The following is a 70,942-nucleotide window of genomic DNA, read 5'->3' as shown; positions in this document are numbered from 1 at the left end:
AAGTGTGTATACAAAACATTACTCAACTAAGAAAACACAAATTAATTACCACGAGATCATAGGTTTGCAACCTTTGCATAAGATTCAGACAATTAACACTCCTGATCCTAGGTATCTAGTTCAATAATCCCTCTCCCGAAATATTTGACTAGTTTCAGAAGCAAGGATCTATCAAATAAGAAGTCTCGGTGTTTTTGTCTCAGTGAAAATCAAAATTAATATAGCATATTCATTTCTACAAAATTAGACAAAAGCAAGATTATTAATGTAAACTACAAGTTCTGTAAAGCAGATAATTAAGTTAAAACCATACCGTCAACCACAGGGGCAGAAAGCCCAATACAGATGGAAGAGAGGCCAAAATTATACAAGATAGAGCAAGGGCAACACTCTGCTTGACCTGCAAGTACAAATACTAAAAGAATCAATATCACAAAGAGCAGAAAATAACTAACGATGATAGAAAGGACACTAGCAAGTACCAGGGAAGTTGTTTGCCGAGCCTTTGCAATACAGAATGGAACGCCAGAGATATTATCCCGCAGCAGCAAGACATCTGCAACAGCTATAGCTGTTGCACTTGCCCGTTGAGAAAGCACAATTCCAACAGTTGCTGCAGCAAGTGCTGGTGCATCATTAATACCTTCACCGACCATGATCAAACCTCCTGTTAAAATAATGAAAATTACAAAAATCTGTTCAGCAAACCATTGGAGCTCCAGAACATAAAAATTTAGGACAAGAAGTTAAGAAACCTGCACCTACACTCCACATATTTCAATTAAAAAAAAAAAACGGATGGTGTTACATGTATATGATGGAAACAAGAGAACACAGTTTTCTAAAACTAGAAAGGAAAAGAACATGCAACTAAAGGCAACGATAAATATACAAGCAATCAAGTATATAAGTGTGCACATTAACATATGTATATTCATGCAAGTACATTTTTCTTGTGGTTGGATAAATACCCTAGAAAAAATATATATCATCTTTCATAATAAATGTTTATTAATAAATTACTAGGGCACGGGTGTGCGCTGGTAATCTTATACAGAAGTTAAGTAAATCACACACTATGATTAACATAAATAAGCCAAAACATAGTGATAAAATCCAGAATCATAAGTGAAGCTCACCAATACCCCTGGAAATACTCTTGACATGATTGAGTTTATCCTCAGGCTTCAGGCTACAGTAGACTTCACTGATGCCAACAGAATTTGCAACTCTCCATGCACTGGACGCATGGTCACCAGTTAACATCATGACTTGTAGCCTTGCTTGATCTTTTAATTCCCTTATAACATCTAAAACTCCTTGGCGAGGCCTATCCTCAAGGTGAATCAATGTTACCTACATACACCAATGACAAACAAAATTTCAGTTCTGGATTAAACGTGATTCACAAAATAGATCACCCATAGAATAACAAATGAGGTGTTACGAGGAATAGCAAATGAGAAATCTAAGGGGCTTTAAAAATAAATATTTTAATTTCCAATGACAGCCCTTGCAAAGCATAAAACTACAGAAAACCAATAAACTACTGCAAATATGCTGGGAGCTATACATTGTATCCCATGATCTTTCTTCTTGATTTGACATTCAGATTTAGAATTTTGAAACTAAGTGAATAACCAGATCATCATAACCATAAACCACACCTTTTGATTAACAGAGAGAGCAGCATGGACACAGTTCCTTCCATAAGAAGAACCATCAACAGCTTCCTTGATCTTTCTTGATTCGACTTCAGATTTACAGAGAGAAGTGATAAACTCTACAGAACCAAGAGATGCTTTTGACACTTTACCCCCTCCAGTTCCTGACTATAACAAAGTTCAAAAGATTGTAAAATTGCATTATTGTCCAGCCAATATAACTCACCAATAAGATCATAAGAATGCATGGTTTTCATGCAGTCTCCTGAGAAGTTAGTTGGCAATGAATGTGGCAAATAAATAACAAACAGTTATAAATTGAACATTGTTTTATGTAAGACTTTTTTCCCCTGATTAGATGTATTTTCATTCCTAAAGATTCTTATGCATCATGGACCTTGAAGACAGTGAAATTCATGTAGGAAGGGCGCAAAGGGATTAGTCCTTATCTTTTTACATTTGAGGACTGTGTCTAATTTAAAAATAGAACTTTTATTTCTAAAATTATTAGAGTTACAAATAAAGATTAGAGTTGATGATAGATACTAAAGAGTGATAATAAAGATTGTTTTCATGAAATCTAATTCTTCTTTTTGTTTCTTCTCTTTCATCTTTGATCTGTCTATTTTCCTCTCTTAGTTTTTATCATCTTCCCAGTTATTGTTCACCTACACCATCAAAGGGTTGAGTCAAAGTAGAAATTTTGTGATTTTAGGAACAAGAATCACATCTTTCTAATAACATCTTGAGCAAAATAATAATTACAACACCCATCCCCTATGTAAGAATATAGGGTAACATCATTAACTGGTTTATCATCAAAAATCTTATCATATTGACCAAAAAAACAATCACCCATCCCAAATGTTAGAAATAAAGTTCCCACTGCATGATATCACACTTCCAGGGGAATTGAAATAAGTAGAATCCTGTAAATTGGTCACAACTATGCTAAAATAGCTTTGAGCACAAGGTACACGCTTTGTCTCTATCCAACGATCCAATCTTTCACATAGATGCCTCCTTTGACCCGATATCTCAAAGACCATCGCTTTTGGGAATTCATTTTGATAGTACTCTTACTCTGTATACAAAGGGAAAGGCCTCACCTCTTCAAACCATCCAGCCTCGATTTCAAGGGGGTTCAAGCGGCCCAAGGTCATTACAAAGGCAATGGAATGTACCATAAATTGTTAATTATAATAAATACTCTGATAGGAACCTACACAAAACAACAATGCTTATGCTAGTGGTCGAAAAGGTTAACCCCGTGTTGTCTATCATCATCGGAAATGCCACTCTAGCATCATTCGTCCTAAGCCCAACTGCATATGCCCCAAAACCCAACCTTAGAACCTTTTTCTCACCAAATCTGACATCCTCCACCGCAGAAAACACACCAAGAACTTTATATCCAACCTTGTTCTAATTGTCTCCTACAACTTCCGACGTCACCCCAATCACTTTTGGATCAGATCTGATCTGAACACCTCCATAACCGAATTAGTCTTTCCCAAACACGTATCCTGGAGCTCAATCATGTCAATTTCTGAAAACAACTTTGGTCTGGCCTCAATCTCCTTTTACAACTTCCTCCTCAGAAAGCAACGATGGTGGTTGTAGAAACAACTCTTTCAATTCCTTTAGCACCTTTTTATTGTCCTAAATCCATGGCCAGATTATCAGACCTAGATTCAATAGCTTCCAGCTTTTCTTTCACTGCCTTCATAATCTTTTACATCAACTCTATTACCCATCCTTTTTCAAAACCTTATACAATATCTTTCCTTGTCCTTCTCTGAATCTAGCTACCCTTTTTATTCTTCCAATATACTAATCTTCAAATTCAAATGTTAATCAATTATTTAAATTCAACTATCTATTATTATACTACAAATATTATCTTAATTAAATATTATCTTAATCAATATTATTAATTATTATAATTATCATAATCCTAACATTTAAGTATTATCCTAATAAATATTATTTAATTATTATTATTATTATCCAATCCAAACATACCCTCTTTGAGTCAATTCAAGAATGAGAATATTACATGAAATAGTTTCCATTTTCCTAGACAAATTATAGAAAAAAAATCTTCTTTGTGACTTTTCAGACCAAATTTAGCCAAAGAAGAAAAAAAGAATAATATATCGGACAATAAAATCACATAAGTTAGAAGGTTGTCGTGCATTGTTCTGCAACATGTTAATGGGAAATTGTTTGAAAATACATGTTAAGGGACTACCAGAATATATGCTAAGACTGGAAAAAGTACCTCAATGCCATTAACAGTTGCTGTAAGACCTTTACCAGGAAAGTACTCAAAACTTTCAATGGAAATGGAAGGAAGGTCTTTTCCTATACTATGGTCCACCACAGCTCTGGATGAAATAAAGAAATAACTGGTCAACAACTTCACATGAAAGGTGAACACTGGAAACATAAATTGAAATTTGAAAGGGCAATAGTTGCTCTTGATCAACATGAATAAGACTTAACAAGTTCTGCAGTAATATGGAAAACACAAGATTATAAGGATTTGATCCACACAACTATATCAATTTCTACCACATAATATCAGAAATTATACATTGGTCACTCATAACGATAAAAATCAACTAAAAGTTTCATGTCATAGTTGATCAAACTCATTCAGCTCTTCTCAATCAATTCACATTAAAAGAAAAAGGCAGTCAGTTTCTTTTCCAAAAACCCAAAAAAAAAAAAAAAAATCAGCAAATTTGTCAAAACCAGCTGTTGAGTACAGAGCATATCAATTAAGATTAAGTACAGTAGTTTTCAAATCTTTAAAAAGTTTAAACTCCAAACTAAGTTCCAAAAACTGGACTTGTGAAATAGGGTTCATATAGACATATCACAATCTTCAGTAATTCAACTTCAACAGAGTATCGAATTATGAGCACAATTTAATGCAAGACAGATATTAACAACTTCAGAACAATAAATGCAAATTTGGCTACATGTATGGCAACAATTTCAGCAGTAAATTAGCACTTCCATTTTAAATTGTTCCAAGAAAAGCAATAACCATTGTGTAATCATGCAGTTCCAGCCTTTGTAATCTGAATTATATTAACCACCACTGTAACAAGCCAGTTCAGAGCAAAAATATTGCAACAATATAGATATTACAGGACAAGGAGCAGGGTTTTTAAAGGATAAGCCCCCCCAAAAAAGGAACTGGAAATAACACAGTTCTAACCACAAGTGAATAATGCAGAAATATGATAGAGATAAATTCACAAAGTAAGATGAGATTTCTATTGAAACTTGAATAATAAAACTTAGGAATCATATGGGTATTTATAGGCTAGTAATCCTTAATAATAAGGTAATTCCCAATAGAATAAAAAATAGGTAACACAGAAATATTGTCTAATATTCTATTAATTTCCCTTCCTGAAAAAAAAAATCTTAAAATGAAAATAAAAAATAAAGGAAACAATATGAAGTAAGAAATCAAGTCACAATTAGGAAGGGAAATATTCCTACATCAGGAAAGACAAAATGAACACACAAATGGAAAAGTACATACCTAACCACGGATTCATATGTAAATGCATTGAATAGCAGATGATGCAAAGCTAAAAGCTTGTTGCCAGGTCATCATGCTATGCAAAAGCTAAACATTACCGTGACTTGCCATTCAAGCGATGTCACAGGAATAATTCAGAGACAAAACATAAAGAGAAAAGAAAATGTTTGACATACTACCTTCCAATAGGGTGAGTAGTACCCTTTTCCATGGCAGCTGCTACAGCTAGAGCTTCTTTTTCACAGCTAGGAATGCAGCAGGAAGTAAAATTTGTTTTATCTTTTCTGACTAAGTGTCCATAAATTGGTTCAATTGCTTTGAACATAAGTCCTCCCGTTGTCAATGTCCCAGTTTTATCAAATGCGATAGTATGGCAAGAAGCCAGAGCATCTAGTACTTGTCCACCTTTAACCAATATCCCCTGTAAAAAAAGACTTGTGTCACAGCCTGAAAAGTGGATCATCTCACTGACAAAATTCAAATTATAACAAAACAAATTTCCATTTTGGACTATCTAGAAATTTTCAGTTCCCATTTATTTTTGTCCCACTATTCACTATCGATTGATGCTCTCTGGAATATTTTCCTAATTTTCCAAAAATTCACGCTTTAACTATTTTGTAAGTCAACCAGATTTAATCTGGTGAACCTGAAAAGATGTGTAAATGAGTTTCTTCTTTTTATTTTGAATGTTGTTATTGAAACACCAGAAAAGGAGGGATAACCAGATTGAATCAAGGATAACCTACACCTTTCCTTACTAGACACCAAAAGAAATATGTTCTGCAAAAGATGTTCATAAGCACAAAAGATGACCAAGTCATCACATAAGTACTTAAATTGCAACAGTTAATTAAATAATAAAATCATATGCACTAACAATGAGTACTGATTCGTGTAATAATGATAACGTGTTACCATGCGATTGAATGATTTTGAATTAGAAATAAAGTAACATCCAACCACATGGTGATACATTATTGTTAGTATACAAATTAGTATCAATTATTAGTGCATAAAATTTTATCTTAGTTAAATGGTACCTTTCTAGCGCAGGAGCTAATAGCTGTAGCATATGCTAATGGAGCTACAGCCAAGGCACAAGGTGACGCTGCCACCATGAGACCCAATGCTCTGTAGATTGATCCTCTGCATGCTACAAAATTAACCAAAGCATCAAAGAAAATTGAAGAACTTCCGAAAATCACAATGTTTACAGATACGGAAGAAGCATCATAAACAAATCGGTAAGAGAGAATGTGACATGATATGCTAAAGCATAAAACAGGAGGAGAGACACATTCATACAGAAGCTCTTCCTTAGTCAATAAAACTAACGTCTCCATGACATTCAATTGGAAAAGAAATATGATAACTGAAGCACACGAACAGAAGGGTTTACACTTCCACTAAATTACCTGGTGTGCCAATGAATGGCCACTTAAAGAGAAATGGTCCAATGAGAGAAATAGTGACTGATAAAATAATCACCACCTTGCTGTATTGCTCACCAAATTCATCTAGCCACCTTTGAAGCTTTGGCTTATTCAATTGTGCTTCTTCAGTCAACTGCACAATTCTACTAAGTGTGGATTTTTTCCAGGTCTTTGTTGCCTGATGCAAAATTTGGAAGTAAACTTAAATTTTTTTGAGAAAAAGAAAATGTATAACCATGAGATATAATAAGCACTGACAGATAAAAAGAAAAGAAAAAGAACATATATTTTGAAAGTGTTTGACTATTTATTCTCTCGGACTGTTCAGAAGAGGTTTGAGATCAAGGGCAGAAAAAATCACTTTTTCAACACATCTATACTGCAAAGTTTGAATTCCAGAAAACTGAAGAATGTACCTTCACAATCATTCTACCATCCAAATTCCGTGCGCCACCAGGAATCCTGTCCCCGACCTTAGCCTCTAAGGGTTTGATTTCCCCAGTCAAGTGTTCAATTGTAATTGTTGCACTACCTTGGAAAACTTCACAATCTACAGGTACAGCCTAAACAAATTTCCAAGCCCAAATGAAACTTCTATATTTTAGCATGACATTCAAAAAGATAAGGACTTAAAGTTGAAATAGCATTTTCATTTAATAATCAAATTTTTTTATAAGAACTAACTCCAAAAAGGGTTGGAAAAGGTGGTTATTGCATTAACAAGAAGGAAAAGCCACAAGATAAAAGCCAAAATCAGTTGATAGGACTGCTTTCTAGATACAATGGAAGAAACATATGTACTTAACTTCACACAGAAGTGCCAAATTAATAACACCAAGTGATATTGAAGAAAAGCTGCAATAATGAAAAAAAAAGTGGTACATTTGGTTTCACAGACCTCACCGGCTCCGATCAAAATAAACGAGCCAACTTTCACATCATGCACAGGAATACTTCTATATGCCAAATCAGAGATATCTGGTACATTATCATCATTAACATCAAGCACAAGAGCAGAATCTGGATAATTTTCCTTCAACTCTTTTACATCCACCATTGAGCGGCTGGTGAAAAACTCTTCAGCTGCGGAATCAATATAAATTAGACCATGAAACTTAACTTTGTCTCAATAACTGTTTGCCAATCCTCAAGTTTGAAATGCTCACCAATGTGAGCCAGATTGAACATTGCAAGAAGCAATCCTCCTTCCAAGGAGTTCCCCATAAATATTGATGCAAAGGCTGCAAGAGCCATCAATACATGGATGTTTACTTTTCCACCAGCAATATCAGTAATAGCATCAAGTGATGCTGACACCTGACAAGCATCAAGAAAAAATTATATGAAAAAAAAAAAAAAAAACCCCTCAACCTTGCACTAAAATCAGGCCCTTGAGAAAATACCACAAAATGCTACCAACCCTACTAAATTAATTTTGTATAAAGAAAAATTCCTAAAAATCAAAGGAAAAAATTCTAAGTATTTAGCAGGATACAAAAATCCTGATCCATAACCAACAAAAAAGCAATCTTACTGGTGTTTTAAGTAACCATTTGGCTCAAAAGCTTATGCTAGTAGGTCCATAGACACAATTTATGATAAGTTAATATCACAACAAGATGATTCAAACACAAAACTACTTGGTCAACTTGGATAAGGCACAAGTTTTAAGTACTTAACTACTTGACCCAAGCTAATGAGGACTAAGCAAAGAAACATAACCTTGCTCTATTGAATTTTCTTAATTAATATGCTCACAGTTTGACTTTGACCATTAGGACTGGCACCAAGATCAAGTCCTAGATAGGCGGACCTAATTTTAAAAGCAACCACAATAACAATGGAAATGGTGCCATCTTTAATGAGACTATATGAACAAATGTCTGAACCAAAATATGTTATTGCTATGGGAGCATGTATTATTATAGGGTAATGTTTAGTGCCGATTCTTATAATACTGTTTGGGGAGTTGATAAGTTAATTCCGGTGGACATTTATTTGCTATGATGTTTTCCCAATCCAAAGGCAGTTATAGATGCTATAACAAAACTTCATAAGAAAATATCTCGAGAAATTTATGAAAATTGAGTTCAATTGCAACAGGAGAATCGACCTTTTACTTCTACTAGTAATCACAAAGAGCAGAGTCCTTGGCCCACAACAGATAGAGGAGGATTTATTCAATCACATTGTTTGGGCTCCTACAATATGGCGCCTCTAGGGCTTTCTATTCCAGAGTACCAGATGATTATGATCAAGATAGAGATACAAACCCAAGAAAGAACATCAAATAGCAAGCAATAGTTCACAAAGACTTGGTTGATATAATCAAAATTCACGTCATTCACCTATAGTATCAGTTATTTTCACTAAGAAATAATAAGTCCGTGTTCTAACTGACAAACTAACAATTCCTTGTAAGCACACTAAGAAAGACGTGGTTCCCAGGAGAAAGGAGCTAATTACGCTAAATCACGCGTTATAAAACACTGTCATAATGAAATTCATCTAACGTAAAAGTAAAAATGATAAATTAGAAAAAGTTGCAATCCCTATTCAAACAACAAAAGGCTTGGAAAAAAAAAAAAAAACTCAATCAAAGCGAACAAAGCGCTAAATTACCAGTTGAAATGCCGAAATTAAGAAAAAAGGAAGAGAATGGAAACGAATGTTTACCCCAACCAGAGGAAAAGCAAGGAAGATAAAAGCATTCTGTAAAGGCTTAACCGCCGGCTTGGGCAATAAATAAGGACAAGCCGCAGCAGCTAAAAACAAACCCGTGGAAAAGCAACAAAGCTGCAAATGTTCTCTTAAGAAATTTGCTAAATCTAACCATCTCGTGGCTTTAGCAAATTCAATAACTGCTTTCTGTGGCCCGCTCAGCTCCGTACAATTTCCATTGTGGTGGTCGTGATGATGATGATGGTGATCTTGATGGTGATGATGATCATGATCATGATGGTGGTGGTGATCATGGGCCTGGGCAAAGCAAGCAAAGGGGCGGTGTCTGAGTGAAAAAGAAAGGCTGAAGGGTTTGAATCTGAGTGAGTCGAGTTGTCTGAATCGTGAAGAGTAAGTGAGAGAGGGAAAACTCGTGAGGCGAAAGGAAGAATGGAGGAGAGTAGTTTCCATTGTTGAAGAAGGCTAAAGGCTCCGCTCAAGCAATTGAGTTAGTTGGAAGTCATGCTGTCATCTCTCTCTCTCTCCCCGTCTCTCTGTCCCTTTTTGTTTCCACTCTCTTTGGGCTTTGGATGTCGCCATATAGTCCTAACTATGACCTCATTTTACCGCCGCCCTCCTTCCCCAAATTATATTTAATATCTGCACATTAACATGCAAATTTTGATTCAACATCAACCCATCTGACTCAGTGAAAATGATTTATGGCAATTTTAATTGATGAAACTAATTTTCACATTTTATTTTTTAAAACTGTTAAATTCAAGTTGTATTTGGTTTCTTTAACTAATATGAAATTAGAATAAATGTTCAGTGTCATCCCATTATAATGAAAGCGAGACAGAGAAAGGAAATGGATGGCTGCCAAAAAAATAAAAATTCCAACATGTGTTCAAAGAATAACTCAAAAGGCTCAGCTTCCATTAGACAAGACAAAAGAGTGTGTTATATCGATTTCGACATGACTTGTTATGTAGGCTTAGATTCATCAAATGACGGATCTAATAAGATGACTTGCATGCTAAAACTTAAAAGAGTCAAACATAACTTAAGACTTTTGAATTGTATTGTTTCGTGCCAACCCACTTTTTAATTTAAAAAAAAATTCATATTTTTATCCGTTTTAAAATTATTTTTAATTTAATTGTGTTTTCTATTCGTATTTCAATGTTTTTAAGTTATTCCAATAAGAGGAGGTGGAGGCGTTAGAGCACTTGGGCGCAGATGAGTATGTGGTAAGCTCCAACTCCAATCCAATGTGGCAGAGATGGAGAGAGCTGCAAATAGCCTTGACTACAAACGTACACAGTTTCCAGTTTTCACCCTTTGAATTCCTACATTTACTCCTCAAGGAAGCTAATTTAGTTGGTGCTGCATCAAAGACCCTTCAAGTGAAGCTAATGTACCGAATTTCATTCTAATTTTTTATACAAATATATAATTTAGCTTTGTTAAATAATGGAGATATTCTTTACAATTAATCAATATAGGGAAGAAAACAATAACAGAAAGTTTGATTGGAAGCGTGGATGAGACACAGGAGGCAGTGGATTTTTGGGTAGTGAAGAGGGCTGAAAACAAACAAAGATGTGGTTAAAATGGATTACGTGAACGGACAGAAATGATGTTTGAATAGAAATCGAGAGAGGTGTTACATAAAAGTCTCAATAAAAAATGCTTATCAGAGAAATTACAATAAACTGGCTTCATTGTACATAAAGAAGTCTTCAATTGACAACACTGGCCACCTGAAACCAAAAAATAATACATTGCTACAACAATTGGATGCTGCCTTCCAGTCATTAAACTTGGCGGCAACACCGGTAAATGACGTCAATTATTACAAAGAAGATAGCACAGCATTTTCATCGATACTTAGTCATCTTTTCCTTTGGTGTTATCATCAGAAACACTAGATCCATCATAGTTAGAAAGAAAAAAACTACTTTGATTCTTCTGCAGCCACCTGCTTGACATTAAAAATGATTATTTCTCAGGCAATGCATGGTTGTACAGCACTGATTTTTCAAACACTGAAGTATTCATAAGTAGGCATTGAATTCATACTTGAGAAAGTCAGTCAATTTCTGCTGCATGCGGGTCAGTGTTTCATCTTCAATGTTGACATATGCCAATAGCTCCGGCAACTTGACTGCAAACACAAAAAAGCACTAGTAAAAATATACTAAACTACATTCAAAGTTTATACAACATATAAAAGGATAATTCATGAAGATTAAAATTATACAGAGATCATCTCCGGTTCACAATCTCAAAGGGGGGAAATAAAATTTGGTTTAAAATCTGATAGGGGAAAATAAAATTTGCCTAAAGCTGAACCAAACCTCAATAGATAATTTTAAAGCAGATACATAATGAAATAAGGCAATCTAATACTCAAAAGTTTTCATAAAAATTTACCAAGTAAAAAGCATATTTACGGCACTTAATTAAATATACCAACATAAAAAATTCAAATCAATTAGCACTTATGTATGGGTATACCAAAGAGGCGTAACAAATGTTCAGCACCATAGATGGTAGATAGAGAAACGTTATCTACAACTACATCATGATACTGTTCACGTTCTTTTCTGTAAAGAAGCATCACATGCAATGTTTTGTCAAAGTATAGCTGAATGCCTCTCATGATTTCTGCAACTGAATCAACCATCCTGTATTCAAGAGAAAAAAGTACATGCCACCATTACAACTGTAAATGATGTAACAACTGGCTTTCAATTTATTCGATACAGCCAAACTTTGACATAAATTTATAATTTCTTCAAAAACACCCACTCTCACTCTCAAATGAAAGTAATTTACACATGTAACAAGAAGAGAGCATGGAGAATTTATGTGAGCATGGCACCACTGAACACAATCATGTGTTTAGCATCCAAGTGTTTCTAATATATGACCCAATTTGATTGTTTCACATCCTGACTGACATTAAATTTTTACAACCACTCTCATTCCTACTGCAGTGCACATTCAGCAGTCATAACTGTATCTACATTTACAAATATTAGTAGAAAACTATGATTATTATGCTCAATATTAAAGTTAGAGAGATCAATACTTTTCAATCTGATCCAGCAAGATAGAAGAGAATTATTTTGTTGTTCACATAATGATAGCAGAACCGATGTAATAAATTCATGTTACAGTTAATGTAAGGCAGAAAGTAACAAAAGTTCACATGACATGCTATATAAAGAAAGAAAATAATGCTAAAAATAAGACCTTCAAAGTAATACTTACAAGCCATCCTTCTTTCTTCTGTATTGAATATACTTTGTCAAAATCTCATCAACATTGGGTGAACGTGGAAGTTTAACAAGCTGTAGAAGGAATGAATTATCTTACACAGACATGGACACACACACACACACACACACATGTATATAATGACCCAAAACTTTATATAAGCTTCCCTAAATATGTATGATCCAACAAAATTTATTATACTTTTGAAAGATATATTCAACTGTCAACCCATCAAAGTAGAACACCATAATAATGACTACATAACTTACATCCTGAATTTGGAAGCACTGCTTTGCTTCATACATGTTCATAACATTATTTTAGATGAATACTGTAAACACCATATAACCACACATGATAGATTTACATGTGAAAAAAACATGTGTTGATTGTTGTAGGCTGTGAAAAATAAGTTTAGGTAGGCTAGTTTTGTCCAAGGTGAGTAGAGTTCTGCAGCTCAGGCGGAATGTGGTCAATAAGGTTTCAAGGCTTATTCACAGGTTACACTTCTGCTTAGAAGTGGATTGGCAAATGTTGAATTGCATGAAAAACATCTCATCCTTCAAATTTCCAAAGAAAAGAAGGAATAAAACCATAGTGAAATCAATTAAAGCATGAAGACAAATTTACTCTATTAAAATTAAAATCCTATCCAAGCATCATTGATATAAAAATAACATTTCAACAGTTTATAACAAATATACCTGATCCTGCTGAGTAACAAATTCCCAATCATCAACAAGCTGCTTCTTTAAGGTTGAAGGAATTTGGATCTTGATCAGCCTTTCTAAAGATATATTGTCCTTCTAATGATTATGAACCACATATTGCACAAACGAGGCTATCTTAGAACCTTATAAGGAATATTAGGAATAAATATAACATTCCAAATGAAGCATTCATGTGAGAATGTGCAATTTTTTCCAGATTTTCCTAGACTCACTATTTATTAGAAAAAACATATTAGTGAAAGCAAGAAAATGAGATCTCAAACTAGGAAATTGCATCTCTGCTCTTTATCACCAATGTCTTCTCTCTATTGTTATTATGAAACTCATTAATTAGATTTAAAGTACACCAAGTCTAGAAGCACATATCAGATGGAACTTATAAACTATAGGAACCAACCAAGTGAGATGGCAGGTGAGGAGTAAGGCATAAGCAAAAACTAGAACAGGAAAGCAGTGTCTCCAAGTGATACATTTAAGCATATAAGAACTAGATCTCCATGTCTATTCACTTGTAACAAATCCTTGCAGCTTATAAAATTATTATTACAATATAAACTATTGTCTATTGAAAAGGAGTATAAAATATATTGAAAGGAAAATAATAATTTAGGAACCAAACAAATGTAGCAGGTAAAAACCATTGCAATAACCATATTCAGAAAACAAGACAAATGTTCTTCTGATCTCAGAAAAGACAAAATATTCAAGTATTATGTTTAGTTATATACAAACCAGACCTCTACACCCAATTCACTCTTTCGCTTCTTCCCTTTCACCACTGCAATAAATATTGACGTATGTTAAATAGCATAAGGTTCAATGCCTTTTAAAGCATATATTATTTTAAAGATGTTATAATATGTACAATACAACTTGAATGGTAGGTAGCTATGTTTGTGAATCCCATGAATGTTCAATTTTTAGGTTCCCTCATGTTGCATTTAGGAGAAAAATTTAAATTGCTGCAAGAAACCCCATCGATAGCAGGCAATAAACTTTGATGTTTCCACAATGGCATTCCTAAACTTTCAAATTTAAACCCCTTAATTTTTAACATATTATATTTAAACCTTATAACTTGTATATTTATCCATTACCCCATATATTTATAGTTAGACAACAAGATTTTAAGGGTGTAAATAAAACATTTATAACTATTTGGGTACATTGATATTTTACTCAAGCCGAGCCATAAGCTGTCTAGCTAACTAGCCAACCAACATCAAGCTTAAGCTCGGTCATTTACACCTCTAGACATAACTTTAAAAATCACAATATAAGGAATTAAACATTATTGGGTAAGCAATAAATAAATATCAGGTATAGAATGTAATGATATAACGAGCTATCAATCACTTTTCCCACACAAAAAAAAAAAAAAACACACTAAAGGCAATAAAAATTTCAACACAAAGAAGCTCAATAATAACTCTTATGAATGATATTGGTGATGATTTATAAAATGAAAAACTATCACATCTAGAAGGGCGGTGAAAAAAGAAATGATGAAAATTGTTAAAGAAAATAAGTACCATTGTTCTTCATGTCATCTTTATCCACCTTTGCATCTATAGATCAGAAGCAAAATAAGTAGTCAACAGGGTGATAAAAAGACACTATTAATTAATTATGTCAGACACTTGCAACTCCAAATGAATCAAGAGTAACAAAAACACTTAATTAAATGACTTTAACAATTTGGAATATAAAATCTACACACCAAGACTGAACTGGTGAGATGTCATAACGAAGCAAGCTTAGTAGTACAATAACATATGAGTGAAAAGAATTGTGAGTCATGCATTTTGTCTAGAACATAATGTATAAAACTAAACTTAAGACTCTACATTTGAATTTAAGTTTTAACAAGATAAAAGCGCTCCAAATCCTGATGAGTTCATTAGGCAATCATTTAGAACTATAAAGTCATTAGGCATCATTCAACAGGAATGTTCACATCACCCCTTCCATTGTTGTGGTTGTGCTTAAATCACCAAAGCTCTTCAAGTCTTATAGTTGGGAGTGTAACTGGCCATCTTCACAATCAGTTCCCACAGTATCATACAGCAAAAGCCATAACCAAAAGTAGTGGCAGACCCTAAAATAAAACTTTGGGAGTCCAGGTTGAATAAAAGTGAAATATGTGAGGGTCAATAAAAATAATGAAATATAAGGGGGTTAATGTAAAATTTTACGGGTTATATTGATATTTTATGTTAAAAAAATTTTCAAAGTCAAGGGGTCAGTTGACTCTCCTTAACCCCCTGAGTCTGCCACTAAACAAAAGGTTCAATGTGAAGAAGCCAAGGTTGAGTATGAGAAATCTCATGAGCACACAGACTACTAATTCTAGATCATGTTTTCACGAAAAAAGACTTCTATTGATTTCTGTATACTCTTAACCTGGTCATATTCTAGATTCTACAGACAATGATCTGGAATCAAAAGATTGGGCCTCACAAAATTCCAGGTCATTTATCATCCAATATTGACAAAAATAATTTAAGTACCTGAAAACCCTTAAAGGGGATTTGAGCAAATATTAAACATGAAAGATAAGTGATCCTATGAATATCTAAGCACATATTGGAGAAACGTCATAATATAAATATGAAAATTCATTGCCAACTTTGTGCATGCAGAACAATGGTCCAGTATGCCTTGTGGAAAATTTAATGCATACTAATCTGAAACAGTAAACCTAAGTCCAAACAACAAAACAAACATGAGACTTTTGAGGTGTAAAAGAAGAGCTGATTTTCTAGGTTTTAAGACTTTTTGCATCCATAAGTAAATAACTAGAAAAATAAAATGAGATTAGCAAACCAGTAAAACCTTTTTGCTTAGAATGACCAGAACGTCCCGACTTTGCACTCTTATCAATACCCTGTTTTTTTTGGAGAGCTTGTTGCTTCAATAAATTCTCTTCATTATGTTTCAACAGCCGGTCTGCGCCAACCCATTCGTCCCAGCTGTTGGCAAGATTTCCAAGCTATTTATATGATTTCTGTATCCCTTTTGAAAAGGTTGATAAATATTAATAAATGAAAACCTCCCCAATCTCTCTCTGAACAGATTTTTCCTCAAACATGATATCTCATTGTTATGCAGTCCATGAAGAATAGACTCTAGTACAGATCACAAACATCTACAAGGAGAGTTGGGTTGAATGTGTCCAACAACATATTCTCAAATGTCCATGCAAGCATAACCCTCCCCAAGTCCATACAATCAATACAATGTTCAAATTACAGGGGATCGATATCATGGAATTAACTGGCAGTATAAAATTTGCAAATTGCTCAAAAGTTGAAAGAAAAAACCTAGTGTGACTGGTTTTCTCCATTAAAAAAGACACAACACATGGAAGCATATTTAATATAAATAGTTGAACAGCCTAATTTAATATAAATAGTCATTTTGTTCTGATTTGCAAAGTATCAAGATATTTCTTTTCTTAGATTCATAACGGTAATCTTAAAATGCCAAAACTTCATTATTGAGAAAGCATCTTTATTATAAAATATACACATTAAGAAATACACTACATAATCCCAACTTACGTTGACTGTTAACAAGCTATATTTGTTCCACCACTCTAGAGATAATATTTATTATAACGTCTAGTTTATGTTATTTCATTGAAAGGCTCAAACAGAATACCAAGTAATCAAAATCTGTGCTATGTTCCAAAAGATGCCACATTTCAGGGAGAATGCAACAGAAGTAAAAGAAATCAAACTTGAAATGTATCGCCAGGAGAATGCAACAAAAGCCGTACTCACTTTTTATTCCAACCCTGCAAAACAACAAATTCTTCATCATTTGATATTGCGATGAGGTAAACTTTGTTCACCCACCATATTCAGTGGTTCAAACATATAAATTAAAGGCCAAAATACTACTGTGCTAACTGCTGTAACTTAGAGGAATTCCCCCAGAAAACACAAAAAAATTATGTAAAGTAACTTGTTAAGGAGAAAGAAAGGAGGGAGAGAGACGGGGAGACTCACAAGGTAGTGAACATAGTATCTCCACTCTTTCTTTCGTAGCTCAGCCTTTTGAACCTAAAACATAAATGCACACAGTAAATCAAACAACAATGACTTGAACAAAAAAGTACTACATTACTATTTTGGCAGAATTAGTAATTCATTCTAATACATAAACAGCAGAAGTTAATCATAAAACAGGTTTGACATTCAAAATTTCTACAATGCACTAATGTGAAACAACACATCTTCTTCAGAAACGTCAAACCAAAGTCACCATACAAAACAGGCTTAATTATATCAAAGGATATTTCTCTCATTAATCCATCCAACAGGTTATTGAAGCACAATAATATGCACAATCTATCGCTTTCCCAACCTGATGAAAACATAACTTGTTCTTTGGTCATCGCACTAACATAAAACTTCAAAAACAATAACTTTTTGCATCACATCACCTATTTCGAATAAAAGCAAAAGAAAAAACGTGAAAAAAAAATTGAAACTATTCATTCGCATTATCGGTAACCCCAAAGCTAAAATCCCCACTAAGTTTAATACAACGACTATGACTCAATTAAGTAAAATTAAAGACAGTAAACACACAAACACAAGAAACCCTAATTTCACTAATCACACATTAAATTTAAGAAAGAACTTAAAGAATAAGGATAATTCAGCCACCATTAGAGAATAAATAAAGCAACAAGACAGAGAAGTAATAACTGAGCCTAATTTTAGATGTAAAAGTAAGAGGGAGAGATTAAAAAAAAAAAGTTATAATAGAATAAATGCCTTGGCTTCGTAGATGCGAGGGCCATGATAAGCGAGGACTCGCTCGCCCTCGGAGAAGAGACTGGAATCGGGGGGAGGCGTCTCCCTGCTGGATGTGTCACCATCACTGGCCGTGTCCTTCGATGAGCTTACCATTTTCTTTTTAAAATCTATTAGAACCAGAGACAAGACTCTTTTTTTTTCTGACTTAAATTTTCTGCAGTACTTTTTTCCCCTCTCTGTGTCGGCATGTGTATTCTCTCTTCTTACCCAGTTGAAAGTGGGTTTAAGGAGACTTAATTCAGCCCTATCTTAACTTTTTTTTTTTTTTTTTAAATATAATATAACTGGTGCATTCAATTTAGAATGTTCAAAAACTCACCTCTAAGGTTGATCATTCTTTGGCATGCATACTTTTTATAAAGGCCGAAAGGATATATTCCCATCCAAGGTTTGCTGAAATGATTATTAAGTTTGAAAAATTCAAATATTTATCATTTTATTAAAATTTACTATTTAAATTAAAGATTAAAATATTCAAAAAAACTAAAGATTTATTACATTCCCTCCTTTAGATTTAAAATTTTAATAATTTCTTTCACTTAAAATTTAAAAAGTGATTATTTTCCTCTTAGAGTTTGTGTCTCCTCCTCTCCAATTACCATAACTTTTCCAACTGTTGACATTCTCTCTCTCTCCTGACTTCTCTCTCTCTCCACTATTGTCTTTTATCTCTGACGAAGATGGTTAGAGATGGAAAGAGAAAGAAAAACATGGTCAAAAATGGAAAAATTGATCAGAAAGTGAACCTTAAGAGGGGAATTCTCACTTTTCGAACTTGTGTGAGAGGAAAATTATAGATTTTTAAATTAAGGAGGGGGTAATTTGATAATTTTTTAATTTTTTAAATATTTTTAATTAAATAACATTTTTACCCTTAATTTTAATTAAAAAATATATATATTTAAGTTTTTTAAATTTAATCGATGAAATTTTATCATTTCAGTAAACCTTAGGTCAAAGTAAGTCTTTTGGCCTTTTATAAATTATATTAAACAATAATGTTTGGAAATATGAATTGAAAACTAGACCATGTTGTTACAACTATCAGGTATCTATTCTCAAACCTCACCAATTATTGTTGCTGTGTTTACTGTTTAATGAATCATGTAAGTTAATTGAAATGCTTGAATTAATTATTTGAAGAATGTTTAGGTTTTAGTTGCATTTTCTAGCCAAGTCCATGGTTTCAACCAAAAAAAAAAAAAAAAAATTTTATTAATCATGTTTTTTTCTTTCAGCCAATACCTATGGTTTTGACCCAAAGCCCATGATTTTGGCCATAAAAAAATTAATATAGAAAAAAAAAAGATAGTCAATAAAAAGTGTCGATCGAATCTAATCAACAAACGGAAAATAGAAATTCATAATTTTGGTCATAAAAGAAGATAGATGTTAAAAAAAAAATGTTTAGTTGATAGGGAGTGTTGATCGAATCAAGTCAACAAAGGCTTGTCCATTTTGCCGAATGGAAAGTTTCATTAAAATTAGTCTAAATTCAACCAATTTTTCTTTAAAATGTATAGACAAATTTTGGTCTTATGAAAAATCTTAAGTAGATTCACCCAAAATTTAACTCCTTATTTGAGTGTAAGGTTTAGTCCTACTAACTTATTTCTTTCTATGTTGTATAAGGAATGAAATTTGATATTACATATGTAAATCAACACACATAAACTAAAGAGTTGATGTTAGACTTTCCACATTCAACATAATACATTTGCCATAAACTACTAAATGTGTATAATAATTAAGTTTGAGGTACCACATATGTAAAACTATTAAATATACATATATAAATTTTTAAATGAATGTAATGCTAGAGGTACCGCATATGTAAAGCTGTTAAACGTGCATAATAGGTCGGATTTATTGTGCCTTATGACATCAAGTATGTAAATGGTGGAAGTAAGAACAAGTGATCATACCATTGAATATATGTTTGCTTCACTTTTTTTTCTTTATAAAAGTTTTCTCAATTATATTCTTTATAAGAACAAGTCATAAATGGTAGCGCACTGGGGCTCAACTAGGAAGACCCTTGCAAGATTGGAGAAGTATTGCAGCTTGGAACCTACCACTTAGAGCTGCTAGACTGAACAAAGATCCCTGAGTGTGGAACGTAGAACATTTACATCACCACTGGAACGACTATGGTTCAAAGGAACAAAGGCAAGGTAAATGAGTCATTGAAAGTGACAAGATTTATGTTAAGAGGAGCTGAAAATGATTAGATTAACGTCAAGAGAATCTTTCAAAGATGATATCAACACGAGATGGTGTTGGCAGAAGTTGGAAATGGTGAGATTAATGACAAAAAGAGTTGTCTTAAAGAAAATCAACATTGTGTGGCCTGCCAATAGGGTTTTTTAGGTTTGCAGCTCTCCTCTCTCACCTTCTTTCTATACTTTCATGTGAAAAAATCCTTTTAATCCCGTTATAAAATGAAAGCAACAAAGTCTGCCTAAGTATATGTCAATTTGACCTCTAAGCAAAATACAAGAGATAAATTTACCCCTAATAGTTCACCAGTCTAATCTCTGGTATAACTGATAAGAGTGGGGTTAACCCAAACCAATTCATTAACCTGATTAAAGCTCGATCCAGTTATTAAAATTATGATTTTACTGTATAATAGATTGTATAAGAAATAGGATAAATTTTGTAGTATTGTGTATCTTACTGATATATTTATATGGTGATCCTCAATTGTTATACATTAATATCTTTGTAAGGGGGAAAACAAAAGATGTTGAAGAAACAACAAAATTTATTTGAGTATCACGAAAATTAACACAAGCTTAAATTCTTCAAAGAAAAAGGAAAAAAGAAATATGTATAATTACTTATAACTTGAGAAGATTCTCTAAATGGATAAACGGTAAAAGTTACATGCGATTACCATGAACACATTATAAAGAAATTTATTATCATCTTTATGTGTAAATATTACTGGTGTGCACTCTGCAGTTCATTTACGCAGCAACGAGCTGGTGTTCATCTCGAGGGCTTGAAGCTGAAGCAGAATAAATGCCAATTAATTAATACTTCCCTGAGCACCTCTTGAGTCAGTGAACTGGTTTCCTTGACCAGGACTCGGACCCGATTCCTTAATTGCTCCAAGAGACAGTCCCTTAACAAAACCTTCTTTTTTAACCTTTGAAGCATCCACTTTCAACGTATTCATCAATCGGGCCTCAGTATTCACAGATCCAAGCGATAGAATAAGGAAAATAATAAGCAAGAAGCTGACGGCTTTTAGTTCTCTAGCCATGGGAGAAAATGGAAAATATAATGGAGAATGTTTTCAAGTAAGGGGTTCGTAAAAAATGATGAGCTGGGTACCTTATTTATAGTGTTATTTAACGTAGAATAGTTTTTGTTTTGAGGTTTAATGTTCAAACACGAAAAGAAGACCAAGTGAAAAGAAGCACTATGGACAGGGAGGGATGACTAGAAATTCTCAAATGCACAATATTTCCAACTTCTCCTGCCTAACTCTGTGTTCATGGTCTCTTCGTTTCGACACGAGTTTTGGTTGAACAATATAATCATGTATCTAATTTTATATACAAATAATTATATATTATTATTTAATTAAATATTATTTTATGTTTAATTTTTAATTATTTAATTATACGATGATAAATTATTATTATTTATATATAAAATTATACACATAATATTGTTTTTTATTGAATCACCTACTTTCTTCTTCTACTAATAGTGCACGTGGATTTTGAAGCTGGGTTTTTAGAATTTGGAGAATTGGTAAGTGAGATTGGTGATGAAGTCTTAACTTCCAAATTCTCATGCTTTTTCTTTTGAAATTTTGAAAAATTTTAGATGATTTTCCCATCTGTAGCTGTGCTGCAAAATTGACTGATTTGGAAATTGTGATCCACTAATTTACTTCACAAAATGTTAAAGATACACCTAATTTTTAACAAATTTTAGTACAGGTTCATAATAATTTTCAAAATTAGTGGAGCTAATGAAAATCTTAGAGAAATTTAATAAGGTTTGACTCCTTTCAATGAACCACAGTAAGCTTTGACTTGAGACAAATCCCAGCGAGTCAAAATTTGATTTCTGTAGAAATTAAGCGGCAGCCAATAGAAGAAAGAATATGCGTTGAGCACGTCTCCACTTTCCTAGTCACCGGGAAGGTGCCCCACGCCCATGCATTGCGAACTCTTTGACTTTCACCTACGCATTTATTGTTTATATGGATATATTTATTTATATATTTAAAATAAATATATATAATTTTATTTAAAAAAAATTATAAAATCACCGATGGTTATTTTTATCAACCTCTTATAATTTTATTTATTTTATAAACTTTTATTATTAAAATGGCATATAATTATCCATTAAGAAATTATTTGACAATAATATATTAGTATGTGATATAAATTTTGAGAGAATCACAAATTAAAACAAAATCATATAAATCTTATTTTAGAAATTTATAGTTTTAATGTTAGATATAAGTCTCGTATCTTATATTTAGAATTCTAATATACTATTATACTTCGCAACCAATGATATAAACTCTGAGATAACAACGTCTCAAAAACTAATTATTAAAATTTAAAGGCTCAAATCATATAAAATATTTTTCACATATATATATATTTATATATATTTATATATATATATATATATATATATATATATATATATATATATATTTTTTTATCTTAAATTTAATTTTACACGTGATAATTATAAGAGTTAAATTTGACTTGGTACTTATTTAATTCTTTCTTTTGAGACTTGTACAGCGTTAATCACAGGTATGCTCATCTGATTATGCAACTTGAGAGTTGAGACAAACAAGTGTTAGGTGCATATGATTTTTATTTAAAACGACAGGAATCTTTATTCTTATGTGTATTTGTATTAACATTTTACATCTGTAGCATTGCATGTATTGTATGGTCATCCTGACAGCATCGTTCTAAGGGTAGACCATTGAACAAAGAAAATTACATGAATAAATCAATAAACCGATAAACTGAGAAGAATAATGAATAGAATTATATCAAGTTTTTGTGAAAGAATGGTTCCTGTAGTGTCCTCCGATGGTACTTTAGTGTCCCTCACCACGGTCACTGGGACCTGAACTCTTAATGCCTCCAAGAGTTCGACTATCAACAAACTTGTGGCCCTCACCAGGGCTGCTGGGACCCGAGTTCTTAATCCCTCCCAGAGTATGACTATTAATGAACTTGTGTCCTTCGCCAGGGCTAGGACCCGAGTCCTTAATGCCTCCGAGAGTATTTTTATTGATGGACTTGTGTCCTTCGCCAGGGCTAGGACCCGAGTCCTTAATGCCTCCAAGAGTATTTTTATTGATGGACTTGTGTCCTTCGCCAGGGCTGGGGCCCGACTGTTTGATGCCTCCGAGAGTGTGAGCGTCAGTGAACTGGTGACCCACACCTGGGCTCGGACCCGAGTCCTTAATCCCTCCCAGAGTATGACTGTCAATGAGCTTGTGTCCTCCGCCAGGGCTAGGACCCGAGTCCTTAATGCCTCCAAGAATATTTTCATTGATAAACTTGTGTCCTTGGCCAGGGCTGGGACCCGACTGTTTAATGCCTCCAAGAGTGTCAGCGTCAGTGAACTGGTGACCTACACCTGGGCTCGGACCCGACTCCTTAATGCCGCCTAAAGTATGACTGTCAATGAACTTGTGTCCCTCACCAGGACTGGGGCCAGATTGCTTGATGGCTCCTAGAGCTAATCCATCGAAAAAACCATCATCCACTTCACTTGGGGAGCTCCGTGGGAACAGGATATTGAAGGGACGAGCTTCAATCTCAAGGGAAATAAAATTTAGCGACAGAAGAAGCAAAAATAAGCTGAGAGATTTTGGTGTAGTTGTCATTTTTGCAGCTTCGAAGAGAAAGAAACAAGCAAAAAGCTTTTGTTATGCAGATAAGAGAATCTAATGTGCTATTTATAGTGGTAGCTTGTTTGGTGAGTTGTTGACTAGTTTTTCTTTGACTACGGTGTATTGGTGGAATTTAACATCATCCATTCAAACCAACGAGAGAGAATTCATACTTTGTATGTTGAAACAAACGATTTTTCCTGCTGAGGAAACAACGAGGAGGTCTCATATTCAATCTAAAAGCTGTGAAAATTAGAGTAGGAATGAAAGAAATTAAGAAGAAAGGAGATTGCGAGTCCAATTTGGGAGCAGGTGCAGAAAATAATAAGAAATAAATGAATATAAAAATATGAAGTAAAATCCCGTGTAGTTGCATGGATTCACAGGTTCAATTGGCAGCCATCTTGACAACGGGAATTCTCTTACTCGGTATTGGACCAAGCACAATGTTTGACTTCCAGAGGGTAGGGAACCAAGGCATCTTAATCAGAGTTACGTTAATTAATTACCATTAAAATTATATATACTCGTATTCTAATACATTGATGATAAATCATTATATAAATATATATTTATTTGTATATTTAAAATAAATAAGATAATATTTTATATATACACTTTAAAATATATAATTAAACATATAAATAATATATCATTATATGATTAAAAATTATTTTCTCTTAATTTAAAATTATTAAATATATAATAATATACTTTAAATAAATATTTATTTATATAGTTAAAATATGTATAAATAGATTAATTAATTAATTAATGTTACTAGCCAATTATAAATTGTCGTAGTTTTGAATTTCTAATCAACGGGGCAACTGGAATATTGTTTTTCTTTTCCTTGCTATCCTTTTAGACTTGAAAAGTAAACGGAAGGAATTTCTAAGATATACTAGTCTGAAAACGAAAAAAAAATCCACAAGGAAGAAAAAAAAAAAAGGTCAAAGCACTTATTCCCACCCAAACTTTTGGTATATTCCCAAATTTTTACCTGTTAAAAATTTAAATATTCACATTTTTATTAAAAATTTTGTTAAAATTAAAAGATAAAACTATTATTTAATAAACTTTTTGTAAAGAAAAAATATTATTTTTTTAAACAAAACGAAAAAAATGATATAAACTTTGGATAAACGATAGTTTTACCTTTAATCTTAATATAGAGTTTTAACAAAATAATGTGTATTTAAATTTTTAAAACCTTATGGTTAGAAGTTTGAAAATATGCAAAACCTTGGGTGAAAATAAGTCTTTTGGCCAAAACTAAATGAGCACAGACTTGTCACCATTGCACTTGAGGTAGACATATATTACCAAATAATAACTAAATATTCTAAGTAATCCGCATGAATTAATACTTGTACGTAATTTCTACATAGAAAAAAAATTAAAAAGGTCTCTGTTTGTCCTATAAAATCATCCATGGCTTGTACGTTTAATCTTCTTGGAGTTTCGTATTCTACTGAAAAGTATTTAGATCAATATTAATGGTCTAATTTTACCATACATAATTATAAAATTAAAAGGCATATGTCCTTTTTCTCCCACAGTAACTGTTAAAATGAGTATTTTTTTCAAGTATTTAGGCATATAATATATAAAACTTAGGTGGATGTCGTGCATACAAAAATATATTTTTCCGAATATTGACTTTAATATTTAAATAACTGTATGCCATATATTAACGTCAGTTGAAAATAAATAATGCAAACTTGGTAGTCATAAATAGTGAAGAATTCTTAATTGAATGAATATTATTAACAAAATATTATATAATATATAGTATTATAATGTAGTTTGAAATTGAATTCTAATTTTATGAAATAAGAAAAATTATATACAATAAATTAGAATCAAATCATATCAAAATCGTTTCGAATTAGGTTCAGATTGAATCAGAGCAAGATATATGTTTAACATATTGGTGTGTTTTGAAAATGAGCATGTATAGCTACACATATAAAGCTTTTATACATAGTTTTTTCGACATCTAGCATCATGAATTTTCACCAAGTAGATCAAAAGGTCATCTTTTCACGATACATCTTCCATTAAATGGGGACCCTTGATATGCTTGAGAACATGACACTAAAACATTATTTAGGGTTTTTTACTGGTTAATTTCTCTTTATTGAAGCCTGAGTGTTGTGTTATTGATTAATTTCTGCTTACTTGTTTCTCTTTCTGTATTGTATAAAGAATGTTTGGAATGATCTTCAAAATCACACATAAATAAATTAAAGAAATAAATAAAAAGATTGTGTACAGATAATAAACATAAACTTACACATAAATAATAAGATGTCATTATAATGGGTTATATTGAACCCGAATCCTGACCTAAGCGCTTTTTTATAGTCTGACTTATAGACGAAATGACCTTTTACTATAATGGGTTATACTAGGTTAGTGATTGTCCAAACTGATTAGAGACCCGATACTATTTGATTTATTAAAAAAGTAAAAATTAATAATATAATTTTTAGAAATTGAGAAGATATTAATAATTAATATCTTGTGAACCCAAAAGATATTATCCAAAATATAATTAAAAATTAAAAAAAATATAATTTAATATCATTAGAAACCCAAAAGACATTTATCAATAAATAATACTGTAAGAGTCCAAAGGATGTTACCCAAAAGTAATTAAAAATTGATATAATTTAATGGGTTGGCTTGTAAAAATCACATGGGGCATCCTATAAAAGCCTGTGAAGGCAGAACCTAGAGGGCCCTAGCCGTGCTATGAGTCTTGTCATACTGGTAAGCTAGCTCGCCTTGCTAAACTTGCTAACACAATGGATCATGTTAGAGTCGGCTTGACCCAATCCGATATGATCCATTCTCATGTGTATTCGTATCTCAAATTAAATCTGAATCTTTAATTTTGAGACAAAACTTAAAATGGTTAACTGAGCCCAACAGGCCATTCTAGTTGATTGGGCCTTGGGGGCCGGACGAGGCTCGACTCATACCAAGATCCCATTTGTTGAGATCCAATCAAAGGAAATGACAAGGATGATGGTGATGACAAATGTTAGCCAATCTGTCAAATACATGATATGATATTGTTTGCTTTCTTTCTCATTTGTGCAGTGTCCAATTGTCCATGGCCATGTAGCCTTAACCTAAGTTATCCAGCTAAGTCACCAGCCAAACAAAGTTAAGATAATAATTTCTTTCCATATTATTTTCCACCATTTTCTTATATAATTTGTTAGCAATACAAAATTACCGTTTTATATTTTATTAGATATTGTAGAGTTTGTAAAATGGGATATTTATACAATAATAAAAAAAAAAAACATGACATAAATATTAATTGATTGAAAAAATTAAATTATAGTTAATTGAAGAAATCAAGCTATTAATATTTTATTGAGAAAATCAAACTATTAATTGATCCAAGAAATCAAGTTATTAATCGAAGAAAATCAAGTCATTAATTGATAGAAGAAATCAACCCCTTATTGATTGATTAAAGAGATTAAGTTTTGATTGATTTATTGAAGAAATTATGTTATAATTGATTGAGAAAATTATGCTACCGCCACTTATCAAACTTAAGGTGGTAGCGTATGTACCAATTATAGTTTGGAAATGAAATAATAAAAACGACTTAAAAGATATGACTCAGTGATAATATTTACAGTTTAACTGTTAAAAGAAACATAACTGAGTCAGATGATATCATTTCACAAACTATTATTTGGATGAGTCACAATAGCAGAATAGGGAGCAAATGTGAGTCTTATGCTTCATATATTCTATTGCCCACTCTCATCCTTGGTAGAACATGAAATCTAGTAACTCTAATATCATATTAATAATAGAAAAATATTGACTAATGATGAAGAGTTCGTATATATACAAGAATGAAAAATATGTATATAGTATAAATGTTAATTGATTGAGGAAATTAAACTTTGATTTATTAAGGAAATCGTACTATTATTTGATCGAAGAAATTATGCTAACACAATTTATTGCAACAATCATATATGGCAAATGTTTGCTTTGTAACCGGCTTTATAAATCTGTTAATTCATATGTAATCCCCATAATTACTCGTGTCAAATTAATTATTGACAATTATATATACATCACTTCCGGAGTCCCACCCAATATCTCTGTGGCTTCTTCGAGATTTCCTCTAAATTGCAACAAGCCATGGATGGTGAAGAAGTTCATGTTCTACTGGTGACACTAGCATTTCAAGGCCACCTTAACCCAATGCTCAGGCTCTCAAAACGCCTCGTATCAAAGGGCCTTCATGTAGTTCTTGCCACCACTGAAAATGAGCGTCACCGCTTGGTCCACTTCAAAGCCTCCGTAACTCAACAAACCAAACCCCCTAAAACCCCCACAATCAGCCTTGAGTTTTTCTCCGATGGACTTAGCGATGAATTTGATCGCGACAAGTATCTCGAGTCTTTCGTTGAATCCTTACAAACTATAGGGTCGAAGAATCTTTCAAATTTAATTACCAAACTCAAGACCAAATGCAATAAAATTTCCTGTATAATTACCAACCCTTTTATGCCATGGGTGCCGGGACTTGCAGAAGAACATGACATCCCTTGTGCAGTGCTCTGGATACAAGCTTCTGCAGTCTACTTCATTTACTCGAATTACGTTAAGCATCCATATCTATTTCCATCGTTAGAAAACCCGAACGACGCCGTGGAGTTGCCTGGTATGCCGATGCTACTAGCAAAGGAACTTCCATCCTTCATCCTTCCTTCTAGTCAAATTTGTTTGAGGACAATTGTTTCAGATTTCGTTCAAATGTTAGATAAGGTCAAATGGATTCTTGGAAATTCATTCAACGAGCTAGAGAAGGATATAGTAAGGTCAATGGGTTCTCTACCTAAGATTATTCCTATCGGTCCATTAGTGCTGCCATCGCTTCAAGGAGAAAAAGAAATCATAGCCGCCAGCATGGATTTGTGCAGTCCTGAAGATTATTGCATAGAATGGCTCGACAAGAAGCCACCTTCATCGGTGATTTACATATCATTTGGCAGCATAATCGTAATGACACAGAATCAAATTGACAGCATAGCTATGGCGTTAAAAAACAGCGGTCAATCATTTCTTTGGGTTGTTAAACCTCCGAAGAAAGGTTCTTCCAAGGAAAGTGGAGAACTGCCACCTGGGTTCCTGGAAGACACAAAGGAAAGAGGTTTGGTAGTAAAATGGTGTTCTCAAGAGAAAGTATTGATGCACCAGGCTGTGGCTTGCTTCATGACCCATTGTGGGTGGAATTCAACCCTGGAGACCATCGCAACTGGGGTGCCCGTCATTGCTTATCCACACTGGACAGATCAGTCCATTGATGCAAAACTTTTGGTTGATGTTCTGAAGATTGGTGTGAAGATAAGAAATGAAGAAAATGGAACTCTTGGCGTAGAGGAAGTGGAAAGGTGTATAATGGAGATGAGTAATGAAACTACAGCAACAGAAATGAAGAAGAGGGCTATTTCTTTGAAGGAGGCAGCAAAGAAAGCCGTGGCGAATGGTGGTTCTTCAGATCAGAATATTGATAATTTTATCAATGAAATAAAAAGAAAATCTTTCTAGGCCTTGTTGTATGATCAAAAAGCATCAATAAATCATTCCGCTATGAAATTTGCATCATGTAATAAGCAACCAATCACATAAATAACGTGCTTTCTTAATTAAAAAAATATCTCCCGTAATAAAAATTGTTAATCATAAATGTCATTCTTGAAAAGTATCTTCTCACTCCTTTTCACATTATAAAAATATTACTAATGGGAATTGGTTTCCTAATAATTCTTTTAATTTCCTTTCGGGTAATGAAAAATTTTATTTGAATTGAATTATTTCTTTAGACTACACCAATTATATCGAGTGAGATAAATGTTAGGTTCAATAATCAACTCTATAATCAATAAATTTTTGTCTTTTATAATTTAAATTATCCTTAAAGGTAATAATTTGTACTATTATTGTACTATTGATTGTAGTTTCAATGCAAAATGTTGAAGATTAAGAATGATTATGTAAATATTTATGATATTTTGAATATTAAGATTAATGATATGAATATTTTCCATAGCTTTTACTTTATATTATAACAAAATTATAAGATGGATTAAAAAATTATTGATTAATAATTGAATATATGATTGCATTTCGTACCAATATAAATTTATTTGTATTCAATATATAAAAATAAGAAGGCCAAAGGACTCTTTTCTATCCAAGTTTTAATTTAATTTTAAAAATATACCTATAGTTGATGAAAAATTCAAACATTTGCCTATGAGTTAATTATCATTACAGTTTTCAGTTAAAAATAAGGGTAAAATCGTTATTTTATTATTAAACTGTAAATTTTTAAAAGTTAATATCATTTCCTTTTGAGATTTTAAAAATTAATATTTCACCTTATTCTCAAAGTTTGAAAAGTTTAGATTTCACCACAAGGTTTGTTTAGCTTTTTTGACCATTGACCGATACTTTCCTCCCATCTTTCAAATCTGATGATGAAAGACAGTCGCCCAACCATCAAGAAGGACGATGATCATTATGGTTATGTCTAAAAGACGTGACAAAAGATGATGTTTTGTCGTCCTTCGTCGTCACGTCTAGATAACATGATGAAACATCATCTTTCGTGGTAATTAGATAGTTATCCTTTATTGTCAGACTTAGAAGATGGGTTAAAAACACCAACCGATGGTCGGAGAAGCTAAACAAATCTTAGAGTGAAATCTAAACTTTTCAAGTTTTAAAAATTGGATGAAATGTTGGTTTTTAAAAGCTGGAAAAAAAATAATTTTAACTTTTAAAAATTTAGGGTTTAGTAATGAAATAACAATTTTATTTTTTATTCTAACTGAAAATTGTAATAACAATTACCTAATGAGTGGATATTTAAGTTTTAAATATGTCGTGAGTGTCATTATCCTTTGCCTAAATAATAATTAACAGATTTTTCTTTAAATTGTCTTCATCAATCAACTTCAAATCATAATTGTTATCATTGTCATTTGCCGAGGTTTGTCATTGTTGGAATAATCCTCGAAATTTTGAGTGATAAACGCTTTAACCCATTGACACCGTTATTGTCTTAATTTATATTTGTCATCGCTTTCTCGTTCTATTGTCATTGGCGTGCTGATCCATATTAATGTTCTTCAAATAATCGTACACCATATATTAATGTTGTTGAATGAGAGACGTAGGCACGGAGCTTGGACTGGCCTTGTAGGGGTAGGCCCAGGCCAGTCCGGGCCTAGGGATGGTACACCTGGGCTTAGGGATGAGCCTAGTGGTTAGAGGAAAACACTAAATAAAATTATAATTTTATCCTTCCATGGTAAATTTTTAAGCATAATATTATAAACATAACTTTTATACACAATTATATATTATCATCTGATTGATTGTTATATTACCTTTAATTTTTAATTATCTAATTATATAATAATACGTCGTTATTTATATACAAAAATTATATATACAATACTACTTAATTTTTAAACACATTTAATTTATTTCAATAGTCAGGTCAATTTTAGGTTAGATTTGAACCGAACCAGCTCAAGTTCAAGCTCGACTTGAATGAGCCCGAAATGAGCTGGCCCTAGAAGAGCTCGAGCAGTTCGTCAAATTTTTTAATTAAAAATTTTGATACAAAACGATATCATTTTGATTAATTTGTATTAAAATAACATTATTTTAATAACAAAAAACGAATCGAATCAAATTCAAACTGAGTTTGAGTTTGACTTTCACGAGCTCGAGCTCAAACTTGAGATCAACTATATGTGAATCAAGCCGAGCTCGAGCTCAACTCAATTCGAATCCAGCCCTACGTTGATCATTGGGCAATAGCCTAACCAATAGACTGTTTAAACTAATTGTTGGTGGTAGTGGAAGTAATGCCAAGAAAAGTTGATTTTTTTTGCAGACAATAATAAATACCTTTTTTTAACAAAATTGATAGAAAATTAAAATTTTTAAATTCAAACATTTATTACACTTATAAAACCTTGATTTCAATTACTATATAAAAAAATAAATCTTTCTCTCGTGTAAAAAATATTTAAAGTGAACTCCAAAATCTCACATTAACGAGTACTCACAATCAATAATACCTTTAGACCAAACTTTTAGAAATTGAAGAGACCTTAAATGAATAATGAAATATCGTCACATGTGTAATACTATTGAAAATTTTAATTAATATTTATTATTTTATGATATATGAATTAAGATTAATTACAATATTTAACTGTACTTAAAATTTTTATTGAATTGTTGTTAATTAAGTTTGTTGTTTGATGATACTTGTTCACTTATATATCATCATAAATGATGACAATGCAGTTGAATAACCATGAAAACTGAAATATAACTGTTTTAAATTTTTAATTAATAATCCTAAAATTAAAGTAAGTGCAAATATAAAAAAATTATAATTTTTATTTGTAACAATTTCAATTATTATTTCATTTACGTATAATTTGAAATTTTTAATTTACACATTGTATTTTTCAATCATTGAACTCTAAAACAATACAGAGTAGTGTTATGTAAATAATTTTGTGCATAAACAATGACGTGTTATCATATGATTGAATAATTAAAAATTTAAAATAAAACAACACTCAATCATATAATAATATATTATTATTTATACATATAATTTTATTAAAACGATAATATATACATATTATTTAGTTACAATTTATATTAATAATACTTATTACGCATAACTATCTTTAATTTTTTTTAAATGATTGTTTACATTTGTATAAATTATAGCTAAAATTTTAAAATTTTAGTAAATTTTATATAATAGACTTTATAACTATATATAATAAATTATAATCATATTAAAAGAGGGGAAAAGGATAATTTTTCATTCAAATTTTAGTCCAATCTCAAAAGTATATGTGCGGTAGATGAAAATCTAAACACTCACTTATGAGTTAACTACTGTTAAAATTTTTAGTTAGAGACAGATGTAAAATCATCATTTTACCTATAAACCATAAACCTTCAAAATTTATATCATTTTCCCCTCTTAGTTTAGAAAACTAATATTTTTCACTCTATAATTAAATTTTGAATAATTCAATTTTTTCTTCTCTTTCTAGTTTTATCTCCAGTGGCTTAAGGAATTTGATCAATGATAAAAAAAATAAGCAATGGTTTTCTCCAATGAAAGATGACCCTTTGTCATTGTGTCTTTCAAATGACGAAGGATGATACTTCATAATTGTGGGTGACCGCCCTTCATCATCAGATCTAGAAGATAGGTGGAAAGCGTCAATTATCGATTAGAATAGTGATAGCCGAAAAAAGAAAACAAACCTTAAGAGTGAAATCTAAACTTTTCAAATTTTGAGAATAGGGTGAAGTGTTAGTTTTTAAAACTTTAAAGAAAAATGATGTAAATTTTAAAATTTTAAGGTTTAGCAATAAAATTACGATTTTACCTTTTACCTTTAAATGAAAATTTTGATGATAGTTAGTCTATAAATTTATGTTTAGGTTTTTTATTTATTGTAAATATGATTTTAAAATTAAATTAAAATGAAGATAAAAAATAGTTTTTTAACATTGAAAAAATAATGGGTCTAACCTAAGCTTGACTCTTTGCCCTTAGCCCTTATATAATGTCCGATCTCAGGTTGAGTCCAAGTCTTGTAATTGAAGATAAGGATTAAGGTGGTCGACTAAGCCTTGGGGCCCGAGTTGGTAGTTTGGGCCTAGGGGGCCCAAACAAGTTGACCGGGCCTTGGGGGCGGCTAGGTTCATTCCAAGCCCCCCACATTTGTTGTTGACGACGATAATAATGATAAATATTAGCAAATATGTCAAATACATGATATGAGCTTGTTTGCAGTCTTGTTCTCAAACATTTGTGCAGTGTCCAACTACCTATCACCATGCAGACTTGTATAGAAAATTTTCCAAACTTGGGTAAACATTAATATTATTTTAATTTAATAAGTCCCAACATATGTATAATCGAACAAATTATGGTTTGTAGGTAGGGATGGCAATGGGGAGGGGCGGGGAGGGGATCTCGATCCCCGTTCCGTCCCCGTAGGAGATATCAATCCCCGTCCCCGACCCGTCCCTGCTACAGGGATGAAAATGATTCTCCGTCCCCTCTCCGAAAAGAAAAATCTCCTTCCCATCCCCTCCTCGTCCCTGCGGGGAAAAATCTCCTACCCGTACCTGCAAAAAAAATATATTTTTTTTACCTTGTAAATACAATATAAATATATTAAATAACAAAATTAAGCAAAATTAAAATTAATGTACTATTTCAAATATCATAAATATAATATATTAACTCTTTTAATATGCACAACAAAAACCTAAATAAATTTGAAAAACATAAATAATTTAAAACTATAAAAATATATTAGTATTTTAAATAAATATATTAATATAAAGGGGCGGGGATAGGGGTGGGGAGGGGAAGGGTTGGGGCGGGGAGAGGACACATGTATCTCTATCCCTGGCTCGTTCTTGATTGCAGAGATTTTTTTCATCTCCGTCCCCGTCCCCTTTCCCGTTTCTATCAGGGAATCCTCTTCCCGTTAGGGTCGGGGAGGGTCGAAACCCCTAAAATCGAGCCCAAATTGCCATTCTTATTTGTAGGTATACCGTAATAAATTTTATTGAATATCTTATACACTTCAAAAATATAAACAATAAAACTATGTGTATCCATTTTGGGTACACAAATATGTACATATTTATATGTATCATCATGTGATTAGATGATTTTGAATTAAGAATAAAACAATAACCAATCACATGATGACACATATAAGTGTGTATATATTTGTGTACCCAAAGTGGGTACATATAGTATTGCTCAAATATAAATTGGGTTATGATAATTTAAGTGTGAGTTATTGAGTTTATTGGGCTTTGATGAGACAGTCTAATAATCTATTATAAAATAGGCTATATCCCATTTCCAGTACACCTTACAATCATTTATTCATGAAAATATGTTATTTTCGGAACATACAGAGAAGGAAGACCAATTTCACCGTATCAATCATTTTTTTTATTTAGAATTGATTCGACATAAACTATGATGCATCAAGTTATCTTAATCTTGAAAATTTTTAGTTATTGTATTTTATAACCTATGTCTATGAATTACAAAATCATGCTTAGATTCAGTTGACTGGTTGCATGAATGTCTATGTTAGAATTAGTGTGATTAATCCTACAAACTTAACATAAGTTATCCAGCTATGTCACCAGCCAAACAAAGGTAAGATATTAATTTCTTTCCATGGAAGATATTAATTTCTTTCCATATTATCAGAATTGGTGCAGGTTTCTTTCCATAGAAGAGAAGTAAAGTTTAATTTTCCACTTATTTCTTATACAATTTATTGCAACAATCATATATGGCAATTGTGATTTGCCAATTATATATACATCACTTCCAGTGTCTCACCCAATAACTCTGTGAGTTCTTTAAGATTTCCTCCAAACGGTGGCGAGCAAATGGATGGTGAAGAAGAAGTTCATGTTCTGCTGGTGACACTTCCAAAGCAAGGGCATATTAACCCAATGCTCAGGCTCGCAAAACGCCTCGTATCAAAGGGCCTTCATGCAGTTCTTGCCACCACTGAAAATGAGCGTCACCGCTTGCTCCACTTCAAAGCCTCCGTCACTCAACAAACCAATCCCCCTAAAACCCCCACAATCAGCCTTGAGTTTTTCTCCGATGGACTTAGCGATGAATTCGATCGCGAAAAGTATCTCGAGTCTTCCATTGAATCCTTACAAACTATAGGGTCGAAGAATCTTTCAAATTTAATTACCAAACTCAAAACCAAATGCAATAAAATTTCCTGTATAATTACCAACCCTTTTATGCCATGGGTGCCCGGACTTGCAGAAGAACATGGCATCCCTTGTGCAGTTCTCTGGATACAAGCTTCTGCAGTCTACTTCATTTACTCGAATTACTTTAAGCATCCGTATCTATTTCCATCGTTAGATAATCCAAACGACGCCGTGGAGTTGCCTGGTATGCCAATGCTACTAGTAAAGGAACTTCCTTCCTTTATCCTTCCTTCTAGCCATATATGTCTCACAAAATTGGTTTCAGATTTCGTTCAAATGTTAGATAAGGTGAAATGGATTCTGGGGAATTCATTCAACGAGCTAGAGAAGGAAATAGTTGGGTCAATGGGTTCACTACAGCAGATTATTCCTATCGGTCCGTTAGTGCCGCCATTTCTGCTAGGAGAAAAAGAAATCATAGCCGCTAGCATGGATTTGTGCAGGCCTGAAGATTATTGCATAGAATGGCTCGACAAGAAGCCACCTTCATCGGTTATTTACATATCATTTGGCAGTCTAATTGTAATGACTCAGAATCAAATCGACAGCATAGCAACGGCGTTAAGAAAAAGCTGTCGACAATTTCTCTGGGTTGTTAAACCTCCGGAGAAAGGTTGTTCGAAGAGAAGTGGTGAATTTCCACCTGGGTTCCTTGAAGACACAAAGGAAAGAGGATTGGTGGTAAAATGGTGTCCTCAAGAGAAAGTATTGATGCACCAGGCCGTGGCTTGCTTCATGACCCACTGTGGGTGGAATTCAACCCTAGAGACCATCGCAACTGGGGTGCCCGTCATTGCTTATCCACACTGGACAGATCAATCCATTGATGCAAAACTTTTGGTTGATATTCTGAAGATTGGTGTGGGGATGAAAAATGAAGAAGATGGAACTCTTAGCGTAGATGAAGTGGAAAAGTGTATCATGGAGATGACTGATAAAAACACGGCAACAGAAATGAAGAAGAGGGCAATTTTTTTTAAGGAGGCTGCAAAGAAAGCCGTAGCGAATGGTGGTTCTTCAGATCGGAATCTGGATACTTTTATCAATGAAATACAAGGAAAATCATTCTAGGCTTTGACGTAAAATCATGAGCATCACTGAATTTGCCTCTTGTAATCAGCAGCCAATCACATAAATCATTCGATATATATATATTTTCTTGTCCTGTCCCTAAACTTTCCCGTATTAAATATTGTTAATCATAAATGTCATTCTTAAGAAGTATAATCTCATTTTTCTTCGCATTATACAAATTTTGTTCATTATTCCATAATAATTTGTACTGTCACTATATTTAATGTCCATGTGGTGGTATTGTAGTTTCTTCGCAATGTTTTCATTTCTCTTTATTTGGATGATAAGATTTCTTTCCAGTATGATCTAATAGATTAGAAAATAATCGATTGAGAATTATATATATGGTTGTGTTTTGTATGTATACGTTGGATTTAAATTTATTCGTATTCAATGTATAAAAAATGATAAACAATTTTTTCCCTCTAAATTAAGCTATAATAAGAATTAAGTTATTACTTACTAGCTAAAAAAAATGCACCCACCAAAATTTGTCATTACTCTTGTTGAATTCAAAACTATTGAAATTTGATAAACTGAAGCCTATAGCAAAACATTGTCATTCATATTGTCATCGTATACATCAATTAACTCTAAACCGTTATCATTATCATTGTCATTTGTCCAAGTTGTTTAAGGTTGTTGTGGGAATCATTGTCAAAGATTTAAGTATTCAATGTGATCAAAGATTTCACCACTAATTGATTGACGATTTGTCCTCGTTCAAAAGACTAGAGAGTGTGTTGGTATAGGAGTTGGCGAGAATGATGGGAAAAAAATAAAATTCTAAAAGAAAAATAATCATCTTTTAAATTTTAGGTAGAAAAAATTATTAGATTTTTAAATATAACAGAAAATATGATAAATTTTTAATTTTTTAAATATTTTTAGATAAATAATTTTTTTACTTTTAACTCTAATAATTAATTTTAATAAAATAATAGATATTTAAGTTTGTTGAAGTTTTTGGATATGAAAGAAAATTTTGTCAAACCTTGGGTGGGGCTAAGACTTCTGGCAAACTTTTATTCAAAAGTTTATATGTCGAGGTCAAAGTTTAAAGGTAGCACAGGGGGCATCCTTCATTGACCATCGAAAGCACTTCACAGGATGTCAATTCTTTGATGCACTATTGCAATAAAAGCTCATGAGGTGGTTTCTGGAATTTTCTTTTTCAAATTGAACATTGACGAAAGTTCACCTGAGGTCACGTGCTGTTGTTACTTTACCAATTTATGTGCATATTTGGAACCATGAAAGGAACAACGCCGTCCTGGATCTCGCAAAAAAGATTTTCTCTGACCAAAAAAATCAAGATTTCCCATTGACCTAATCCTGAAGGCGGTGTTAATCTTCTTGATGTTTGGCCATTGAGCATCATTCACATTGAAACTGGAATGAAGAGTTGCCAAATGACACGGAAGTGATTTCCATCGTGTGAAATCATTAAGCATGATCAGGAATTTTGCAAGCCATGTACCCCTCCACCTCCTCTTTTCATGATCTTCTAGATGGGGAGGGGAGGCCATATTTAATTCACTGGATGTGCAATTCTATGTCTTTGCAAGAAACTTCTTCTGAAACTCAGATTTTCTTATAGTTTTTCAACTTGTTACTTTTATTTCCTTTTCACTAAAGACAGACATTCATGGCCGTCCTAGCCCTTTTCCATTTAAATTATTTACAGAACCAAAACTTGGGTGGTCGGTACATGTAAATCCAGATTGTCGTTCAGAGAAAAATTAGTTTCCAGAAAAAATCCGCAGACAAAAAAATAATTTTATACATATCTATTTTGAATACACAAATAGTATACATTCTAAATATCTTATCATTCTCTTCGGTCTTTGCTTACCATTGAAAATGATATCAAGAATAACAAAGTTGCTGTAATTTGCATTACTTACCCACCTCCCATTTCTTTTCTGGTATCAATTTGATTACCCAATTAGTTTCCAGGGATCTTCTGTGTTTCCGAAATCGCTAACAAGATTCTAAAGTCAAAATTCTGAAAAGCACAAATGTGAACCAGAAGTCATAAAATATAAACTCAGCATCTCATCACAGGCCAACAGATTTCAGTCAAATAATACCCTAATTTAATGTCCCCACTTTCATGAGCCCTTCACCGTCCTTTTCTCCTTTTCCACCAAAACCGCTCCCTTATACAAAGCCTCAGTACCTTATGCATTGGAGATGCTAGTCGCTTAACCATTCTTTTCTCGTCCACTCTTTGCGTAGAGAATCTTTCAGAAAAGGTTCATTGAAATTAGTTAAACTGGAGGAAAGACACAACACTTCAACTTGGTCAAAAATGAGACACCTCCTCTGTTCATTTGTAGTGATGTTGATGATGCTGGTGGTTTCTCAGTCAATTTCTGTTGATTGTAGAGCTCTTCCAGGGCCACCAAGCGTTCAAATAGGAAGCCCTGAAGCTGTTACAGAAGTTTCTTCATCTTCAAATTTTGTCAAGGACTCAGGTGGCCGGATTCAGGGAGATGCCTATACGTTGTCGTCTGGACCCAGCAGCAAAGGCTCCGGCCACTAGTCATCATCTCTCACTGGATTGTTTGTGTGTAGCTGCTGAATTTATGTTCCGGGTAATTGTGTTGTCTATGTAGCGGCTGTAAATTATGTTAGGCCAAGTTTACGGGCAGAGAAAATTCATTCCCCATTGTCTATTATTCAGAATATGTATTAGATTTACAGTTCCATGTGAACTTAATTGTCAAAAAATTTAAGTTAATGTAAGAATTATTTATAAATATTTCTAATATTATCTAATGTTTATATATTCTCTTAATTTTGAGAAATAATTTAGTATTGGCTGTCTTGATTATTTATAATTTTTTATATCAATTTTATTCTGAATGTCATTTAATTTAATACATTTTTTATTTAATCATTAACATTTTAACTAATTTAATCGGTAAAAATAATATTTATGAATACAAATCTTATTTTCTTGATAAAATTACAAAGTTTATTTATTTTTAATAAATTTTCAATTGTGAAATTAAAAAAAAAAAGACTTAAGTTAACTAACAAAAACATTTTAACCCAACACCCTCTCTTTCACCCTTTTAATTTTATCTTAACTCCAATTTTATAAAATTGTGAAAGGAACCACCAACATCCCAAATCTTAATCTCCAACACCTTCTGCGTCATCCAAAGTTCCTAGCACCACCACCGCTGCATACGACACAACACCGTATCAATTCTTCTTTCTCAAAACCAAGTCCATAAATCAACATACAAATACCTATCTTCAACTCAGGACTCAAATAAATCAATCTTATTTAATTAATGAAGTATAGAATTGTTTAAAGTTATCTGATAATTGAATCAAATTGATTTTCAAATTAAAAATCAAATTATAAAAAATCAGAAATCAGTTCGAATTCTAATTGAAGAAAAATATAAAAACCAAAATTTTGATTTGGTTATCAATTTATCTATTTTTTAAAATCAGTTTATAAAAATAAATAAAAAACTAAATTACTGAATGTATTTTTAAAAAATTTGAAAATTAATAAAATAAAATAATCTTTCAAACGTTTAAAATCGATTAATTAAAATTTTAATTTGGTTAATTAATCTTTTTTTGTTTAATTCAAAATTGGTTTAATTTTAATTTATAATTTTTTTAAATAAAAAATTTAATTTGATTTAAAAATTAATAAACTGATTCATTTAATTGGTTTTAAATACCTTTTTTCAAAATATTTGAATAAAATATAAGCGAAGGTTAAGGATAGTTTTCTACTCAAATTTTGATAAGAAGAAAAAAATTTACATTATAAGTCGAAAGATTTATTTATCCACATCCCACACATGATTTATTTTTATTAATAAAATTATCCTTTGATTTCATTATTAATTATTAATTTATTATTTCTAATAAAATTACAAAACAATCTAAAATATTTAAAAAATAAGAATAATATTATTAATATATATTTTATATATATATATATGATATTTTATTATATAAGTAAGTATTATTTTATTTTTAATTTAAAATTATTTAATTATATAATAATATATTAATTATATATTTAAATTATATATAAAAAGTATTTGTATATAGTTTTATTAAATAAAAAATTAAAAAAAGACTAATTTTCAATTCATCTTTACTTTTTGTTAAGATTAAGAGAATATTTTAAACTGATTTAAATTATATTTATAATTACAATTATATTATTCTTATTATTATCATTATTATTTGTTTCCGGTGGCAGGCGGCTCTGCCTATACCAAACCAGATTGTCCATCCCTCAGCGCCGTCGAACGGAGTAATTGATTTCTTTTCGTGGCGCCCTCACCCACAACATCGAACCAACCAGTGCTTAGATAGATCTTCCTATTCCGTCAAACAGAGATGCACGGTCTCACCGCACTTTCGTTTCCCTTCTCCACCACAAATCCTAAAAACTATCATCTCCTGAACGCTCACTGACGTCAAACTCACAGATACCATCAACTTCCGTCGACTGCCCGACTGCATCGTCTACCGATGACTCATAGTGCTCATCGTCCTCGCTAGATCTTCGCCGGCCAAAGTCGCAGCCGTTTTGGTTACAATTCATCAATCCAACTACTACTTTAAATGTTGGCATATTTGGCAAAAGAAAATGGTTGACTAAAATCATCACCCAGGCCAGATTTTTTTTTTTCTAATCTTTCGAACGAAGAATGGATGAGAGATGGAGGAAGAGAGTTATTTACTAGGATGTGGAGAGAAATTAGGGACCTCATGAGTTATAACAAACTGCTGGTCGCTTGATGATATCAAAGAGCTGTCAAACTCGAAAGAGTGTTAAGTTTCTTATGATGGCAGCTCCTCTAGAAGTTGAGCGAGGAGGAAGATGGCAAGGAGAACTGCAGAAGGCAGTCGGATAGATGACCAGTCAAAGACTCAGTGCCAAGTTTCCATTCATGACCAGTAAAAAGACCGTTCACAGTAGTATTCTAGAAGTTGGACCAAAAAAATCTAATGACACTTCTGCACAAGCCCAGCCCAACCTAGCCCACAGTAGTTTTCTAGCTTTTCCAAGCTCGCCTCAAAAACGATTTATAAAGTCAACCCGTTTCACAGTTTTCGCTACCGCCCATAGTTTCCATTTCTTTTTAGCTGCTTTTTGTGCACTATATATATAGTGGAAATGAGTGCGGTATCAATCGGATAAAAACTAAACAGAACAAGAAGCCAAACATCAAGAAGATGGGACACCAGAAGGTGGCAAAACCTAGCCGAAGCGACGAGGTCTTAGATGCAGACCAACAGCTGAAAATCTCCAATCAGATCAGGGCTCAGTTTGATTCCTTGGCCCCGAAACGACCCACCAAACCTAGCAGAAGCGAACCCGATTCAACAACGGACAACCCTTCTGCACCCGTGTCCACTATTCACCAAAACATCCCGGAGTTTGACAAACTTCGATCTCTTCAGTCTCAATCTTATGTCGGTAACCTCTTCCTTTTTCAGCTCTGTGTTTTGAGGGATCCTGCAATTGTTCAAACAGCGTTATTTATATTTGCAGGGTATGTATCCAGTAGAGGGAGCCTGTACGGTGACAGATGAATTTGTGGAGACACACTACTACAAAGAGTTGATTTCTATTGACAAGCAGCACCACACGGTACGGTTTTTCACTCTATAGCTAGCCTATTCTGTGAGATTTTTGAGTGATATGGGCCGTTATATTGGGTTTGTGATTTAACAGACGGGAAGTGGATTTATCAGAGTGATGAAGGAAGGAGCTGAGGAAAATGGATTTAATCTTGAATTAGGAAATGGACTGTCACACGGGAATGGAAATGGAGCAGCATTCAAGAGCAACCCTGCAAAAAATGACTGGATTCCCAGTGTCTAGTTATTCAGGCCTTCCGCCGTCGTGTCTGCCGTGCTGAATCGGAGCGAGAGTTATTAGATCTGCCGACAGTCACAGCTGACTGAAAAATGCGTTACATGTGTAGAACTTGGAGCTTCTTGTATCATTATGAATTAATAAATAATTGCATCGGTATTATGGGATAAGGATTGTTGACGTAATAAAGCTTTTGTATGTTTAATTGTGTAATATTATTTGAAATTAAATATTGAGATATAAAAAAAAAATCCCTTGATTTAAAATAACACTCAAGATATGGTTTGTAAAGAAAGATTTTGATTTAGCTATTGAACAGTCTATTATCTAACATTGTAGTTTCTATTTTACATGAAAAATCATTTAAAGTATATTTCTAGGTGCCCCCACGGTTTTGTAGGAAGACCATGACTTTATAAATATAATCTCATTATAAAATAATAAAAAATAATATTATATATATTTATCTTAAATATTTATATTTATTATAATATAATTAAATATCATTTTATTTTTAGTGGTTGAATTATGTATTATATTATGTATCAAAATTTTAACTTTTTATATTCTTATGATACGATTTTTAAAAAATAAATTAATAAAATAATTAAAAAATCTAATTGAGATATTATTATTTTTAAAAATATCATAAATATTTTTAAAATTTTAAAATATTTCATATACATTATTATTATTATTATATCATTTTTTTTGTTAAAAGTATATTGATCTTTATCTATAATATGTATCATCTTGTAAAATATATATTATATCGTATAATATATTCATTATATTATATTAATTTAATATATTTTATAATATATATAATAAAATATTAATAATTATAATTTTATCTTTAATTTAAATTATTTAATTATATAATAATATATATAATTATATATTTATTTATATATTCAAAATAAATATAAATATTTTTATTAAATCTAATAACCACTCAGAGCTAGGCCAACGCAGACTCTAATATGACGTGGGCGGCCACTTTATCGACAACTAGTCCCAATTCCCAACGGCAATCTCCATTAGGCTAATGGTGAAGCCCAATCAAAAGTAATAAGTTGATTAACCAACAATTATCAAAATATGAAAAAGACACTCTCGTCTCTCGCTTCTGAACGACACTCTCTGAGCCTATCCGCACCTGCACCGTAACAAAACGCCCACGCTTCCAGCTGCGGCATCCTATAGATTCTCTCCATGTTCTTGGTGCCCGACTGGGCCGCACGATTGTTCAATTTCCTACCACAGCCATCGATCCGACAATTTTTTTGCAACAATGTCCTCCATCACTTCAACTTTATTGAATTACCTCGTCTTTCGCTACTTACAGGAATCAGGTTATTTTTTCGCTGTAAATTTATTTTATGTTACTTTTGGAACTTTTCTCCTAGAGATACCTGTTCGTGTTTAATTTAGAAATTCTAGGGTTTGTATCGTGTGCCGTCGTGGATAGTAGTAAAGGAGGCTATTGAGCTGCTTTTCTTGGGCCCTATTACTATTATACTTATATTAGGGCTTGATTGGGTGGAAAAGATTTTATCTTGGGACCCATTTTCCCAATGCTGCCCTCTTTATGGAGTAATGAACATGTGCATCTGTGAAACTATCGTTCTGTTTTGCTTCTCGTTTTTTATGTGTGACTGTATTATGTGCCTAGTCCTTGTCAACCATATTCTAGTTTTATATTTTTTTTTTTCATTTTTTTGTTACAAAGAGTTGTGGTTGTATTCTTGTTTAGTGCGCATATGTACATATGAAGACAAGTTTAGCTTACTAGTTGCGCTCTCAACAAAGTCAAGATTGGGGGAAGAATTTCCTTTGAGGATTCTTCAAAATAGCTGGCTCGTTTTAGCATGTAAAAACCTTAGTTCACCATGGTTGTAATGTAACTCTTCTTTTCATTACTTTATTTGCGTGGCTGGAATTGATGGGACAATTAGGTCAATCAATTACAAAGATGAAGTTTTGTCTCCTTTATACTGTACCAAACATATGATGAAAATTCTGTCTGACTAGCATACTTACCATCTTGTGATTATTACAAAAGTCTAAACTTTTTTTTTTTTAAAATTGTAAAACAACATTTTGGCTGATGGTTTTATTTCTAGAAATAATGAGCGGTTACTAGTAGTGGAATGATGGCTGTTAAATGTCATTACAAAGTGTCCTATGCATCAAGAAAATTGATAGATCATTGGCCAATTTTTATTAGTTGAGATTCCTCAGAGAAATGCATTGAGCAATACTCTGTATCTTTTTGAGCTTTAAATTTGCAGTATCTTAGAAAATGATAATCAAGGATGTTCTGATGCATTGTGAATCTCACTCACGCAGGATTTACGCACGCAGCTTTTACTTTAGGGTATGAGGCAGGTATTAACAAATGCACTATTGATGGAAATTTGGTTCCACCTGGTGCACTTGTTTCATTCGTGCAAAAGGGACTTCAGTACTTGGAGATGGAGGCAAACTTGAGTAATGTTAGCATGCTTGATTCCTTTTCCTGTGCTCATCTCTATGCTTATGTTTCTTTAAGTGTTTTGCTTTGGAATGTGATAGAATTTGTTGTGATCAACGTATGTTTTAAGCTTGCCAGAGTGATGTTGACATGGATGAGGATATTTCATTCTTACAACCACTCGATCTCATCACGAAAAATGTCTGTGAATTACGGCAAATGGTGAAGGAGAAAAAGAAGAATGTGCCAGGGAATAAAGATAAAGAGAAAGATGTTGATAGGGAGCATGAAGGAGAACGTTCACGTGCAAAAGAGAAGGAAAAACATGATAAGGATAAGGAACGTGAAAGGGAGAAAGAAAAAATAGATAAGGGTAAGGAACGAGAGAAGCTGCATGAGGATCACACTGGTCAAGAAATGCCTACTAATCAAGAATACAAGGTTAATGAGAAACCTGGGGAAAATGGAGTTCCTAAAGGTGATTATTATTTTATATAAAAATTTTTAGTTGTTTGCTTATGATTACGTTGTATTAAACAGTTTTTTTATTGTTAAAAAATTCTCTCTACCTTTTCTTTTTCTTTTTTCTAACCAATTGGTTTTACTTCACTTTGCAAAAATTATGAGTGAGACTGCTATGGATGACTAACATCACTGGTACCTGATAGTGTGGTTGCTGATTAGCAAATGAAAGATCAGCAATTAAAATTAGCTTTTTTGAATAAACTTATTTTTATTCAAAACCTATAAAATTAGAGTTTTTTAAGATTTTCAGGTGATTGTATTGAGATGTTGTAACTGAACATAGTAAAAAACTACTTTGGTCTGGTTTCTAGGGCACTTCTGTTTTTGGTGCAATGAATAACTCAAAATGAATCTTTTGAACTAAAAATACTTTTAGGACAATGAGAAGGGGCAAAGAAAATCTTGTGTTAATTGGAAAGAATTGCTGTTAAAAACCTCATAATGGAATTACAAGCTCCTCTTGACTTGATTTTCACAGTGTCTTGGAAATCTTAAATGTTGTGAGTGCTATCTACTTATTTAAACAGAGATGCACCATTTGAAGAAAGATTTCTTGTTCCTATTCAGTTACTTTTATCTTTTCTCTTGTATAATGTTATCTGGGGCTAGATGGGGCAATACTTGATTTTTTGAAGGCATTATTTCGAGAATTTCTTTAGAATCAATATTCCTAAATAATTTTCTACCACAGTTTTATCTATTGTGATTATTGTTATTATTAATTTTTTTCTCCTGTCAAACTACATAGCTAACAGACTATAGTCATTTTCTCACATTGAAAGAGGTTGGAGGCCATCAGTGTTGTATGATTTGCAGTGCGGAGTAGAAATTGGCTGGATGTTCTTAGAAAATGAGACATGCTTTAGGAAATTAATTAATGCAGTCAAGAATTGTCTTTTAGATTTTTTGATCATGTTGATATTTTAAACCTGGCTTCTTTTTACTGTTATTTGCAACACGAATTATGAAATATTGCTGGATCTGTTAAATAGGGTCTGAACCAATGGATATTTCAACAACGTCAGCATGCCAGTCCTGTGAAATTCCTCATTCTGATGTGACAATTTTGGAAGGACATACCTCTGAGGTTTGATTTTTTCTCAATCATCCTTCATGTATGTATATTAACCATTTGTGGTGTACTGGTGTTCTTTGTTCATTTTATTATCCCCTCTTAAGTTTGATGCCTTGGTTGATAATGTATCTGTTTGTACACTCTTCCAGGTTTGTGCTTGTGCATGGAGTCCAACAGGTTCACTTCTTGCATCTGGGTGGGTATATTCTTTCTTGTTACCATTTTTATTTAGTGTCCAATTTTTTATTGTTTTTTATTGAGACATGTTGTAATGTACTATGCATGTAAGCTTTATGTGCTATTCAGTAAATATATACTGTGTTCTGTCAGAGGACAATTAATTTTAGAATACCCAGTTATGAAGGATGAGCTTTTTCATCGATGAAGTTCTCCTGGGAGATTATTTTGAATTGAGAAGAGCTCTAATTGATGGAGTAGCAAAGAGATAGAATAATGGAATTAGAGAACACAGGTAGAATATAGGGAGAGAAAATTAGAAGAAAGGCAGAAATTTAGAATCAGATTTTGACAGAGCTTAGGAAACAATACTTTGTCACTTATTCATCCTCAACCAGTCTCTCGTATAAGGCTCCTTTATAGGCTTAGATACAAACCTTAATGAAAATAAACTTCTAACTTAAATAAAATATGGAAATAAGATTTAAAATTACTTGGAAAAAATTAACCCTAAACTATTGTAGACAAGGACCATATGACCCATGCATCCATTCACTAATAGTCAGATATTGATATGGAAAACATATAACAAATAATATACTTAGTGGGAGGACTCAATTGAAAATCTTGTCTACTTGGAATCAATAGGGTAAGCTCTGTGTTACTGTTGGATGGATGATAATGAGGAACTGATTTTGTATGGATTTAGAGTTAGTAAGTCAAGTCACGAAAAGTTAAATTTCAGCAGGTGCTAATTGGAGCTATTGGAAAATATGAGCAGATATTACTTCAACACAATGCTATAAGTTCCTTTAGTATGAGTAAGTTTTCAGCCAATTGTTTTATTTTCATCTAAATATTGGTGTTAGTAAGATTATGTTGGAAATGGTTGATGACTGACAGACTTAGGCCTTGGAAAAGTACTTATTGCTAGATTTGAAACAGTTAACTTTCACAAAGGATCATTATGCCTGTTTATATGGTATAGTCAGCCCTAACTATTTTGGAAAATTTATACACTATGCTTGGTAATGCTGAGCAACTACCTTAGCAAGTTTGTATTGTTTTATTTTTGTTGTATGATGCCTACATTTCTGTTACTTTGCCCTGCTTTACAGTTCTGGAGATTCGACAGCTCGTTTATGGACGATTGCTGATGGGACCTGTAGGTCGAGTGCACAGAATGGTCCTTTAAATGTTTTAGTGCTGAAGCATGTAAAAGGAAGAAATAATGAGAAGAGCAAAGATGTCACAACACTTGATTGGAATGTGGGTTCTGTATTTTTTTTGCTTAACTAACAAGTACTTTATTACTTTCTTTTTACTATTTATCTTGAATCCTGGTGCTATACTTTTTGGTGGTTTTTGGTCATAAAATGAATCATTTGGATAGATTTTGTCATTTGATTTTCATTTATTATTCTTTAAGATGGGAAAGGTTGTTTTTTGAGCTGCTAACTACATGGAGCCTTATATAGTACCATTCTCTATTCTTTGTAACTGAAAATTTTTCAACTTTTATATTTATTTTCTTTGCCTGGCTGAATGCAGGGCGAGGGGACATTACTTGCTACTGGTTCATATGATGGCCAAGCAAGAATTTGGAATACAAATGGTACAAATGTTTTTCCAATCTATATGTCTTCTTTCACCCCTGACTTCCATGCACGCTCAAAATACACACACACATATATACACACATTCGGGCCAACTTTTTCTGTGCAGAGGTTTAAATAGGTTCTTGGAAGTGACAAATACAGTGATGGAAAAATTATCCTTTTAGAAGGGCAGATTAACTTCCTGCAGAAGTTGGACCATCCATTCAAATTTTATGTTCAGGATAATTACACCATCATTCAAACTAACATAATTTTGCTTCCAAGTGTAATTACACATTATATTTAATATTTTTTTTATTATTATGATATTTCAATGGGTTTTATTAGTGATTGTGGTTTTAGCAAATAATCAAATTCACCATTAATGTGAGAAGGGATTGTGGACTCAGTTATGAGGCTCTATTTGGTTGGAGAGAACTAGTAAGAGGGTGGGTGAAGATAGGACGGAAAGGAAGGGTGGGCAGAGTTATTTGTTTGGTATAACAGAAAGGGGTGATATTTTTCCTTACTAACATTATTTCCTTTCAAATTGTATCTGAAAGGAAGTTGAAAATGATATGATGCACAATGCAATGACTAAAAGCATCCTCTTCCCTTAACTTTTCCTGCCTTCCTACCTAACATTCCATTTTTAATAATATTACACATGTCAAAAGTCATCCCAAATTTCCAATCACAATTGATGTGTAATTCTATGTGTTGATGTGATGTAAATAAACGGGTAATTTGGTGAATGGTTGGTAATGCCAAATAGGATGATTCATCATTTGGGATTGGAATTTTGGGATGTGTAGTGTTACTTTTCCATGTCTTTCATTCCTCAAAGGTGTTACTTCCAGTGCAAAGAATAAAAAATATGTATCCTTTGAATTTACAATTCCACAGTCAACTCTGATCTTGTGTTTTATCATTCCTCTACTGCATTTTCAAGTTTCTGCTGCATTTCTTATGGTCCAGGTGAGCTGAAGGCAACTTTGAGTAAACATAAAGGACCCATATTTTCTCTAAAATGGAACAAGAAGGGTGATTATCTTCTCACTGGAAGCTGTGATAAAACTGCAATTGTTTGGGATGTAAAGGCAGAGGAATGGAAACAACAATTTGAATTCCATGCAGGTGCACATAGCACTAAAAGTAGAGAATTCAGGATGTTTCTGTGCATCAAACTCATTGTTGTCAGTTCTAAGCATTCATATTTTTGACATTTAGGTCCTACACTTGATGTTGACTGGCGCAACAATGTTTCATTTGCTACAAGCTCCACAGACAACATGATATATGTGTGTAAAATTGGCGAAACTCGCCCCATAAAAATTTTTGCTGGGCATCAGGTTTGATTTTGTTGTCTATCCCACATCATTCCATCCTAAATTGTGATATTTATGCCGAAGTGTTTAACCTTTGTGGGCCAAATACACAAATCAGGTAACTAAGTTATATGAAGCTTTATGAGGCTAATCTTTTGAGTTTGGTTCAATTTTAGGGGGAGGTCAATTGTGTCAAATGGGATCCAACAGGCTCATTGTTGGCCTCATGCTCTGATGATGTCTCTGCTAAGGTTAGTACTCTACCTTTCTCATTAGCTAGCGGTTTGCCTTCACTTAGATGTTGTTCTCACTTCCCTTTCACTTGTATTAGTTTCTTGGCTTTCATTTAAAAGAGTTATTTACATGTTATATTGTGGCTTTTTCTCTAATTAACGATTCCTGTTTCTCAAAATTTTGTTGTTTTCTTCTTAGCAATGTAAATTCTATTCTTAATATATGGGGTTGAGAACCCTATTATGTCATAATGCAGATATGGAATATGAAGCAGGACAAGTATGTTCATGATTTGAGAGAGCATGCCAAGGTACCATTTTACATCTTTTGTGTGTGCACATGCTTATGCACATCCATGCATGTTTTTATTGTATCATTGTTAAAATATTTTGGATGATTGTGTTGCAGGAGATATATACCATCAGATGGAGTCCTACCGGACCAGGGACAAACAATCCTAATGATCAATTGGTTCTTGCAAGGTAAATATGCTATTGTGATAGCATGGAGCTAAGCCTATTGGCCGTTACTTGTATCTAGCAAGTTTGGTTCAGTAAACACAAATCATAGTCCTAGATTTTCATGGAGCTAAGCCTATTGACTGTTGATTGTATTTATTTGCTCTATGTTCTTGTGTTAAAAATATAATAAAAGTGCATATGTTTCTTATGTTTTTGCTTCTGTCAATTGTAGTTGAGTTGTGCATGTATGTAAAGGTCATCACATATCATAATCGTCAATCTTTCTCCCAAATATTTTATGCTGATTTTTTTGCCTTGAGTTACTCTGCTGACCTTTGATTGATGAAGTCCTTCTCTATGGAATGCTGTTTCATTCTATCATTGGATGAAGCAAGGATTTTTAATTTCAAGATTTTAACAATATTAAACACACAAGTATTTGTGACATAAAGTATGCATATGTACACATTATATAAATCAGTGTAATAGTATATAAAGTGTTCACACATAAATGCACACACACGTATAGATATGTGAATTCTGATTAGACTTCTATCCTCTTTTTTGGACTCTTTTCTGTTCACTGCTTCTTACATTCTCTGGTTTTACTTAAATGCAGTGCATCATTTGACTCTACAGTAAAGCTCTGGGATGTAGAATTAGGGAAACTTCTCTACAGTTTGAATGGACACAGGTGCTTGTACTCATTAATGAACTCTATGTAAAAATGACGTATATAAGAATTACCTCTCAATAATGTTTACGGTTAATAGGTGCTTTTGGCAAATAAAAATAATGGTTGAATGTGACAAACTTTTCTGTGCCATAAATTAGTTATATTTTGTTGGACATTTTTTCAAGCTATTACCTTCAAGTGTTTCTCTCTAGCTTTTTTTCGTGTTTCATTGACCAATATTGGCAAGGTGGATAACAGTGCTTATCTGGTTGGTTTCTTGTGTTGTAATTGTTGGTTAACCTTATATTTGTTTCATACATAGTTTAATCCAACTTATGATTTATGATAGATGTGGCATCACTTGAGAGTTTAAGATACTGTTTGATGGGTTTGTTTGGAAATTTGAAAAAGTAAATGTATGATGATTTCCATTATTTCTGACAACTGCGATGGTATATAATTATCAGGGATCCTGTGTACTCAGTTGCATTTAGTCCAAATGGGGAGTATTTGGCTAGTGGATCTCTCGATAAATCATTGCACATCTGGTCCTTGAAGGAAGGAAAGATTGTAAAGACATTCAGTGGCCATGGGGGTATATTTGAAGTTTGTTGGAACAAGGAAGGTGACAAGATTGCTGCTTGTTTTGCCAACAATACAGTCTGTGTTTTGGACTTCAGAATGTGAAGACTTCGGAAGCTCCTTGCAATATCAGAATTCAATAACTCAAATACCCGCCAAGCTTGTGGGAAACATGGGAAGCCTAACAATTCTGTCCTCAAGATTCAGCCTTAGAGAAGTTTAATCGCAGAGGGGATGGTAAAACCTGTAATCTATTATTTGATTAGGTGTTACATTTTCTCAGTAGATTAGATGTAGACATTAGTTATTGATTCTAATTCTAAGTGACAGTTCTTACTTAATTGCTGTGAGACATCTGCCATGTAGGATTTGAATTGATCGCAAATCCTGTACAGAATTGTATTGAGGCCATAAATCATGATTTCAAAGAATGCTTTATTTATTCATTTAGTGTGGTATAGTGGTAGGTAGGTAATGTTTTTTGGTAGGCAGCTTAGCTAGTTTAATCATATGGACTTGTAACCATCAATACACCGTTATATAAAGATCATGCTTCAAAGTTGTCCTGCTTATGCAATGTTTTATTGCTTCTGAGGTAATGTCCTAGCGATTTGGCTTCAAGATTTAGGTTATTGATGAATCTATTTGGAAATGATTAGACTGATGAAGGCATATGGCGTGAATGGAAAGCTAGCTGTATAAAATGAACTTCTTGCTCACGAGATCGAGAGTTGTTGGAGATGTATTCATGTGGAAGTATAGAAATTTAAAGGGCTGGAGGGGTGACGTTTTCTAATTTAATTATTTAACCTTTATTTTAAGGCCAAACGACTATTTCCCACCCAAGGTTTGATGTTTTCTCAAGTTTCCATCCTTTAACTACGGAAACATCAAACACCTACCTATGACCGGTTAGATTTAACAAAACTCTAACAGTAGTAAATTTAATCTAATTTTCCCCCATAAAAGTTTAAAAACTAATATTTTTTTCCTAAGCTAAGTTTGAAAAGATCGCATTTCCTCCCCTAGGGTTTATTTTCAAACCCTTTCACTTTCTCCGGCGCCATCACCGGTCGTCTTCCCCTCCCGATGGTTTCTCTTCCACCGACGGCCCTCCTCAACTCTTGCACTACGCATCTGACGCAGAGAGAAGTCGTCTGGGAAGAGAAATCGTCTTCCCAGACGATGAAGATGAGATCGATCGATCTCGTCTTCGTCGTTTGGAAAGATGATCGTCTTCCCAAATGAAGACGACTCGTCTTCCCAGAGGACGACATGTCATCTCGTATCTCGTCTTCGTCGTCTGGGAAGACGATCGTCTTCCCAGATGAAGATGACTCGTTTTCCCAGAGGACGATAAGTCGTCTCGTCTTCGTCTAGGAAGACAATCGTCTTCCCAAACGATGACAACTGGGAAGATGAAGTTCTTCGTCTTCCACGGTTTCTTCGACTTCGATCGGGCGTCCAAATGGGAGGAAAGAGATCGCCAGAAGGAGAGGATGCTTCGAGAGGGAGAGGTCGTCGGCAATGGAGCCGGAGATGTCGTCGGAGATTTCAAAACGAAACCCTAGGGTGAAACTGTGATTTTTTAAAACTTAGGCTAGGGAAAAATTTTAGTTTTTAAAGTTTAGGGGGACAAAATTAGATTCTATTTTAGTTTATTTTTAATATTATAACGAAAATGACGATATTACCTTTACCACAGTTAGAGTTTTGTTAAATCTAACCGGTCATGGGTGGGTGTTTAGTATTTCTATAGTTAAAGGATGAAAACTTGAGAAAACATCAAACTTTGGGTGGGAAATAGTCGTTTGGCCTTATTTTAATTAATAGTTACAATTAATGGAGTGTTAATTATAGTTATCAGTTTTTTGTGGTATATAATATATATATCTTAAGGTATAATATAGATAAAAATATATATATAATAAAATACATTGAATTAATACGATATAATGGATATTTTATTATATAATATATATTATTAATATAAATAGATATATTTTTTAAAAAATGATAATATAAGAAAAGTGTATATGAAAATTTTTAAATTTTTAAAAATATTTATAATCTTTTTAAAAATAATGATATGTTAATTAGTTTTTTATTATTTTAATAATATTTTATTATTTAAAAATTGTATTATATAATATAATATTTTACATATAATATAAAAAATTAAGATTTCAATATAGTTTATATAATATACTATTCGATTATTATGATATCAATATTTAATATAAAAATTGAGTAAAAAAGAGTTTATTTATAAAATCAATTAAAAAAATAATAAAATCAGTTTTTCTTTTTTTCCAAATATTGGTTCATAAATAAATAATATTGGAATGGAATACCTATGGAATACAATGTTAAGGGAAAAAAACTATTTTTCACCTAACTTTTAGCCCAATCTCAAACCTATACTTATAAAAGATGAAAAACCCAAGCTCCACCTAGACATATCAATTGGGCCGGATCGAATGGAGACTTGCATGAAGCATAAAAAAAAACACAACACAAGAAAACCCGACGTAATACTGTAACATGTCGAGTTAGGCTCATGGGCTTATTGGGTTAGGTCTTGGGCTTTAATATTAAGCTCATAGGTTAGCCCAACCCGACCTAATACTATTTAAAAATAAAATGTTTTTTTATTTTTGTTGGCAGAAGCAAGGCTTCTGCCTTGTGTATTCTTCTGCCACAAGGTAGAAGCCTTGCTTCCCTCTGCCACAGAGGGGCGAAAGCCATGGCCTTCATTTTTTTTTTTAAATTTGTAATTAATTAATTAATTTTTTTGTATAAACCCATTCAATTTTTCTTCATTCTCACTTTCATTTATAAATTTCTCAATCTCAATTATTTCATTATATTTTCAATCTTATTGTCTCTCATCAATTCTCTTTCAGAAAATATCTGAATTCACAAATAATAATTTTTTGTGTTTATAATTTTATCTTTATTTTAATTTTATCATTACAAAATATTACAAATAGATCAAGTATCAAATGAATTCAATCCATTTGAATATTATCATAGTATATATTTATTTATGTTTTATAATTTATACAGTATATAAATTTATTTATTTATACTATGTTACAATTTATAATATTTTTCATTATGTAACTACGGTATTTCTCCGTCATAAGTGAGAGATTATAAATAAAATATTCTGAGTACTATCATCGGTTTTAATAATTGAAAAATAATTTGTATTTAAAATTTTTAAATAATTTTTTTAAATAATGATTAAATAGGTTGGGCCGACCCATTTAAAGTCTACCCGACCAAGAGTCATTTTTATATGTGTCGGGCCTTAGGCTTTTATTTATTAATGGGTCAGCCCGACCCCAAAAGCCTATTACTGTTTGGGCTTGGGGCCTGGCCTGACCCATCGATACCTCTACTCTCATCCATAACTGAATTTCTGTTAATTTTTTCTATTAAAAAGAGAGGTAAAATAGTCATTTTAATGTTTATAGTAAAAGTTATAAACATTATTACTTTTCGCTCTCCCAAGGTTTTAGAAATTAATATTTTACCTTTACCTAAAGTTTTTAAACTTTGAAAAGTAATATTTTCACCCCAAAACTTAGGGTTTTCATATTTTTTAAAACTCAGCCGCCCTCCATAACTTTCAAAAATAGCAATTTCACCCCACTCTTCAACTTCATCTTTCGACGTCATCTCCGACCTCCTCCTTCTCCTGGTGAGACGACGGTGATGCGATGAAGAAATCTCCATCTTCTCGTCGCATTGTCGTGTGATGAAAAGATCTCTCTTCGTCGCACAACCTAGATGACTCTTTCTTCGTTGCTTGTCATATAGTCTAGACGAGACGACGAAACATTGTCCTTCGTCTGTTCTTCTAGATTTGAACGACGCTTCATCATCTAGATCTAGGCAATGAAAGTTCATTCTTCATCATCCTTTGTAGCCAGAGAAGGGAGATTGATGGAAAACGTCAGCCATCAGTGGGGGTCGAAGAAGGAAGCAAACCTTAGGAATAAAATCTAAATTTTTCAAACTTGGAGGATGGGTTGAAGTGTTAGTTTTTAAAACTTGAAGGGGGGAAATGATAAAATTTTAAAGTTTTAAATTATAGGTAAAACAATGATTTTACCTCTATCTTTAATTGAAAATTTGGATGAAAGTGTGAGTTTTTCATCCCTGTAGGTGTGATCTGAAAATTCGGCTAAAATTTGGGTGCGAACAGTGCTTTTCCCCAATGTTAATGAGCCAATTCTCTGAATCTAAGTCGGTGGCGTCGAGGTCCCTTCGAAGTTGTAAGCTGGTTGGGCTTACTCAATGTCGGGCGTTGTTGACCTTTCAGAAAAAACTGAACGGTGTCGTTTGAGTAGGGTTTAAATTTGTTTGCCTAAAACCCTTGCTTTTGCTCTTTTCCATCGTGGTGTTGAATGACAAACAGAAGCAATGGCTTGGCGTTGCAGTTCTTCTCTTGCAAGGTCACTGATCTCCACCGCTAGATCATCTTCAACCAGATCATCATCTTTGCCTCGCCTCCGCCCTTCCTCACCGCTTCACGCCGATCGCCTCCACTCTCGCCGCTCCCCCTTCAGGTACCTGCAGGATTTATGTGAATACATATGCAGTAGTAGTCACATATGAATTTTAAGGTAATTATTTGTTTTGGAAGGACTATTGGATCCATACGGTGCATGCAGTCTCTAATGCCGCTTCATAGCGTAGCCGCAACCACTTGCCTTACCTCTCACATCACTGTCGACGCCCGCGCATGTTGCGAGTTGTCCCAGGGTACGGTTTTTGATCTCTAATTTATCTATGTATTTCGTCTTTAGCTTTCGTGTTTAGTGTTTTACGAAAACAGGCTGTCTTGGTTTATGTTTCAGCATATGCACTGTTAACATTGTCGCCATTTCTTATATGGCCATTCAGCACAAACTTGTTAGGATCCCAGGTCCAGGGTATGGGAATTGGATCTCACGTTGGAAATTATGGTCTTTTAGTGTGGGATTTATATAGTTTTGGGTTTTCCAATCTTAATAGCTAGCTTTTAATATATGGTTCTTCCAAGGTTTATATAATTTGGTATCAAATTCATCACTATATCTACTAATTGCAATCATGCGGTGACGCCAACATGACGGTGTTTGGTCTGGCTAGTAGAAAGCTAGTGCACACAGCTAGCCTCCGTGAGCGCTGGAGCTGTGGAGTATGTTGGTATGTTAGAATTCGAAGTGCAATATATGAGACTTGGATCCCACGCTTTTTAATATGTGAAGTATGGGGCTCTATTGTGAAGGAAGATAAAACTTTTTTTTAGTAGCACATAGCGTGTTTCTTATTGTAATCTCCTTTGCAAAGTATAAAGATACATCTACCAAAAATATTAAGTAGCCCATATCCATTTTTTACTAATATATGTTCTTTACTCCTTGGTGGGAGTAGCAAGAACATAGTTGTTTAAGGCACGCTAAGCTAGAGGCGCCTCAAGTTGATGGACTCAACAATTTTAGTTTTTTTAGCTTTTTTCAAGTATTTCAATTATTTCAGTCAAATGAATTATTTTGGTCAATTGCTATAAATCAATTCCCCTATATTCAATAAAATGCTGTGGGATTCATTGAACCTGTTGAAGGAAACCGTAACCAAAACATAATTATCATAAAACTGTTTTTTTGCCTCTTCTATTTTGTTGTAGGCACTTTTAATTTTTATTCTTTTCAAGCTTTACACAGTTTGTTAGTTCCCAGAATTCTTGCAAATTGCAATTGATTTGAGCCTGTGTAATTGAATCTGATTTATTCCTTTCCTATGAGCAAATGCAACAAACAACTTGCTTACATATTCCTTTGATTCATTCATTCCTTCACCAAATTTAAAAACGTGTATTTTAAATAAACTTGAATATTTTTTGTGAAATTTGAATATTTGTTGTCATGCAAATATATGCTTGGATGCCATAATTATGCACATTTGATAAGTGTACCTTTCTATCGGGCGGTTGTGTGTCTTGCTTGACTGTTAATTAAAAAGTGTATCTATTATTAAGACTTCATCTGTGATGTTATGCTTTATTTTAAAAAGAATGAGTCCCTTCTTAATTGTTATTTTGTCCTTATTGCCTTTGGTCCAAAGGTGCACCTTTGCCTCACTTTTTTTGCCTAAGCAATGGGACCCTTCACTCTTTTAGGCACTTTTTGCATTTAACAACTATTAGCAAGATAAAGAGAGAAAAGCAAATAATAAGGAGTTTTGTTTTGGTAGCTGAATCAACAGGTGGTTAGATTTATCCTCCCCAATTTGCATGGTCTCTCGCAAATTGGCAAAAAATAACCTGAAACATTAGAATGTTGCCTCTTGGGCAGCTAATGAGGGTGCACAACACACTAAAAACGTTCTGATAGGTGGAAACTTCCTTTTTCCTGAAAGCATACAGCTGTTTCTGTTTGGTAACTAAACTAAAAATGTCATGTAAAAGGACTTCTCCACAATGCCCATGAACGGTTGCTCTTGGAGCAGCTATTTTCCAAGTTTTGTGAGTAAACAAATGACAGAAATGTCATGTTTGTTCAGGTTTTGTTGAACACAATATATTAAAAATTTTGTAAATTGTACAATTTTTCGGTAATATTAATATCTTCTGGAACATTTTATGCTGTCATTTTCTTGATTAACTATAAACTCTTCAAATCATCAAAACTGAGGTTTCAAATTAAAAGTTGGAGGCATAGTTTGTTATGGTTCTAGTGTTGGATTGCATCTTGATTTTTACGATGTTCTGCATCATGATTTTTTATGTATACGGTGACTTTTACTTCTGCAGGTACTTAATAAACTGTTGAATGAGCACAGAGTTGCCATGCTATATGTGCTTTGAAGGACAACAGGTGGAACTGTCTTTTTAAGTAAAAAACATGTGAGCTTTCTTTTTATTGTTGTTAATTTAGAAATATTCTAAATATTAATTTTTTAGGGTTTGTGATTTGGGAATGTAGTCGATTGGACTGGTTCTTTTTTCAGAGCAGTGATTCAAATAACTAAAGGGATGTTGCTGAAATTTTACTTTATTTTCTCAATTTTGCCATATCTATATATGTTCTCTATTTTGTTGATTTTACCAGAAATTCAAATGTGGGTTTCTTTGGTGAATTAAAAAAATGAATCTTATATTTTCACCTTGTTGACATTCAAATAACTAGCATTAATATTTCAGTTAGTTATCAAATAATTAGGAGTAATTAGGCTTTTTTAACTTTGATCTCAGGAATGTTTTACTTGTGTGGGAAATAATGGGACACAATATAGTTATTTGATAAAGGGGCTGAATAACAATGAGTTGATTGATGCAGAGCCGATTGAATGCAATTTCCACTGAAGCTTGAAAAAAATAATGCGTAGTATTTGTGAGACATTGGTTTATATTCATTTTCAAGACAAATATGCTTAACTCTGTGAATATGTTATACTTTCCTATAAGATGCTATGTATGTTATGGGAAAAAAAAACCTAATATATTTGATTTTCTATGGGTTGATAAAACTAATGGCATACATGTTTGATTAAATAACAATAAAACTATTTGTACATAGTTTTGAGTACTTAATTAAATATTTAGATGATGTGTTATTATTTGATTGGTTGATTTTGAATTAAGGCTAAAGTAATGTCTAATCACACCATGAAACACTAGTTGGGTACCCAATTGAATTCTCAAAATTGAGTGTTTACTGCATTGCTTGATTGAATAAAGCATGGCTACTTACAAGGATACCACTATTTATATATAGGTATGTGTCGGAAATATAAATTGGGCTTACAAGTGTGAAGATTGAAACCCATGTTACACAAAACCAATTGGCTTATGTTAAGGTTCAATCCACACACTTATATACCACTCATTTTACTTAAGTTTATTAGATGTGTGACTCTTCTTTATTTGAGTCCTCAACAGTATGACTTTAATTGCAAAGGGTATATATACATGTAATATAACTTCCTCTTGGATATGAAAGCTATGTTCCGTTTAAAAATATTCAATGAAATAGTGTGGAAAAGTATAGATGAAACCTGAAAAAACCAGTTAACTGCAAATATACATATTGCATGTACTAAAATTTTGAGGAAAAACAGAGAATAATACTTGAAGCTACTTGCATGCCACCGCCAGCCTTGAGATGGTAATAAAGATCCTCTCTGGTTATGGTTTTCAGTTGAATGTACCAAGTTATTCCCACATTTGGTTGTATGCAGCTATTCCCTCATCTATATTTTTTTTGGGTTGTTTGGGTGTAAGAAACTGCTACTTACGGTTGAGTGCAGTGGGTAGATAGGAATTTTGACGAGCGGAGCAGAGAAGTCACCATGACCAGTTGTTGTTGATGGAAAAAGCATAATATTATGGGTCACTTTTAGATTAGGGCAGGGGATTGCTCATTAAAGTGCTATATTCTTGAGCACATGCTCATGTTTGAACCATGCCGGGCAGTCTGTCCCCGCTCCATCCAAGCCACTGCAGAATGATCTGTCTAACTTGAAACCTCCACATGTTTTAACAGAATATGGGTCTCTAACTTATAATGTGGCTATTGCTGGACCCACTGGAGGCTGGGGGGATGCAGGGTGTCTTCTGGTTGGTGTTGGCTGCTCTTAGGCTTAAAAAAAAAAAAGAATTTTTGATCAATTTGCCGTGCCTCTTGAAGTACGTGATCAAATTGAGATCTTCAAGACTTGCTGTGGATGGGTTATGGGTACCCATGGTCACAGGTTTAGACTTGACTGAATAATTACATAACTCTCTCGAGAGAGTTTGAGTGGCAATAATGGAGTTCTATGTATAAGAGGGTTTAGGTTCAAATTCCTTCTTGTAATATTTTAATATTAGATTTTTGATTTATCTAATTCAATAGTTATGAGGTCGATCATTAAACATGAGATTTATCTGTTTGGATTAGTTGATTCAACCCCAAAGGTTTGGGATGTTCAAGACAATTCGATTTGGATGAGATTATTTCTTAAAAAAAAAATATGCATACTTGTACAGTTGCTTCCAAGGGGTAGTTTGAATGGGTATGTGTGAAATTTCTAAAAAAGTTTTAAGAGGATTTAAATTTGAAATCCGTATATATCATATCAAAATCAAATTTTGAATTTATCTTGTGATTTATCTTGTAATTAGGAAACTTAAGTATGTCATAATGAGAATACACCTCGACACTTCAAGATTATTTTCTTCTATGTTTGTGTCGGAATATGTGACAAGTATCTACCCTTCTTTAATTCATTTGATGACCTAAAAAAAATAATTATAATTGCTACTACTGATTGTCTAACGAAGATGGTTCAATATCATAGGCCAGAGGAACACTGATGGAAGTACACCAATCATACTGGGTCTGTTTGTTGATGAGAAAACAGGGTAGTTCGCAGATGGTTGTTTCCCCATAACCTGTAGTATATCTATCAGCTATTCAATTATTTGGCACTGAATTTTCAGTTATTTTTTTCATTTATTTGTTGAATTAATTCTTCCATCTGACTCAGCATTCCAATACCACAATTATTTTATCTCTAAGAAGAAGCTTCAGCGCCAAAGCTGCCTTTGTAGATTGAAGTATTATTTGTGCAGAAACGTTTCTGAGAATAATCACAAGTGGTTCTCAATGCACTTCTCCTGCAGTACATATACATTACCCATTACAGAAAGATAGAAAATCTCTTGATGTGATTTAATAAAATTAGATAATTAAATAATTAATAACAATTTACAGTAGGCTACGATCTAGATAGACAATATTAATATGATATTTAAGATTTATTAAACCTTTGATGGACTCCAATAACGTACTATACATTAGCTAATTTCTCTCTCCAAAACTAATGCAGTATCCGTTGAAAGTTGTCATCCAAAGAGATTTCAGGAGTGCAAAACATTTCATTTTAATGTAGGTAATTTTAAAAATTCTACTGTAGATCTAGAATGTATAATGTTTCTGTTATTCCAATAATCCTAAAGAATTTTAATTCAATATTTTGTAATATATATGTACATTGTATAAATTAGGATTGAATGATTTTACGTTTGATCAAGTAAATAATTTTTACATATACACCACATAGATTAGCTCCTTTTTTAACACCATATCTATCACCATTCTTGACATTCACATCAGGCCTCCCTAAATCTAATAATTCGTATAATTTAGAATTCAACTAGCAGCTCTACTTGCTCCAATACTGTTAGTTAGCACCAGGATATGGCTCTTTTTTTTCATCATTTATTATATAGAAGAAAGAATCGATCCAGAAACCAAACTGTTAAGACCCCTCGCATAATTGTGTGAACCTAACCTTTGCATGGCCAATACTGTGAGGCACATGGAATGAGTGGTCCATAATTAGCAAAGTTCTGCATTGCATGGAGCTTGAACAGTCTGGTATGGGGAAAATAGGATAAAAGCATACGATGCTTGGGACCATATTATGTTTAGAAAATGACATTTAAAATTATTCAACATGTGTTGTGTATAACATCTTGTTTTATGCTCTATGATTTGTATGTCCATCTGTTAACAGTACTACAGTGCATTCAAGTGCAAATATGTTGAAAACATGGCAAATCAGTAGACTGATAACAAGCCATGGTATTATTGTCGTTAAAGGCTCTGTTATTGACCATTCCAGCAAAAGAATAGTGCATTTGATGCCATTAGATATGTCTAGAAAAAAAGTTAAAAGGAAGAGTAAGGAATCCCAAGCTTGACAAGACTAGAAGCATTTTGTAGTTGCATTTCCTTTCATTTCTAGCTCCTCTCTGTCCTTCTATTAAATTCCATATGATTTCTTTCACATTTTTAAGAGAAGCCCACCATTTGTTTGAACCCTCTTTCTCATTTTGCATAGAGCTGAGGGCGGTGGTTGTGTGAATGTTACTATGACTTCCCAGAGGGTAGAAGAAGCTGAAAAGATGTCATGCAGCAATCAAGATCATGCTGAACCAGAATCGAATGACAATGAAGAAAGTAGAATCGACGGTGAAAACATAGGTGAATTGCTGAGTTTAGGCCTAAACAGGAATGACCCCAAATCAAAACCTGCAAGCGGCAGAGGCAAGATCTTCTCATGCAACTTCTGCTTGAGGAAGTTTTACAGTTCACAAGCCTTGGGTGGCCATCAGAACGCACACAAAAGAGAAAGAGGAGCTTTTAAAAGGTTCCATTATTCACACAGAATGATGATGACATCAATAGGCTTTCCTTTCAATTCTCTTCCTGTTAGATCATTGAGTGTTCAACCTCATTCCCTTGTCCACAAACCCAACAGAGAAGGCTCAACGATGGTTGCAAGATTTGCCCATGCCAGCACAGGGTTTGGATTTGGGACAACATGGCCAACCTTTGTACTTGAAGAGGCAGCCGATATTATCTGGCCTGGCAGTTTTCGTGTTCATAATTCGCCAAATGCTTCATCCGAATTGTGTAAACTTGATTTAAATCTTCGCTTATGATAATATATTGTACTATTTGTATGTGGAGTTAGTTTTTTCTCTTCTTGTTTCTTCCGTTGCTATCAAGGTGATGTAAATGCGGGCAATTAAATAAAGATGATAATTTTAGGTGATTGGGATGACAAATGACCTTTTTATTTCTTGCTGCACTCTTCTTTGCACTTGGAGCTCTCCCTTCTAGTAAGTTTCGTAAGGGATGAATCGTTATAATAATGTATAAAAGCAATGTTTTCGTGTACTTAGTTTTAAATATTCAATTAGATATGTAAATAATATAATATCATATGATTAAACATAACTTTATTGTTTTATTAATTTATAATCACATAATCATATGATGATATATCATTTAAATACTTAAAATTATATATATATAGTTTTATTGTATTCTATAAATCCACATTTTATCTTCCACCTAACGTGAGGCACTACAAATTATGTTGAATGCCTATCTATAATGGAATGGGTTAGTTATTGAAAAAGCGTCTTTCCAATATGATAATTGATATTTGTATATAATTTCCGATATTTTTATCGGTAAATTAATTTCACTAAAATCAAATAAAATTTATTAACAAAAGCAGATAACAGGGGAGTACTTTGTCAATTCATTGATCTTCGGGTGGCAAGGCAAAAGTTATTTGGCCTTTTGCAAAATATTTATATAATTTTCCCCCCTGGACGGGGCTCGGGTTTTTAACCTCACTTACTGTATTAATTTACTCCATGGTTCATTCAAAATATTTTACATTCAATTGAAATATATAATTTTGCAATCAATACTGTTATATGTGTAATTTTTATGTATTATAATAATATATTATTATATAATTATATAATTAAAAATTAAAAATAAAATAATATCTAATTATATAATAATACATTATTATTTGTAAATATAATTTTATTGTTTTGTAATTAACTAAAATGATTGATTTACATCAAAAATGAGTTAATGTTTCTCCTCTTTTACAATAATTAGTTTTGGGTTTTATATCCTTTCTACCCAAAAGCAAGGATAAATCAGTAAATCTCGAAAATTCTTGATTAGAAGCATTTGATTTTTGAAATTTTTTATACACATTAAATATATATCTATCTGTATACTCAAAATAGAGATATATATATATATATATATATATATATATATATATATATATATATATATAATATTATTTAAATAATAAAAAAATATACACTAATAATAAAAATCAATTTTAGATGTCAATTATAATATATCATAATTTTGAATTAAAAATAAAATTAATTATTATTATCACTTTAACTAAAAAGAATAGGAAAGTTTATGGGAAGGATAATATTAAAATGATTTCCTATTGATGTATCTCATCATGAGCCCATATAAGTATCAATTGGATCAGCCCAGAACAAAGAACTCCATTCCTAAACAAAGTCTCTTGACACTCCATGAAGTGGTTTTCACTTTTCAGCTTCCATCAATGAACTCATAACTTTAGTTTTAATCTAATCTAACTCTAAATGTTCTTTAATTATTGAAACGTTTTTTTATTATTTCAATTTTTTCATCATAATTTATTAAAACATAAAGAAAAGTAATCACATTCAGAGATGAATTTAAATCTAAGAAAGAAATTGTAAGTTTCAAATTCAGAATTAGAAAAAAAAATATTAAAAAAATCTAATTAAAAAATTGAGAAAACATAATTTAAACAAAATAAAGAAAAACTCCAATTAAATGAAGAGGCTTATTTTTGGTGGTCAATAGGGTTTTCAAAAGAACTCTTCCAAACGTTTAACAATTGAAAAAATACTTCGAACGCCGTCTGTGGGGATCGAACCCACGACCACGTGGTTAAAAGCCACGCGCTCTACCGCTGAGCTAAGACGGCTCGTTAACAACTTCTTTAGTTTTTTAAATTTGTTGACTATACATCATCAAAAACGTCTCCCCCTATTTATTTTTCTTTAATTTTTAATTATCTAATTATATAATAATATATTATTATTTATACACAAAAATTGTTGTGCACGTAATTTATACTGCAACTTCTCTGCACCAAATGGATAATAAAGTGTTGATGATGTTTTATTTTCTTTGATAATAGCTTTCAATCTTATATGACTAATTCATGCATTTAAACGACCTTTCTAATTCATTAGTATTTTTTAAAAACAATAAACTATGTCCATACAAATAACGATAAACTAAGTCTATAGGTTATTACTTGGTGCATTTGGTCACATTGTCTTGGTTATATATTTTTTATTATTTGGTTTGTCCGTGATTTTAATAATTTTTCTTATTATGATAAAAGTTATACAAAAATATCATCCTTCGTATACATATAATAATCTTAATTTTGTAAATATATTACTTTTAATTATTTGTTCAAAAAAGGCAATTGATTTTAATTAAAATAACAAGTCGACCAATCTTCATTGTAACTATTTTTAGAGTAACGATACGTGTATAAATAAATTATATAAATTTTTATACACAAATTAATATAGTAGTATTTGATTAGATGTTTTGAAATAAAAGAAATATTAAATAATTTCATCACCCAATCACAAGTTTTTATCTTAGTTTGTAGATAAAATTTTATATAATTTGTTTACACATATAATTTTATTCCTATTTTTACTTATTTATTCAATTATTAAGTTAAAAAAATATCATTATTTTAAATTAAAATATGGAATGGAACTATCCAATCTATTACGTTTTTTTGCACATTATTTAAACATATAGTTTTATTATTCCATGAAACACTATTGTACACTTCAAAGAAAGAATGTCCATATTTTTAAAATACAGATAATTTTACTTTAATTAACCAAAACATTATCGCATTAAAAAAAAAAAAGAAATATAAATTTAAGCTCTTTCCTTTGACAAACATATAACATAATGTTTCTCATTCTTCAAAAACTTATATATATCAAATCCCTTCAAAAGAAAATTCCTCATTGAGTATTAACAAAATTATAGGCAAACAAAAACCACAAATTTTAAAAATCAGCAAGAAATTAAGTTTCTTAAGCTTCATGAATCCCAGATAAACCGAAAATTCTATAATAATTTGTCAGGATTACAAAATTAACAATACTATACGTATTAAGTTTAAATATATAGATATATATACATTTATATGTATCATTATATGATTGGATATTATTTTTTTCTTAATTTAAAATTACACAATCATATGATGACATATATAAATATATATTTATTTATGTACTCAAAGTAAATAGGTATGTTTTATTGTTACAAAATAAAATTCTCTTAGTTAATCAAATGATCTATAATATTTAACAAAATGCTAGCGCAGGTGAAGCAGCCTTGGAAGCGACTCTAGATATATATCATATATGTTCTTGGGCAAAATTTCATAGGTATTTACAAGGTTCGCAGAAAACACAAGCATCATCCACTGGTTTCAAATTCTGCCATACACCTTCTCAAGAGTTCTGGCAGTCACTAGAAACCTCCAACAAAATCGGTTTGAAAATGAGCATGCAAAGAAATTTCCTTGCTCATTCAGACTATTTGGGTCAGAAATTATGGAGAAACAAAGAAGATAATGGAATATTTCCTCTCGATGTCTCTTCTTCCTGATGCCTATGTGTGTGTATATATATATTCTACCCATTAAATTATTTTTAAGATGCTTAGGATTCCTTTCATGTCAATGTCAAACATTAATTCCCAAAAGATGGTGAAGAAAACAACGGTGAAAGGGAACTGTCATGATGTAAGAGATAATGGAAAAGCTCACCTACCCTCACGTTATAATATTTTTCATCTCTCGGCACCAAGAACAAGTACAAAACATAAATTCTAACCACGTAAATCTTAATTGAATAAATATCAAATCATGTCCACATGATTCCTGTCACCATAATTATCTTAATTGTATTCTCTAATCATCATTTAATTTATAAAATCACCAACTTGTTTACCTCACAATTCTTGCCTTGCTAGCTCCCATGTCTAATTTTCTTATTACGTTCTCAATGTAGCCGGCACCTGCCCATCGCTATCTCATATCAACAGACTCATTTAAAAATAGGCACGTGGTCCGGCTGACTCCTAGATACAAACAAGCCCTTGCTCACATGGCAGACACGTGGACCCCATATGTCGGGTTTATGTAGCGAAGCTTACGTGGTTAGGGCCCAAGGTGTGGGGCTTTTACCATACAAAAATATTTGCCATGTCGCTAAGGCCAGTAACCACCTATGAGCTTCATTTCAAACCCTACAATGCCCTTCGGCTGTCCTTTTGGATATTGATGTTTCTTCTCTTTTACTATATAAGCCTTTCTTCTGTTGTTCATTCTTGCACCACAACATTTCCTCTCTTGTTGTTTCTTCTCTTTCCCACTTTTCTTTGCTTAATTTGTCTCCGCTAATTTTGATTATGGTGGTTCTTTCGGCACCACTTGGTCCTGCAGTTTGTGCTAATGATGCCAAAGCTCTTGAGTTCATTGAAGAGATGACAACAGATTGTGACTCCGTTCAGACGAGGGTTTTGGGTGAGATCCTCGGTCGAAACGGCGATACTGAGTACCTACGCCAATTTCGTCTTGAAGGTGCAACAGACCGAGACACCTTTAAGGCTAAAGTCCCTGTTGTTACTTATGAGGATCTGCAGCCTTTGATCCAACGTATTGCTAATGGTGACCGCTCTCCTATATTGTCCTCCCATCCGATTTCTGAGTTCCTCACTAGGTAAGAATTACATTGATCATTACTTACAAACAAAAGGAAAGCAATAAATAGGACATTTGGTTGTTAATATTTTCATATTTGCAGTTCTGGGACATCGGCCGGGGAAAGAAAACTGATGCCAACCATTCATGAAGAGCTGGATCGTCGCCAGAAATTATACAGTCTTCTTATGCCGGTTATGAACCTGTGAGTGGTTTTTGCAAGTTATTTTGAGAATCCCTTTTCATTTTGGTTGTTCCTGTTTCGTAGTGTAATGAAAAATTCGATCTTGAGTGAAGCCAAGTTTGATATATTGTTCGTAATGTGACAGTTACGTGCCGGGGATGGACACTGGGAAGGGCTTGTACTTTTTGTTTATTAAGGCAGAAACAAGGATAAGTGGGCTCGTGGCTCGTCCGGTGCTCACAAGCTACTACAAGAGTGAGCACTTCAAGAACAGGCCATATGACCCTTACAATGTGTACACCAGTCCCAACGAGGCCATTCTTTGTGCTGACTCATATCAAAGCATGTACACCCAGATGCTCTGTGGACTCATCATGCGGGAAGAAGTCCTTCGAGTTGGTGCAGTGTTCGCTTCTGGCCTTCTCAGGGCCATTAGATTCCTTCAACTGAATTGGAAGGAACTTGCCCTCGACATCTCTACAGGAAACTTAAACCCTAAAGTGACCGATTCTGCAATTAAAGACCGAATGGGGAAAATCCTAGAGCCAAACCCAGAACTCGCTGAGGTCATCACCAAAGAGTGCTCAAAGGAGAACTGGGAACGCATTATAACAAGAATTTGGCCCAAAACTAAGTATCTAGACGTGATCGTAACTGGAGCCATGGCTCAGTACATCCCCACGCTTGAATATTACAGTGGTGGTTTGCCAATGGCTTGCACTATGTATGCTTCCTCTGAGTGCTATTTTGGCCTCAACCTTAACCCAATGTGCAAGCCATCAGATGTTTCTTACACCATAATGCCAAACATGGCCTACTTCGAATTCATGCCTCATGATGCTGACTCTCCAGCTACTTCTCGCGAGGCACCTCCTCACCTTGTCGATCTTGCCGATGTACAAGTCGGAAAGGAATACGAGCTTGTGATAACAACCTATGCAGGCTTGTGCCGTTACCGTGTTGGTGACATTCTCAAAGTGACAGGTTTTTACAACTCTGCTCCACAATTTCGTTTCATAAGGAGGAAGAACGTGCTCTTGAGCATTGATTCGGATAAAACAGACGAGGCTGAGTTGCAAAACGCCATTGAAAATGCTTCCTTGCTTTTGAAGGAGGTCGACACTAGCGTTGTTGAGTACACAAGTTTTGCCGACACAACAACAATCCCCGGTCACTACGTGATTTACTGGGAGTTACTCGTTAAGGATCCAGCTAATTCACCCAGTCATGAGGTGTTGAACAAATGCTGCCTAGCAATGGAGGAAAAGCTTAATTCTGTGTACCGACAAGGGCGCGTTGCAGACCACTCCATTGCACCTCTTGAGATAAGGATAGTAAAGAATGGGACATTTGAAGAGTTGATGGACTATGCTATTTCAAGAGGTGCATCAATTAATCAGTACAAAGTGCCAAGGTGTGTTACTTTCACCCCCATCATGGAATTGCTTGATTCCAGAGTTGTCTCAAGGCATTTCAGCCCAGCTGAGCCCTTCTGGACCCCGGAGCGGTGTCACAATTAGCTGCATGTGGATAAGGAATAAATTAAATTTAAATCAATAAAACTGTATGTACACACTTTTAAATATATAATTGACACATAGATAATGTGATATCATGTTGTCGGATAAGTTTAAATAATTATAAAGTATCTTTCGATTATATGATAATACATCATTCATATGTTCAATTATATGCTAAAGAACGTGTACATAAACATCGTAGAATCCCTTAGACATTGAAGCCTCTGTCTCTCTGTCTCCAGCTTTTAAAAGTGTCTTTTAGTTTCTTTGAAATTTTAAGGGTTCGTGTTTGTGTAATAAGTTCGTATAATCTCTTTCTCCCTTTCCTTTCTTCCAACTTTCTTAAAGTTTGAGGAAAAAGAGAGGTTTAAAAGTGTGTAACCCAACAACAAGCTCTAGACTGCTCTTCCTTATCTTCATATGTAGTGGCATCATTGTAAAAAACTAAATTATGAGTGTGTATTTTTTTTATTTTTTCTGTTGGCTCTACATGCATGGATTTTTGCGCACGTGCTAGATATTCCTTGGTTACTAGGTTTTAATTAGTGTTGTGGGGATGGTTGATCTGTCTTGCTTACTAGGTTTCTGTTCAAGTCTTTTGTTTGTAAGCATATCACGAGGGCTCTAGTTAGTGGATGCACACGTTCTACATATGTGGGTAGGTTGAATTTGTCCATGTTGCTATGGCAGCCTTGTTCTGTAGCTCTCATTTTATTATTTAATTATATAAAAGATTATATATTTACTGAAAAGCTTCTTCATTTTAACTACCAAAAACTATTTAATCTGCACATAAGGTCTCTGTGTTCTTGGATCTGTTGCCGAAATACCCCTTTTATATCTTCTTCGCCATTACAGCATCTCTTTAATTTTAACTTTTCTTATATCATTTAGTATAAAATAATTAAAAGATGTGCTTGGTTTGGATAATTTTTTATAATAAAAAATAAAAATTATCATAAAAATATATTACTTAAAAAATTATTGTATATAAATTATGAATAATATTA

General features: G+C 32.9%; 9 protein-coding genes and 1 non-coding gene across 15 annotated transcripts in view; 6 read left to right on the top strand and 4 right to left on the bottom strand.

Moving 5' to 3' along the window:
• The window catches only part of LOC123209456 (probable cadmium/zinc-transporting ATPase HMA1, chloroplastic), a 10,641-nt gene extending 636 nt beyond the window's left edge, over window positions 1–10,005 (bottom strand). Inside the window, exons 1-12 of one of the 2 annotated variants that reach the window (XM_044627536.1) lie at window positions 9,342–10,005; window positions 7,832–7,982; window positions 7,564–7,748; window positions 7,082–7,228; window positions 6,648–6,843; window positions 6,273–6,385; window positions 5,409–5,650; window positions 3,949–4,054; window positions 1,668–1,832; window positions 1,146–1,356; window positions 483–667; window positions 314–400 (exon numbers count right to left, since the gene is read on the bottom strand). In XM_044627536.1, coding sequence (XP_044483471.1) covers window positions 314–400; window positions 483–667; window positions 1,146–1,356; window positions 1,668–1,832; window positions 3,949–4,054; window positions 5,409–5,650; window positions 6,273–6,385; window positions 6,648–6,843; window positions 7,082–7,228; window positions 7,564–7,748; window positions 7,832–7,982; window positions 9,342–9,797 — 2,244 coding nt within the window. In that variant the 5' untranslated portion in view covers window positions 9,798–10,005. Of the gene's footprint in view, window positions 1–313; window positions 401–482; window positions 668–1,139; window positions 1,357–1,667; window positions 1,833–3,948; window positions 4,055–5,408; window positions 5,651–6,272; window positions 6,386–6,647; window positions 6,844–7,081; window positions 7,229–7,563; window positions 7,749–7,831; window positions 7,983–9,341 lie in introns of both variants that reach the window. The other variant, XM_044627529.1, reaches the window with a different exon arrangement.
• A 952-nt stretch (window positions 10,006–10,957) lies between these two features.
• Window positions 10,958–18,425, bottom strand: LOC123209470 (protein MRG1-like). Of its 2 annotated transcripts, XM_044627548.1 has the most exons (11): window positions 18,133–18,425; window positions 17,359–17,412; window positions 17,131–17,144; window positions 16,181–16,317; window positions 14,878–14,913; window positions 14,083–14,123; window positions 13,319–13,420; window positions 12,609–12,688; window positions 11,850–12,019; window positions 11,412–11,496; window positions 10,958–11,310 (listed from the first exon to the last, which is right to left on the bottom strand). In XM_044627548.1, exons 1-11 carry the CDS (start codon window positions 18,265–18,267, stop codon window positions 11,220–11,222), a joined length of 945 nt encoding a protein of 314 aa, XP_044483483.1. In that variant the 5' UTR covers window positions 18,268–18,425; the 3' UTR covers window positions 10,958–11,219. The 2 variants fall into 2 exon arrangements, with proteins under 2 accessions (XP_044483483.1, XP_044483490.1); XM_044627555.1 differs by lacking the exon at window positions 16,181–16,317.
• Window positions 18,426–23,003: 4,578 nt separating this feature from the next.
• On the bottom strand, window positions 23,004–24,107 carry LOC123229765. Its single transcript, XM_044655711.1, has one exon. The coding sequence runs from the start codon at window positions 24,065–24,067 to the stop codon at window positions 23,270–23,272; it is 798 nt and encodes a 265-aa protein (XP_044511646.1). The 5' UTR covers window positions 24,068–24,107; the 3' UTR covers window positions 23,004–23,269.
• Window positions 24,108–28,258: 4,151 nt separating this feature from the next.
• LOC123211119 (UDP-glycosyltransferase 84B2-like) lies at window positions 28,259–29,671 on the top strand. Its single transcript, XM_044629661.1, has one exon. It carries the CDS (start codon window positions 28,259–28,261, stop codon window positions 29,669–29,671), a length of 1,413 nt encoding a protein of 470 aa, XP_044485596.1.
• Window positions 29,672–35,611: 5,940 nt separating this feature from the next.
• Window positions 35,612–37,132, top strand: LOC123195587 (UDP-glycosyltransferase 84B1-like). The gene has a single exon (XM_044609383.1). The coding sequence runs from the start codon at window positions 35,615–35,617 to the stop codon at window positions 37,028–37,030; it is 1,416 nt and encodes a 471-aa protein (XP_044465318.1). The 5' UTR covers window positions 35,612–35,614; the 3' UTR covers window positions 37,031–37,132.
• Window positions 37,133–42,140: 5,008 nt separating this feature from the next.
• Window positions 42,141–43,121, top strand: LOC123213042. The gene is made up of 3 exons (XM_044632375.1): window positions 42,141–42,502; window positions 42,582–42,680; window positions 42,765–43,121. Exons 1-3 carry the CDS (start codon window positions 42,263–42,265, stop codon window positions 42,912–42,914), a joined length of 489 nt encoding a protein of 162 aa, XP_044488310.1. The 5' UTR covers window positions 42,141–42,262; the 3' UTR covers window positions 42,915–43,121.
• Window positions 43,122–43,961: 840 nt separating this feature from the next.
• LOC123224386 (WD40 repeat-containing protein HOS15-like) lies at window positions 43,962–52,612 on the top strand. 4 transcript variants are annotated; one of them, XM_044648029.1, is made up of 14 exons: window positions 43,967–44,263; window positions 45,261–45,401; window positions 45,515–45,862; window positions 46,902–46,996; window positions 47,134–47,180; window positions 48,280–48,430; window positions 48,713–48,776; window positions 49,738–49,896; window positions 49,990–50,111; window positions 50,264–50,338; window positions 50,578–50,631; window positions 50,730–50,803; window positions 51,402–51,476; window positions 51,926–52,612. In XM_044648029.1, exons 1-14 carry the CDS (start codon window positions 44,203–44,205, stop codon window positions 52,143–52,145), a joined length of 1,686 nt encoding a protein of 561 aa, XP_044503964.1. In that variant the 5' UTR covers window positions 43,967–44,202; the 3' UTR covers window positions 52,146–52,612. The 4 variants fall into 4 exon arrangements, with proteins under 4 accessions (XP_044503980.1, XP_044503964.1, XP_044503972.1 ...); XM_044648037.1 differs by having other exon boundaries at window positions 43,969–44,263; window positions 45,261–45,406; window positions 45,523–45,862; XM_044648045.1 differs by lacking the exon at window positions 51,402–51,476 and having other exon boundaries at window positions 43,962–44,263.
• A 9,979-nt stretch (window positions 52,613–62,591) lies between these two features.
• On the top strand, window positions 62,592–63,654 carry LOC123192111 (zinc finger protein 7-like). The gene has a single exon (XM_044604570.1). The coding sequence runs from the start codon at window positions 62,956–62,958 to the stop codon at window positions 63,526–63,528; it is 573 nt and encodes a 190-aa protein (XP_044460505.1). The 5' UTR covers window positions 62,592–62,955; the 3' UTR covers window positions 63,529–63,654.
• Window positions 63,655–65,327: 1,673 nt separating this feature from the next.
• On the bottom strand, window positions 65,328–65,399 carry TRNAK-UUU. The gene has a single exon. It is a non-coding gene; the product is annotated as a tRNA-Lys (tRNA).
• A 2,460-nt stretch (window positions 65,400–67,859) lies between these two features.
• On the top strand, window positions 67,860–70,148 carry LOC123216936 (probable indole-3-acetic acid-amido synthetase GH3.1). Its single transcript, XM_044637615.1, has 3 exons — window positions 67,860–68,247; window positions 68,332–68,433; window positions 68,558–70,148. The coding sequence occupies exons 1-3, from the start codon at window positions 67,937–67,939 to the stop codon at window positions 69,930–69,932; spliced, it is 1,788 nt and encodes a 595-aa protein (XP_044493550.1). The 5' UTR covers window positions 67,860–67,936; the 3' UTR covers window positions 69,933–70,148.
• The last annotated feature ends 794 nt before the right edge of the window (window positions 70,149–70,942 follow it).

This window comes from Mangifera indica, chromosome 1 (genome assembly GCF_011075055.1).
Source record: "Mangifera indica cultivar Alphonso chromosome 1, CATAS_Mindica_2.1, whole genome shotgun sequence".
Taxonomy (NCBI): Eukaryota; Viridiplantae; Streptophyta; class Magnoliopsida; order Sapindales; family Anacardiaceae; genus Mangifera; species Mangifera indica.
The sequence above is the reverse complement of the archived record's forward strand: the minus strand, read 5'-3'. Positions and strand labels throughout refer to the sequence as shown.

Excerpts from the sequence above, each read along its gene's own strand:
- LOC123209470 (XM_044627548.1), bottom strand. The coding sequence starts at position 18,267 with ATGGTAAGCTCATCGAAGGACACGGCCAGTGATGGTGACACATCCAGC. Across the intron at positions 17,413-18,132 it reads CTCGCATCTACGAAGCCAAG|GTTCAAAAGGCTGAGCTACG; the intron begins GCATTTATTCTA and ends TTTATGTTTTAG. Across the intron at positions 12,020-12,608 it reads AGAAGAAAGAAGGATGGCTT|GATGGTTGATTCAGTTGCAG; the intron begins GTAAGTATTACT and ends TCTTGAATACAG.
- LOC123229765 (XM_044655711.1), bottom strand. The coding sequence starts at position 24,067 with ATGACAACTACACCAAAATCTCTCAGCTTATTTTTGCTTCTTCTGTCG.
- LOC123211119 (XM_044629661.1), top strand. The coding sequence starts at position 28,259 with ATGGATGGTGAAGAAGTTCATGTTCTACTGGTGACACTAGCATTTCAA.
- LOC123195587 (XM_044609383.1), top strand. The coding sequence starts at position 35,615 with ATGGATGGTGAAGAAGAAGTTCATGTTCTGCTGGTGACACTTCCAAAG.
- LOC123213042 (XM_044632375.1), top strand. The coding sequence starts at position 42,263 with ATGGGACACCAGAAGGTGGCAAAACCTAGCCGAAGCGACGAGGTCTTA. Across the intron at positions 42,503-42,581 it reads CTCTTCAGTCTCAATCTTAT|GGTATGTATCCAGTAGAGGG; the intron begins GTCGGTAACCTC and ends TTATATTTGCAG. Across the intron at positions 42,681-42,764 it reads TTGACAAGCAGCACCACACG|ACGGGAAGTGGATTTATCAG; the intron begins GTACGGTTTTTC and ends GTGATTTAACAG.
- LOC123224386 (XM_044648029.1), top strand. The coding sequence starts at position 44,203 with ATGTCCTCCATCACTTCAACTTTATTGAATTACCTCGTCTTTCGCTAC. Across the intron at positions 45,863-46,901 it reads GGAAAATGGAGTTCCTAAAG|GGTCTGAACCAATGGATATT; the intron begins GTGATTATTATT and ends TCTGTTAAATAG. Across the intron at positions 50,804-51,401 it reads GATCAATTGGTTCTTGCAAG|TGCATCATTTGACTCTACAG; the intron begins GTAAATATGCTA and ends ACTTAAATGCAG.
- LOC123192111 (XM_044604570.1), top strand. The coding sequence starts at position 62,956 with ATGACTTCCCAGAGGGTAGAAGAAGCTGAAAAGATGTCATGCAGCAAT.
- LOC123216936 (XM_044637615.1), top strand. The coding sequence starts at position 67,937 with ATGGTGGTTCTTTCGGCACCACTTGGTCCTGCAGTTTGTGCTAATGAT. Across the intron at positions 68,248-68,331 it reads ATTTCTGAGTTCCTCACTAG|TTCTGGGACATCGGCCGGGG; the intron begins GTAAGAATTACA and ends TCATATTTGCAG. Across the intron at positions 68,434-68,557 it reads CTTATGCCGGTTATGAACCT|TTACGTGCCGGGGATGGACA; the intron begins GTGAGTGGTTTT and ends GTAATGTGACAG.